The sequence below is a fragment of the Elephas maximus genome, chromosome 2 (assembly GCF_024166365.1).
Source record: "Elephas maximus indicus isolate mEleMax1 chromosome 2, mEleMax1 primary haplotype, whole genome shotgun sequence".
Lineage (NCBI taxonomy): Eukaryota > Metazoa > Chordata > Mammalia > Proboscidea > Elephantidae > Elephas > Elephas maximus.
In genome coordinates this window covers 193630845-193702933 of record NC_064820.1, presented here as the reverse complement: position 1 = coordinate 193702933, position 72089 = coordinate 193630845, and positions in this window count along the sequence as shown.

The following is a 72089-nucleotide window of genomic DNA, read 5'->3' as shown; positions in this document are numbered from 1 at the left end:
TGGTTCATGATCAGTTGACCTTCCCTGAGGCTTGCTGTCTAACCTGATGATTCTGGGATTCTCAGGCCTCCACAGCCCCTTGGGCTGGCAGCCTATCATGTGACCTGATTTGCCAGCTTCCAAAGCCTTGTGAGCCATCAGGCTGTGGTCTGAACTGCTGGTTTGGGTTCGTCAGCTCCTGCAGCCACATGGGTTGGGAGAAGCCTACGCCTGACCTGTGTTTGGAAATTGCCAGCCTCTACAACCGTGTGAGCCATTTCCTTTATAGTTTGTGAGTTCTGTAAGACATTGCAGTGAATTAGGCAACCCAGAGATGGGAGGAAGAGTACTGAGGGGAGAGGGAATAGTTGATGTGAGAGATGATGGAGTGGTACAGCAGCTTGGAAAAGATGGACATTTGTGACATCTTTAACATCCACCTCATAGGAACCAGCTTTGTGCTGATCCTTATAAAAGAAATTATTCATTTACAATTTTTGGTAGTGTTTTAATAAAGCTTTTAGTTTTTATGAGGTCCCATTTACATATTTTGTCTTTTGCTGTTTGTGCTTTTATTATATTAGAAAATACATTGTTAAAAGCTAGGCCTGACAGCATTGCCCCCTCTTTTTCTTCTAAGAATTTTATGGTTTTAGTTTAGATCTTTAATCCATTTTTTAATTCGTTTTTGTGTATGGTGTGAGACCTGGATCCAGTTTCGTTTTTCTGTATGTGGAAATTGAATTTTCCCAGCACATTTATTGAAGAGACTCTTCTTTCCCTGTAGAATGGACTTAGCACTCTTGTCAAAACTCAGTTGGCCATAGCTTTGTGGGTTTATTTCTGGACTCTCAATTCTATTCCATTGGTTTATGTGTCTATTGTTATACCAGGACCAGGCTGTTTTCATTACTGTAGCTGAATAACCAAAAAAAAAAAAACCCCACATTTCTTGCTGTTGAGTCAATCCTGACTCATAGTGACCCTAAAGAACAGAGTAGAACTTCCCTATAGAGTTTCCAAGAAGTGGCTGGCAGGTTAGAACTGCTGACCTTCTTGTTAGCAGCTGAGCTCTTTACCACCACGCCATCAGAGCCCTGTAGCTGAATCGTATGTTTTAAATAAATCAGGAAGTATGTGTCCTCCTACTTTGTTATTCTCTTTCCACATTGCTTTAGCTATTTGGGGCCTCTTGCCATTCCATATAAAGCTAAGGATTTGTTTTTATATTTCTGTAAAGAAGGCTGCTGGAATTTTGATAGGGATTTGTTGGATCTGTAGATTGCTTTGGGTAGTATTAACATCTTAACAATGTCAAGTCTCCCAATCTATGAACATGGAACATATTTCCATTTATTTAAGTCTTCTTTAATCTCTTTCAGTTTTCATTGATTAATCTCATACAGTTTTCATTGTGTAAGCCCTTCATGTCTCTGGTTAGATTTTATTCTGTTAAATGCTATTGTAAATGGAATTGATTCCTTTTCAGATTTCTCACTGCAGATGTATAGAAACCCAACTTATTTTTGTTTGTTGACCTTTTACCCTGAAACTTTGCTAAATTCCTCTATTAGCTCTAAAAGTTTTCTTGTGGATTCTTTGGGATTTTTTATATATAGGATCATATCATCTGCAAATAGAGAGAATTTTACTTCTTTTCCAAACCGAATAAATTTTTTCTTTTTCTTGTCTTATTGCTCTGGCTAAGACTTCTAATACAATATTGAACAGAAATGGTGAGACCAAGCACCCTTGTCTGGTTCCCAGTTTCAAGGGGAAAGCTCTCAGTCTTTCTCCATTAAGTATAATGTTGACTGTTGGCTTTTCATATATGCCCTGAATCATATTGAGGAATTTTCCTTCTATTCCAATCTTCTTTATGTTTTCATCAAGAATGGGCGTTGGATTTTATCAAATGCTTTTTCTGAGTCCGTAGAGATGATCATGTGTTTCTTTTCCTTTTACTGTATTATGTTGATTAATTTTCTAGTGTTGAACCATACCTGAATTCCTGGAATAAATACCACTTGGTCATAGTGTATGACTCTATAATATGTGGTTGGATTTTGTTCCCTAGTATTTTGTTGAGGATTTTTGTATCTATATTCATAAAAGATATTGGCCTGTAGTTTTCTTGTGGTATCTTTGTCTGGTTTGGTTATCAGGGTTGTTTGGGAATTCCCACAATGCATATATTATATCTCTTGTTATTATCTCATAATTCTATTAAACTGCACTCTGCCTTCTTGAGCCTCCAGTTTTGTTGTTCTTCAGTGTCTGTAATTTTAACTATATTATCCTCTAATTTGATGACTCTTTCTTCTGCCTGATTAAATTTGTTAGTAAGTCCTTCTATGATGTTTCTTATTTCAGTTATTGTCTCTTTCAGTTGCAATATCTTTTTTCAGATCCTCATTTTGATCATGTATTGTTTTCCTTATTTCTTTTAGCTCTTTGTCTCTGTTTTCCCTTAGTTCTTTAATTATGTTTAATGTTGTTGTATTGTACTCTTCCATTTTTTTCATTATTTGGTCATCCTTAGATGCCCTTTCACTCCTTTCATCATGTTCACATGAATGGCCATTATTTCTCTGTTTTTTGTGTGTCTTGTGTTTTTTTGTTGTTGTTGTTGGGGCACTGGAATTTTCCAGGGTGTTTGCTTTCTCAGTTTTCCCCAGTATTTGGTGTTTTTGCCCATACTGCTTTCTGAAAAAAACTCTTAGGCAGCCAGAGCCTTCAGCCTTTGCTTACCATTTCTTTTCCCGCTCTGTGATAGCTTCTTCTCCCTCCCCGGCTTAATTATGATTCACAAGTTCCAGGTCTCAGTTTTCAACTTTCAATCACTCCCAAGCCCACCACAGAACATGCTGTAGTGAGTCTGCCCACCAGTGGGCACTGCCACTCAGGCAAGATATCATGCACAGTCCTCTCTATCTGGTTATTACTTCCATTCTCTAAAAACATGCAACCATGTTTTTAGCCAGAAAATCCGCACCTAGAAATCCCCCTTTGGGGTTGGGTGTTGCCCTCCAGTTTTGCCCAAGGCTTCCTTACCTCCTCTGTGGGGGCTTCTTATATCTGATCTGGTATTCAGAGGAAGCACAGGCAGACTTTTGTCCATGTCAGGAGGAGGAGGTGCTGGCACTCCCTAGAAGGACCTCCAAGTGATCTGTGTTGTCGACTCAAGAGCCCCAGTGGGCCTGTGGTGGTTGGGAGAGCACTCTCCAGTTAGGTGACCCACCTCCTGACTCCACTGTAGGAAACCTTCTACAGTTTATATCAGTACAGCAGTCAACCATTACTAGCTGGGGAAGAAGTTGTCATATTCCAAAAGGTCCCCAGGGAGATCTGCCTTGTTGCTATCAGAGCCTTCCCACCCAGGGCCATGTTGGCTGTGGGTATAACCTCCACTAAAGATGCTGCCTCAGTCAGCAGTCCTCAGCACCAACCAAAAGGGGGAGCAGACAGACCTGAACTGACTCCCCGGGGGGTCTGTCCTATTGATTTCAGAGACCTGGGCTATGGGGTGTGCAGGGAGACAATTAGAGTTTTGACTATGAGAGCAGACTCCACTGCACGGGCCTTCTGTAGCGATTCACCATAGGCTTGCTGCTGACAGTGTCCATGCGGGGGAGGTGTTGGCACACTCCAAATGGACCCCTGGGGATGTCTGCCTTGTTGATTTTAGAGCGGAAGCTTGGGGTCCTGTCTCTTTGTACAAGCAGGGGCTGTCATTTGGGAAGGCAGGGTTAGGGAGGGAAACAGAGTCCCCTTCTGGGACCATTTCCCCAATTCACAGTAATTGGTGGCCCACATGGCTGGAGGGAGGGGCAGGGACGGTGGGAGAAGCAAATTTCTTACTGTATATGACTCATTGTTTATTCATTGATTCTTGCTTTTTTGCAGTTCCTGCTCCTTTCCTCTGCTCCATGATTCAGATGCTCTCAAAGCCAAGTACCATTTCCTTGTTGTATTTGTGGGGGAGGGTCAGCCTAATGATCTGTTTATGCCACCATCTTCCCAGAATCCCCTCTGTGGGAGTTTTAAATGTCAGCAACTCATTCTCAGTCAAGAATGAGAGAATTCACAAAGGGGCTTGGACAAGTCAAAGGGGAAAAAGGAGACTTTCCAACAAATGGGCTGGAGTAATGGGATATCTCTATGCAAAATATGAATCTTAGCACTTAACCTCATGCCATACACAAAAGTCAACTAAAAACTGACAATAGAGATAAATACAAAATTTAAAACTATAAAACATTTAGAAGAAAACTGATAGGACACAAAAAGCAAATACCATAAAGAAGCTGATAAAATGAATTTCATTAAAATTAAAAACTTCTACTTTTCAGAAAAAAAAAAAAAACTGGTAAGAAAATAAAAAGACAAGCCACAGACTGAGGGAAAATATTTGCAAAACACATATCTGATAAAGAGCTCCTATCCAGACTATATAAAGAACTCTTACAATGCAATGGTTAGAAGACAAAAGTCATTTTAAAATGGGCAAAAGATTTGAAGACACTTCTTCAAGGTAAAGATACAGGTGACAAAAAAGCACATGGAAAGATGCTTAATATCATTTGTCATTTGCTGTTGTTTTTAGCTGCTGGGAAGTCAGCCCCTGACTCATGGCAACCCATGCACAATGGAACAAAACACCTCCCAGTCCAGTGCCATCTCCATGATCGGTTGCTGATTGAACCACTGTGAGCCATACAGTTTTCACTGCCTGATTTTAGGAAGTAGGTCACTTACTAGGACTTTCTTCCTATATTAGTCATTAAACAAAATATAGGTCAATGCAAATTAAAACGATAATGAGATACCACTACACACCTATTAGAATGGCAAAAACAAACACCACCAATACCAAGTGCTGTAGAGGAACAGGAAAATCTGATATTTTGTTGATGGAAATGCAAAATGATACAGTCCTTTGGAAGAGCAGTTTGGCAATTTCTTGTTCAGTTAAATATAAACGCTCCGTGTGACCCAGAAATCTTACTCATAGATGCTTACTCAAAAAAAAAATACTCAAGAGAAATGAAAATAAGTGTCCCCACAAAGACCTGCTTATAAATGTTTATACAGGGTTTTTTTCAGAATCACCCAAAACTAGACACTACCCAAAAGTCCCTCAACTGATGAATAGATAAATTGTATATACACACAATGGAATACTTGTTAGTTGTTGTCAAGTTGGCTCCAATTCATGATGACCCAATGTACAACAGAAGGAAACAGTTGCCTGGTCTTGAGCCATCATCATGATTTTTTGTATACTTGAGTCCATTGTTGTGGCCACTGTGTATTTTGAATGACTTCCAAACTGGGGGCTCACTTTCAGCACTATTATCGGACTATATACTGTTGTGATCCACAGGTTTTCACTGACTAATTTCTGGAAGTAGATTGCTAGTCCTTTCTCCCTAGTCTGTCTTGATCTGGAATCCCACCAAAACTTGTCTACCATAGGTGACCCTGCTGGTATTTGAAATACTGGTGGCATAGATTCCAGCATCACAGCAACATGCAAGCCACCATAATATGACAAACTGACAGACAGGTGATGGAATACAATGAAGAAATAAAAAGGAATAAACTACTGATACATGCAATAACATGGATAATAATTAAAAGCATTATGCTAACTGAAAGAAGCCAGAAACGAAAGACCATATACTGTATGATTTTATTTATATGATACTCTAAGGGAAAAAACAAAACTATAGAAACAGAAATCAAATCAGTGGTTGACAGGGCTGGGAGCAGGGCAGAAGGGGAAGGGTAGACTACAAAGTGACATGAGAGAACATTGTAGAGTGATAGAAATGCTCTGTATCTGGATTGTGGTGGTTACATGACTTTATACCTTTGTCAAATTCACTGAAATACATGTAGAAATTGTTGAACTGACGTATGTTTTCTTGTGAGTATTTTCACAACGATAAAAAAACCAATTGAATTGTATATCTAAGAAGGATGAATTTCACTCTTCGTAAGTTATATACCTCAGTAAACCTAAATTTCAATAAAAAGAGTGAGCTAATTCAAATCCTGCTCTCCCTCTGCCCAATAATACATATAAAAATGGTCGTGAAAGTTAAAATAACATCAGCATAACCATTCCAATTATAAAAACTGACAGTATGGTACGTGCAACAAATAGCAAGCATCATAGTCCTGTATTCCCCATAGGACAAAGCCTGTGAAATTGGGTAATCTGTCCTTTACCTTCTATCGCCAAAAAAAATTGGACTTTTGTTTTCCATAACATCCTTTTTCTAGAAAAACATAATATTTTATTTCTTTATAAACTGTTTCAATTCACAAAGGAATAGAGGTGGCTTACAAGGGAATTCTCAATAAAGTAGAGGCTATAAATAAAAAATCAGGGCCAGAGAAAATGCACATATTACACTTCAAAGTGACAGAATAGGGAAAAAGTTGGAATGTAGATGGGCAGATTATGAACTTGGACAGCCTTATGAATTTATCCATGAGTTTCCTGATGGCCAAACAAGAGGGGTGGAATGGACAAATTAACCAGTCAAATAATTGATATAGCACATAACCAGAAACCCTGGGGCTCTGGTGTGGGAGAAAATAATAATTACCAATGACATTTCAGCCAGCTTCCCCCATTTCTAACTGGCTTTGGACTGGGAAAGAGTTAATTCAGCTGCGAAAACCAGGAGCAGATCTGGTCTCGGAGGGAAACTTTCCCACCTCCTGTGCCTGTCCTCTGTGGCAGGCATTTTGTGGCCATTTTGCCATTTGGTGGCCTCCTTCCTATCACTGGATTGTTCTTGTAAAAGAAGCAGTGTGGATTCCAGGAAGGGCCCTGGACAAGAAGACTGTGCTCTGGGTTTTAGTCCTGACCTGGACACTGAGTGGTCACATGGCCTTGTGTAGGCTACTTGACTTCGTGTGTCTCGGTTTGCTCATCTTTAAAATGGACATATCTAATTTATGTGTCCCACAGGAATTTTGTGAGAATTAAGTCACGTGACAGATGTGAAAGTACTTTGTAAGCTGTGTGGGAAAGGAGAGAGTGGATCAAGGGTCAGAGCTCTTCCCCCAGGAACTCACAAGCCCAGGCTGCACCTGACTTTCCCAGACTTTGGGGAAAGCAAGAGACTGGGGCTCAAGAGAGGTGGGATATTCTTATCACTCAGGCCCAACCAAGGTCTTCAACCTTGACCATCCTCCTCTTTGTTGAGGGCGAAACATGTCACTTTGATCCAAACTCATTTCCTGAGAGAAGAGGATGGGGGTACAGGGGGGGTGACCAAGGGAGATAGGGAAAGTGACCTCTTACTAGCACTAACAGGGGTCATGAACTTTTTTTTTTTTTGGTTGCTATAAACTATTTATGAACATGCTTTTTAATGGCTGCATTGAATAGACACACCATTTCACTAAATCACTCCCCCCTAGACCCTGCCCCTAGGTCTTGCTTTTATAAATCACATTGCAGTAAACATCTTCATGCATACAGCTTGCCTGAGGGCCTTTCATTAATGGGTGGATGAACAGACACACTAAAAGGACATATGACTGGATAAGGCACTCAGTGTCAGCCCCCGAGCAAGTTTTCAGTGGTCTAAGGGAAATTTTTTTAAAAAAAGAGGGACAATGTAGAAAATTTCTTATTATTCTAAACTTAGTGTTTTATCATTATGTATTATCTTTTTGTCATACAATAAAAACCAAACCCACTGCCATCGAGTCAATTCTGACCCATAGCGACCCTACAGGACAGAGTAGAACTGCCCCATAGAGTTTCCAAGGAGCGTCTGGTGGATTCAAACTGCCAGCTTCTTGGTTAGCAGCTGTAGCACTTAACCACTACAGCACCAGGGTTTCCTTGTCATACAATATGGTGGGTTTATTTTTATGTTATCCCTTGGCAAAATAAACTGGTTTTTTTAGTCCAAGAAATCTGAAGGTTTAGAAAACACTGGAATAAATCTGTGAGGGGTGCTTTGTAACTCTCTGGTTCTGTCATTCCAGATGAGCAGTGGACACTGTAGGATGCAGGAAGGACATCTGTCCACCTCTGGACAGCAAGGACCTTGTGAAGTACTTTGTCCCTACAACTTTTAGCACAGGCCCTTGAACATAGATGTGCTCTGTAAATTCTTACTGATGGATTAATAAATTTGCAAAATGGGACGTGAATTTTGAACCAAGGGGAGGTACGACATTGTGAGAAAGCACCAAGAACCCCGGGAAGGGAAGACACCTGGTGAGAGGCCTGCCTCCCCCTGCCATGCCTGTGATAAACTTGGCTAATCAGTCATGTCCATCTTTCCAAAATCCTTCTTAACAGTCCAAACGGCCACTAGGTACTGTATTTGGCACATTGTTGTTGTTAGCTGCTGTTAAGACAGCCCCGAGTCATGGCAGCCTTACGTACAACAGAATGAAACACTGCCCAGTCCTGAGCCATCCCCATGATCAGTTGCAGATTGGACTACTGTGATCCATAGGGTTTTCACTGACTGATTTTTGGAAGTAGGTTACCAGGCCCTTCTTCCTAGCCCATCTTTGTCTAGAAGTGCCACTGAAACTTGTTCAGCATCACAGCAACATAAAAGTCACCACTAATAGAGGGGTAGTGGCTGATCATGTGATGCCTTGTCTTGGAATCAAACTTGGGTGAGAATTCTACCCCTGTGATGGTTAAGAGAGCCCTGGTGGCATAGCGGTTAAGAGCTCAGCTGATAACCAAAAGGTTGGCAGTTCAAATCCACCAGCCGCTCCTTGGAAATCCTAGGGGGCAGTTCTACTATGTCCTATAGGGTCTCTATGAGTTAAAATCGACTCAACAGCAATGGGTTTGGTGGTTAAGGTTATCTGTCAACTTGGCTGGGCCATAACCCTCAGTGTTTTGGCAGTAATGTAATGATGTAGTTTGGCAGTTATGTAGTGATGTAATTATCCTCCATTTTGTGAAATAATGCAATCACCTCCGTGATGTGATCTGATGTGATCAGCCAATCAGTTGTAAGGGGAGTTTCCTCAGGGATGTGGCCTGCCTCCAACATATATGGATGTTCTGGCAAAGCTTGCTGGATTTTGCTTGCCCTGGATCCTGCATCCAGCTCATCATCTTCTGACCTCTGATTCTTGGGGTTTGAGCTGGCAGCCTGCCATATGGCCTGCTGACCTTGGGATTCATCAGTCTCTACAGCCTGTGAACCAGCAGCCCTCCATCTGACCTGCTGATCTTGGGTTCATCAGCCCCTGCAGCCACGTGAGTGAGGGGAAGCCTCCAGCCTGATGCCTGATGCATAGAGCTGGACTTGGAACTTGCCAGCCATGTGAGCCATTTCCTTGAGATAAATCTCTCTCTCTTTCTCTCTCTCTATATATGTAGGACAGAGTATAACTGCCCCATAGTTTTCCAAGGAGCAGCTGGTGGATTCAAACTACTGACCTTTTGGTTAGCAACCAAGTTCTTAACCACTGCACCACCAGGGCTCCATATATATGTATGTATATATATGTATGTATGTATGCTCCATATATATGTATGTATATATATGTATGTATGTATGTATATATATATATGTATGTATGTATGCTCTCTGAAACACATGGGGTCACCGTGAGTTGGTATCAACTCAAGGGCAACTGGTCTGGTTTTTGGCTCATGCAATACCCTACGGTAACCTCCAGGTCTATAGACATATCATTGCCCAGAGCCCTCTTGTAACTTCCTTCTGTTTTCCATTAAGTCCTCTTGTGTGGGGCAGATAAATTTGGGTTATCTACCCAAGGTTCATTTCCTCCCCTCTCTCCTTCTCAACAAAATCCACTTTCCTCCCTAAGGCCTTAGTTGGAAGACTGTTCCTCTGCAAGCTGCAGAGATTGGGTTCTGATTAGTCTAGACCAATCATGGGATCCATTTACTTCCATTAGTGAATGGTAGTCACAGGTACATGGCAGATTACTGAGACAGATGAGAGTGTCTCTTGTGGAATTTCAGAGGACAGTTTCCGTGCTCTTAAAAAGAAACACAAAGAAGGGATAGCCCCATTTTTGTTTCAGATGTGGTAAATCTAGGTATGCCTGGAAGTACTGCACTCATTTAGTGAGCACATGGGGGGCCACTGTAAGAACAACGTTTACTTACTGAGGATGGAGAGTAAAAGGATAGAAAACTGTAGGTGGTTTGATAAGGTAACTGAGCTCCCTAATTGGCCAACCCAAAACCTCCTCACCTTCTGCTCTCTTATTAAGTAAGATAATATATTTCCTTATCATTTAAGGCAATTTGAGTTAGAGCTAAAAGTATCCTAAGTGGCCTCCTGTCCAAGGACTTAATATTATTTAGCCAAATTCACTTGTTTTTCTGGCAACAAAAAAAAAAAAAAGAAACTTTGTACATAGAAGCTTACATCAGATTTTGTATCAGGGTCCATTTTTATGAAACAAGTTGGGAAAAATTGAATTCACCAGAATTTCTTTTACAGTGATAGTCGTCTTGGTAGGAAAAATAGTTGGTAAGTGTCTGTGGACGTTTGAGCTTGAGCAGAACAGAGGGGAGGATATTATTTGTTGCTTGGGAGGGAGCGGAGTGGTGGAATAAAAGAGAAAAGAAAGGGAGCCAAGAGATGGCAAAAAGCCAGGGAGGATGAGATATCACACCTTCTGCTGGGCACTCACCAGATCTCCCCACATCTCTCCAATCCCAGTAGAGTTTACAAAAACCACAAAGGACTAGTAAAAGTGGGCCACTGGTAGAAACCAGTGACAGAGCTCACTTTGGTCTCCAGGGGATGATGGGTAAAACAAATACCACACACGGAAGCCAGAGAACCATAACAGATAATTCCTCAGTAATTGCCTCCAATTCAAGAAGAAACATTTAATTCTCACAGACTTTAGCATAGGGACCAGAGCAACAGGGAGCCTCCAGATTATACCTGGGTTACGTTACTAGTTGTTTCCACATTCCTAATGCTGTTTCTGTACCACAAGTATACCGGGCTCTCTGGCCCAGCCTCCCCAAAGTGTGGACCCCTCAGCCCATCAGCATATTTTATTTGGAACACTGGTACTTTATGTCAGTCTTCCTCACTCTCTGACCAATACAAGCCCCTTTAGGAAAGGCATAGCCTTCAGTCCTCCATTCCTTCCTATAGAACTGTGCTCTTCCTGCCTTGCTTGCTACTCTCTTTCCTTCATGCATCCATGGTGTTATGGATTGAATTGTGACCCCCCAAAATGTGTGTCAACTGGTTAGGCCATGATTCCCAGTTTCATGTGATTCTCTACCATTTTGCCATCTGCTATGATTTTCCTATGTGTTATAAATGCTACCTCTATGATGTTAATGAGACAGGATTAGAGGCAGTTATGTTAATGTGGCAGGACTGAATCTACAAGACTAGATCATATCTTGAGTCAGTCTCCTTTGAGATATAAAAGAGAGAGGTGAGCAGAGAGATGGGGACCTCATTACCACCAAGCAAGAAGAGCCAGGTGTGCGTGCATCCTTTGGACCTGGGGTCCCTGAGAAATTCCTAGACCGGGGGAGATTGTGAAAAGGACTTTGCTCCAGAGCTGACAAGAGAGAGAAAGCCTTCCCCGAGAGCTGACACACTGAATTCAGACTTTGTCATGGATTGAATTATGTTCCCCCAAAATATCTGTCAACTTGGCTGGGCCATGAGTCCCAGTATTGAGTGGTTGTCCACCATTTTATGTGATTTCCCTATGTGTTGTAAATCCTATCACTATGATAAAATGACATGAATTAGTGGCAGTTATATTGATGAGATATACGAGATTAGATGGTGTCTTAAGGCAATCTCTTTGAGATATAAAAGAGAGAAGTGAGCAGAGAGACAGGGGGACCTCATACCACCAAGAACGCAGTGCTGAAAGCAGAGCGCATCCTTTGGACCTGAGGTTCCTGTGCTGAGATGCTCCCAGACCAAGGGAAGACTAATGATGAGAACCTCCCTCCAGAGCTGACAGAGAGATAAAACCTTCCCTTCCCTAGCCGGCACCCTGAATTTGGACTTCTAGCCTACTAGACTGTGAGAGAATAAATATCTCTTCGTTAAAGCCATGCATTTGTGGTATTTCTGTTATAACAACACAAGATGACTAAGACAGAACTCTAGGCTACTAGACTGTGAGAGAGTAAACTTCTGTTTGTTAAAGCCATCCACTTGTGGTATTTCTGTTATAGCCATCCACTTGTGGTATTTCTGTTACAGCAACACTAGATAACTAAGACACATGACTTCATGGCTCCTAGACTTTTCAGCATTTTTTGGGTTTGAATCTAGCCTTTCCTAAGGAAATGCCTTCCTAGCAGAATTTCCCAACATAGGCACTCAGAACTGCCATTTGCGTAAGTAAGCAGTCATTTGTACAGATAAAATGAGCAGTTACATATGTGCAGATAGGTCCTAATAGGTACCGTATGCTTCAAATTACCCATTTTCCCAGCCCCCTGGACTGATTGGTTATTAATGCAACAGATGGAGCAATTTAGCACCAGCTAACTCCCCAAATGCCACCCTTCTCCTTCCCTTCCAGACCCACAACTCCTCCTGGCATCCTCCACTTCTTTGTCACTGCAGAACGAATACCACCACGCAGTATCCAAGACATGCCCTTAGTTCCGCTGACAGTTAAATTGTGTTTCCTTAACAAGAGTGCCACTGGGGAAATCCAACAGGACTTCATTGTCAAAAAGACACTTGGCTGACAAAGGCTGGGTTTCTAAATTGCATCCTCTGTAAAAACTAGCCTGTTTGGAGTTCTGTCAGCTGGGAGTCTTTGAAGAGTCTGAAGTTCAGGGGTATTGATGTTTGCTAAGATGACCCAGCATTCTGATAAAACCCAAGTGTTCCTGGGGAGCCACCGTGGAAATGCTGTATGATGTCCATACACTCTCATCATACACTCAGAAGCTTGGAAACCTTCAGAGATGGAAACAAACAGGAAATTGCATAGGCCATGTTTCCAATTGTTTTCCTTGGAACCCTTGTGGTCCATGGAGGTGCCTACGGTGGGGAAGGTCTGAGTAGGCAGAGATCCTACCCCTCACAGCCCTGCTCAAACAGGTCTGTTCCCTTTTTACCTTGTGGACTTTATTATTTATTGGGATTGTCCACATGAACAAAAGATTCCACAGCCAAAATGAGTTGAAAAACCAGGCAGGTTGATGGTCTCTGACCTGGCCCTCTAAATCCTTTTAAGTCCTTCAAGTGTTGGGAGGCGGGGGAAGAAGCTGTTTTTAGATATTTCACAAAGCTTAATAGAGCTTCCACACTCACTGCATGCTACCTAAAATGTCAAGTAACAATCTCATCCACACCCCCAGCTCCAATCCACCTCCACCGAGGTGACTCACAGCCTGTGTCTCCAGCCCAGGCCCCTTTGCTGGAATCCAGACCTGAATAGACATCTGTCTAAACCACGTTTCCTTTTAGTACCCTCAAGGCATCTCTAACTCAGCGTGCCCAAACCCAAAGGCATAACTCCTCCCCATCTGCTGCCCCCACAAACAGATCTCCCTTCCAGCATTCCCCATCCTATCAAAAGGTGTCTTTTCTATGTAGCTGATTACTACAGAATCCTACAAATCATTCTTGACAATTCCCTCTCCTTTACCTCCCTTGTCTATGAGTCGGAATCTGCTCGATGGCAACAGGTTTTTTTTGATTGCCTCCCTTGTCTGGACCACAACCAGGTCCCACCATTTCTCCCTGCTTAAGTCAGGGGCTGACTCGACAGCAGCTAAACTACAACAACAACATCTTCGTAAACCACTCATCTCTCTCCATCTCTACTGACAGTAGCCTAGCCCAAGAATCACTGGAATAGGGAACTCTAAAGTCTCTTCCCTGGTCTCCCTGCTTCCATTCTGCCTCCCACCCCAAACCGCTTCCCATATGACAACAAATCTGACCATGTTATTCCTTCCCTTAAATTACCTTCATGTTTTCATGTTGCTCTTCTGGTGAAGACCAAAATTCTTAGCATCACTTACTACCTGGCCCCTTGCTCCCTGTATTCCTTCCCTCCTTGCATGTGTTGGACTCCCTCCCACTATGGGGCCTTTGCCCATGCTGTTCCCTCTGCCTGGAATGCTTTTCCCTACCCTCTTTGTCTAGATAACTCCTACTCCCCCTTCAGAGCTCAGCTCGAGCTCTGCCACCTCTGAGAATCTTTCTCAGGTCTCTGACTTCTAGTCTGTCTTGGTCCTGTGTCTCTCCTGCATAGCACTTGTCACCAGTTTTACAGATTATTTGATGAATATCTAACCCTGCTCTAACCCATGAGCTCCTGGAGAGCAGGGACCACCATGTCTGCATTTGTTTCCCACAGTATTCTCAGCATATAGCACGTTCCCAGCACAGACTATCCTGGAAAGGGAGGGAAGAAGGCCTGGAAACATCCTATGTTCTCTGTGATAGCACATTAATTACCTTATGCTAATGAGAAGCTCCAAAGAGAATCTTTATTTAAAAATGGATAAATGACATAATAATTACTCCTGTTAAGTAGCTTTATTTTGCATCGGAATCTTTCAAAATGAGTAAGTAGCGAAAACTGTACAAGGGATCCTTATTGAAGAGTTTGAAAACCCTTGTGCTACCTAACCCCTTTGCTTGCCATATTGCCTGAGCATCTATTGTTTGCTCTGTCTTTTACATGCATTGACTCATCTAATCTTCTGAGCCATCGCAGAGGCAGGTATATTATCTTTGTTTTATAATGAAGAGAAAACTTAGGCTCAGAGAGAAGTAACATGCTCAAAGGTACAAAGCTAGAAGGTGACAAAGTCAGGGCTGAAACCCATGTCTATCTCACTCAGAAGTCAAGGATTCTGTACACCAATGTTCATCGTAAAGCACTATTCACAATAGCCAAAAGGTGAAAACAACCAAAATGTCCATCAACAGATGAATGGATAAACAAAATCTGGTATATACATACGATGGAATATTTGCTCAGCCAGAAAGAGAAATGAAGCCCTGATGCACGCACAGAGCAACGTGGATATACCTTGAAAACATCATGCTAAGTGATACAAAAGGGCAAATATGGTATGAACCCTGCTTATATGAAATAAGCAAATACATACAAACCAAAGATTATTAGTGGTTGGGGAGGAGGGAAGGGGAAGGGTGGAGTCTTTGCTTAGGGGACGATGAGTTATGTTAATAGTTGTGGAATGATTTAGAAAAGGATAATGAGAATGGTTGCACAACATGAAGAAGATAATGTCACTAAATTATGCATGTAGAAATTGTCGAATTGGTGAATGTTTTGTTGTGTTTATTTTCACAACTAAAAATGTAAACAAGGAAACAAAAAAACCAAGCATTTTCTACACTTCATATTGACAGTTCCTCTACCACCCTACAACTGAGGAAACTGAAATGGACAGACCAAAGGCAGGATAGGACCCTAACTCCCAGACCACTGTTCTTCCCATAATCATGCGTATTTTACTACACCAAAATCTCACAAAAGTATGGAAACCATCAACAATCTACCAGAGACTCAAACCAGCTTGAGGACAGGTAGGTAGAAAAGAAAAGCTCAGTCCACAATAGTAAACTCTCCATGATCCAAAAGGATCGGCCCCCTAGTACAGAGTCTGAAGAAAGCTTATGTGCTAAGTTTTTATCAGGGTGGAGGGGGTGGGGGCTGCAATCTCAAAGAAGCAAAACAAGGGGTAATTGAAAGTGAGGCAGGGAAGGAGGAAAAGCCAATGCAAGTTGGTTAAGTTGATTCATTACCCAGCAGGCCATAGCTTAATGAGAAATAAGCTGGTTTCTTGGTTACTTGGAATATTCTGGAAAGACTGTGTGGGACCACTGTGTCTCAGAAGATTCCATCAAGGATGAAAGGGTGACCCAGTTCAGCTCTGTATCCCCATCCCTCACTGGGCTCTAACTCTGCTTCTAGGTGATACCTGACAGTTAAGCCTATATCTCTATCCCTTTGCTGACCTCCAGATTGGATAATCAACACCCATGGAATCAGCAGTCAGGAAATCAAATGACACATTGCATTGGGCAAATCTGCTGCCAAAAACCTGTTCAAAGTGTTGAAAAGCAAATAAGTCACTTTGAGAACTAAGGTGTGTCTGACCCAGGCCATGGTATTTTCAGTCACCTCATATGCAATTGGACAATGAATAAAGAAGACCGAAGAATTGATGTCTTTGAATTATGGTGTTGGCAAAGAATATTGACTATCCCATGGACTGCCAGAAGAATGAACAAGTCTGTCTTGGAAGAAGTACAGCCAGAGTGCTCCTTGGAAACGAGGATGGTGAGACTTTACCTCACAGACTTTGGACATGTTCTCTGGAGGGACCAGTCCTTGGAGAATGACATCATGCTTGTAATGTACCGGATCAGAGAAAAAGAAGACCCTCAACTAGATGAATTGACATTGGCTGCAACAATGGGTTCAAACATAGCAATGATTGTGACGATGGCACAGCACCAGGCAATATTTTGTTCTATTGTACGTAGGATTGCTACAAATCAGAACTGGCTAGACGGCACCTAACAACAACAACAGCTGCTGTGGCTCTCCTCACAGTGATAGAGGGCAAGATGAAGGGAGGCTGAGACCACAGTAGGGATAGAGGCTGAGTCACTGGCAATTGCAATCTGGGCTTAATGAATGCGAAAACAGTTTAAGATATTATTGGCGCCCTCCAGCTTTGAAGCAGCCCATGGGAAGGTGGGGATGTGGTCCATATGCTACATTATGCTCGTCTTTTTGTGCAGAATTCTCACCTTCCATGCAGGACACCCAAGTTCTACTCCGGGCCAGTGCATCTCATGCATAGCCAGCACCCATCTGTTAGGGGAGGCTTTCACGTTGCTATGATGCTGAACTTTTAGCAGAACTTCCAGACTAAGACAGACTAGGAAGAAAGGCCTCTACGTCCAAAAATCAGTCCATGAAAACCTATGGACCACAACAGTTCAGTCCACAACCTATCATGGAGACGTCACAGGACTGGCAGCATTTTGTTCCATTGTGCATGGGGCCACCATGAATCAGGGGTCAGCTCAGCAGCAGCTAACAACAACACAGATATAATGGAGGGCAGGCAAAAAAGCATGAACTTTGTAGTGACAAAGATCTGATTTCACCTACCAACTAGGTGACCTTGAGTTCACTGCATCATCTTTCTGAGACTCTTCCCTCATCTGTAAACTGGGAATAATGGTGGTATACGCAGCATCAGATTGCCTTAAGACCATTTTCAAGCTCTTCCAGTGCACTTGGAAGAGAAGAAGGCATGCATCATTCTAGGATGCTCAGGGGTGCAGTTTAAAGCAGCCCACCACATACTAGAACTGTCTTTGAAACCCCAGCTATTATATTAAAAATGAGCATAAAATGTGTATGTTAGTCCGTAATATATCTGTTCATTTTAATAATCAAAAGTTTCCCTCAAAAAATTTTAAATAAAAATCCAAACCGCAGAAAGAACTTTTTCCTGCAAATTTGCATAGCCTCTGAAACACCACCGGAGTCTCTGTCGGGGTGCTGGAGTTCCCCGGTTTGAAAAGTACAATTTAGGATTGGAGACAGTGGCAATAAAAACTGCCATTTATTAATTACAGTTTAGGTGCTTAATTTGCATTTCTTATTTTAATCATCTCAAAAGCATTATGAGGTGGGAATTATTTCCCCGAGTTTACAGATGAGAGAATCAAGGCTTAGGGAGATTAATTAAGGGGTCAGCTCAAGTTCACACAGTATATAAGGCTTGAAGTGAGAATTTGAAACTAGTTCGTCAATACAGAGCTCAGGTTTTTATCTCCTAGGCTACGTGGCTCATGCATGTGTGTTAAGTGCCTGGCCTAGTGCCTGGCACATAAGCCAGTTGCCATTGAGTTGGTTCCAACTCAATGGCAACCCTATATGTGTCAGAAGAGTATAACTGTGCTGCGCAGGGTTTTCGATGGCTGATTTCTCAGAAGTAGATCACCAGGCCTTTCTTCCTAGGTGCCTATTGATAGACTCTAACCAACAACATTTTGCACTACCCAGGGACTCCGTCTTGGCACATAACCAAAAAAAACAGATGCCGTGGAGTAGAACTGCCCCATAGGGTTTCTAAGGAGCACATGGTGGATTTGAACTGCCAAACTTTTCAGTTAGCAGCTGTAGCCCTTAACCACGACACCACCAGGGTTTCCTCTTGGCACATAGTAAGGATTAAAAACAGTTCTCCTTTGCATTATACTAAGTGAAATAAGCCAGACACCAAAGGACAAATATTGTATGATCCCACTTATATGAAATACCTGAAACAGGCAAATGCATAGAGACAAAAATAGATTAGTGGCTACCAGGAAGTAGGGGAGAGGGGAATGGGAAGTTACTGCTTAATAGGTATGAGTTTCTGTTTGGGGGGGGATGAAAAACTTTGGAAAGAGATAGTGGTGAAGGTTATACAGCATGGTGAATGTAATTTATGTCACTGAATTGCGTGTTTAACAATGACTAGAATGGCAACTGCTGTTATTTTAAAAAACGTTAAAATGGCAAATGTATTGTCATAAACCAAATCCAGTGCCGTCGAGTCGATTCTGACTCATAGTATTGTCATATATACATTTAAAACACTATTTAAAAAAAAAAAAAAAAAGCAGTTCTCACTGTTCCTGTCTTTCAGCATGTGATGTCCACGTGCAGCAGCAGGGCAGGACTTGGGAAGTAAGTGCCTCCGGATACAGCGTGGGCTGGGCTGTCACTTTTCATCAAAATGGTCAGAATAATCTTGCCTCTTGTTCAGCAAACCAAAAAAAAAAACACCAGTTGTCAGTCAGTCAATTCCGACTCATGGCAAACCCCTCCATTGTCAGAGTAGAGCTGTGCTCCACAGGGTGTTTATGGTTGTGACCTTTCAGGAATAGATATCCAGGCCTTTCTTTCAAGGCCCCATGGGTGGACTTGAACCTCTAACTTTTTGGTTAGTAGCTGAGCGCTTAAACATTTACACCACCCAAGCTCTCCTTGCTCAACCAAACCCAAAAAACCCGTGCTGTCAAGCCAATTCCAACTCATAGTTACCCTATAGGACAGAGAAGAGCTGCCCCATAGGGTTTCCAAGAAGTGCTGCTGGATTCCAGCTACCAGCCTTTTGGTTAGCAGCCAAGCTCTTAACCACTAACAGGTTAGCCTAATTCTCCCTCTCCCTGCCTCCTTCCAAAACAGGTAGTCTGCAAATCTGCCAAGTGTTCCCAAAAGCTATCAAGCTGTTACTATTTAGTAGGTAAGCTGCGGGAGTTAAGGTCAGTGTCTACCCTCCTTTACCAGGATCAACAGCCCTGAAGAAGGAAGCGATCACAGCCAAGAGTCAGGAGCCATTTGCAGGCCCAGACTGCCTTCGTGTCCTTGGGAACTTAAATAGCCTATTTAAAGGAAATGTAATGGAGTTTTTTCTCCGAATGAAAACAATAAAATAAAACATAGAACATTGGGTTTCTGAGTAGAAGTATTCTGAACTAAAATTTTATTGCTATTATTCTGTTAAGTTTTGGTAAATAGGATTAGAGTTCGAGAATAATGGTAACTCTTTTTCTGAACACTCTTTCATGGGCAATTTCTTCTTGATTATAACCATCTTGTACATATGACAGTGATCCCCAGTATATCCATCCATCCATCCATCCATCCATCCATCCATCCATCCATCCATCCATCCATCCATCCATCCATCCATCCATCCATCCATCCATCCATCCATCCATCCATCCATCCATCCATCCACCCACCCACCCACCTACCCACCCACCCACCCATCCACCCATCCACCCATCCACCCATCCACCCATCCACTCAACCCATTGTCAACAGAATGCCCTGCCCTGGGCCAGGAAATGCTCCAGGCTCTGAGGAAGGCCCACTCACTGCCCCTTTCTTGGCCTCTACTAATGGAGACTGAAGGTACCATGTCCCCTGCTTCCAGCCCTGGCCTCACTGAGCTCCACACTGAACTGTACCCATGCTTATGAAACAAAGCCACATCAGCTTATGAAACACAACCCCAGAGTTATCACCTGCCCCTCATTCTTCCTCAGTCTGCTCCTTTCATAGGGTCTGTAGTGGCCTCACCCTCTATAGTGATTAGATTTGGTTTGGATGCCTAGAGCCCAAACCCAAAGCTGTTGCCATCAAGTTGTTTCCAACTCATGGCAACCCCATGTGTTAGTGAGTAGAACTCCTCCATAGGGTTTTCTTGGAAGCAGATCCAAGGCCCCACTGGGTGGGTTCAAATAGCCAACCTTTAGGTTAGTAGCCAAGTGCAAACCATTTGCACCATCCAGGAATCTTTGGATACATACATTCCTGAAAAGTTCTATGCAAACTGTATCTCAGAATAAACAAATAGTTGATATGGGGAAGTTCTTCTTTATATTTTGGCAGAGAAGGAAGGTATAATTGGATGATCACCATTTTGCTATCCCTGATGAATAATGGATTTAGGTATTAATGATCAAAGGCTGCCAACATCAGGAAAAGAGAGACAGGATATTAGATGCTTCCTGGGCATACTATCTTATACCCAGTGGTGCTGCCAAAGTTTCAAACCTGTATTTTTTGAAGCGCCTAGAGCCAACCACCAGTTTATAGGAAATACAAAGGACAGAAGAACTTGTTAAATGCCACCAAGGGATTGCAATTAGGAAGTCCAGATTGTGGGAAACTGGAAGATAAATGACCCAGTTGCTTCAACAATATCAATAACAAATTGCAAGATGATGGAGAGGAAATCTGTAGATTTAAAAAGCTCTGTAGGAGACATATTAGGTGTTCGCACGTGGGGTGGATTTTATTTGGATCCCAATTCAAACAAATAAACTCAGAAAAAAAAATGTTTACGACAACTGGGAAACATAACACAGACTAGGCATTTGATGATGTTAAGAAATTATCGCTGATTGTTTTGGAGTGTGACCATGGTATTGCGACTATGTCTTAAAAGGCAGTCTTTGTTTTTAGAGATACATACTAAATATTCACGGATGAATAATATGGTTTGTAATATTTGCTTCAAAACCATCTGGGATGCGGATGGGCAGGGTTATAGATGACACAAGTTTGTTCACATTTAACAATTGTCGAAGTTGAGTGATGGGTACATAGAAGTTTGATATACTATTCTCTCTACTTTTGTGTACATATGTGAAATTTACCCTAATTAAAAAAAAAATTTTTTTTTTTTTAAGTGGTTTAAACGAGATTCTGTAACAAGGACTTTTTCAGCACCTACTATGTTTGGGGCACTATTTTAGGTGTTGGAACATATTAGCAACAAAGCAAACAAAGATTCCTGCCTTTGTGAAGTTTATCCTCTGGTGGAGGGAGACAGACTATGAATAATAAAGAGAATAAATAAGCAAATTCCGTGGTATGCTGGAAGAGCTACAGGATAAGAGGGATGGGAAGTTGCGGAGGGAGTGGGTTGCAGTTTGAGCTGGGTGATAGGGGCATTTGTACAAAGCCTTGACACTTGAGGGAGTGAGTCACATGAATATCTGGGGGAAGGGCATGTCTGGGGGAAGGAACACCCAATACAGAGGCCATGAGGCAAAAGAATGCCTCCTATGTTTGAGCAATGGCAAGGAGACCAGTGTGGCTAGAGTAGGATGAGTTTGGAGAAAAGCAGTTCATAAGAGGGGTCAGAGAGGTAAGGCAACAGGGGCAGACCATGTAAGAACCTGTAGGCCTGTCTTAATTTCCTAGTGCTGCCATAGCAAAACATGACGAAGTGGATGGTTTTAAAGAACAAAAGTGTATTATCTCACAGTTCGGGAGGCTAGAAGTCCAAATCAGGCCGTCAGCCATGTTGATTTCTGCTGAGGGTTCTGAGACAGAAACTGTTCTATGCCTCTCTTCTAGCTTCTGGTTGTTCCCTTCAATCTTTGGTGCTCCCTGGCTTTGCAGCTGCCTCCATAGTCACGTGGCCATCCTTCCTCCATCTGTTTCTCCATGTGTCTCTTTTATAAGAACACCACTTGGAAGGAATTAGGACCCACCTTACTCCGGTAAGACTTTATGATAAGTGATAACTTCTTCAAAGATCCTATTTCCGACCATGGTTAAATTCACAGATTCCATGGGGATAGAACTTTAACATATCTGTTGTGGGGGGAGGTATAATTATCTATAACAAAGCCCTCTTAAGGCTTTGGCTTTTACCCAGAGTTCTGAACAGAGGAAGGACATGATCTATTTTTTTTTTTTAATAACTTTTATTAAGCTTCAAGTGAACGTTTACAAATCCAATCAGTCTGTCACATATAAGGTTACATACATCTCACTCCCTACTCCCACTTGCTCTCCCCCTCTTGAGTCAGCCCTTTCAGTCTCTCCTTTCTTGACAATTTTGCCGGCTTCCCTCTCTCTCTATCCTCCCATCCCCCCTCCAGACAAGAGTTGCCAACACAATCTTAAGTGTCCACCTGATATAATTAGCTCACTCTTCATCAGCGTCTCTCTCCCACCCGCTGACCAGTCCCTTTCATGTCTGATGAGTTGTCTTCGGGGATTGTTCCTGTCCTGTGCCAACAGAAGGTCTGGGGACCACGGCCGCCGGGATTCCTCTAGTCTCAGTCAGACCATTAAGTTTGGTCTTTTTATGGGAATTTGGGGTCTGTATCCCACTGATCTCCTGCTCCCTCAGGGGTCCTCTGCTGTGCTCCCTGTCAGGGCAGTCATCGATTGTGGCCGGGCACCAACTAGTTCTTCTGGTCTCAGGATGATGTAGGTCTCTGGTTCATGGGGCCCTTTCTGTCTCTTGGGCTCTTAGTTGTCCTGTGGCCTTGGTGTTCTTCATTTTCCTTTGCTCCAGGTGGGTTGAGACCAACTGATGCATCTTAGATGGCCACTTGTTAGAATTTAAGACCCCAGACGCCACATTTCAAAGTGGGATGCAGAATGATTTCATAATAGGATTATTTTGCCAATTGACTTAGAAGTCCCCGCAAACCATGTTCCCCAGACCCCCGCGCTTGCTCCGCTGACCTTTGAAGCATTCATTTTATCCCGGAAACTTCTTTGCTTTTGGTCCAGTCCAATTGAGCTGACCTTCCATGTATTGAGTGTTGTCTTTCCCTTCACCTAAAGCAGTTCTTATCTACTGATTAATCAATAAAAAACCCTCTCCCACCCTCCCTCCCTCCCCCCCTCGTAACCACAAAAGTATGTGTTCTTCTCAGGTTTACTATTTCTCAAGATCTTATAATAGTGGTCTTATACAATATTTGTCCTTTTGCCTCTGACTCATTTCGCTCAGCATAATGCCTTCCAGGTTCCTCCATGTTATGAAATGTTTCAGAGATTCGTCACTGTTCTTTATCGATGCGTAGTATTCCATTGTGTGAATATACCACAATTTATTTACCCATTCATCCGTTGATGGACACCTTGGTTGCTTCCAACTTTTTGCTATTGTAAACAGAGCTGCAATAAACACGGGTGTGCATATATCTGTTTGTATGAAGGCTCTTGTATCTCTAGGGTATATTCCAAGGAGTGGGATTTCTGGGTTGTATGGTAGTTCTATTTCTAACTGTTTAAGATAACGCCAGATAGATTTCCAAAGTGGTTGTACCATTTTACATTCCCACCAGCAGTGTATGAGAGTTCCAATCTCTCCGCAGCCTCTCCAACATTTACTATTTTGTGTTTTTTGGATTAATGCCAGCCTTGCTGGCGTGAGATGGAATCTCATCGTAGTTTTAATTTGCACTTCTCTAATGGCTAATGATCGAGAGCATTTTCTCATGTATCTGTTGGCTGCCTGAATATCTTCTTTAGTGAAATGTGTGTTCATATCCTTTGCCCACTTCTTGATTGGGTTGTTTGTCTTTTTGTGGTTGAGTTTTGACAGAATCATGTAGATTTTAGAGATCAGGCGCTGGTTGGAGATGTCATAGCTGAAAATTCTTTCCCAATCTGTAGGTGGTCTTTTTACTCTTTTGGAGAAGTCTTTTTTAGATGAGATAGGTGTTTGATTTTTAGGAGCTCCCAGTTATCAGGTTTCTCTTCATCATTTTTGGTAATGTTTTGTATTCTGTTTATACCTTGTATTATTTGTCCCAATTTTTTCTTCCATGATCTTTATCGTTTTAGTCTTTATGTTTAGGTCTTTGATCCACTTGGAGTTAGTTTTTGTGCATGGTGTGAGGTATGGGTCCTGTTTCATTCTTTTGCAAATGGATATCCAGTTATGCCAGCACCATTTGTTAAAAAGGCTATCTTTTCCCCAATTAATTGACACTGGTCCTTTGTCAAATATCAGCTGCTCGTACGTGGATGGATCTATGTCTGGGTTCTCAATTCTGTTCCATTGGTCTATGTGCCTGTTGTTGTACCAGTACCAGGCTGTTTTGACTACTGTGGCTGTATAATAGGTTCTGAAGTCAGGTAAAGTGAGGCCTCCCACTTTCTTCTTCTTTTTCAGTAATGCTTTGCTTATCCGGGGCTTCTTTCCCTTCCATATGAAATTGGTGATTTGTTTCTCTATCCCCTTAAAATACGACATTGGAATTTGGATCGGAAGTGCGTTAAATGTATAGATGGCTTTTGGTAGAATAGACATTTTTACTATGTTAAGTCTTCCTATCCATGAGCAAGGTATGTTTTTCCACTTCAGTATGTCCTTTTGAATTTCTTGTAGTAGAGCTTTGTAGTTTTCTTTGTATAGGTCTTTTACATCCTTGGTAAGATTTATTCCTAAGTATCTTATCTTCTTGGGGGCTACTGTGAATGGTATTGATTTGGTTATTTCCTCTTCGGTGTTCTTTTTGTTGATGTAGAGGAATCCAAGTGATTTTTGTATGTTTATTTTATAACCTGAGACTCTGCCAAACTCTTCTATTAGTTTCAGTAGTTTTCTGGAGGATTCCTTAGGGTTTTCTGTGTATATAATCATGTCATCTGCAAATAGTGATAACTTTACTTCCTCCTTGCCAATCCGGATACCTTTTATTTCTTTGTCTAGCCTAATTGCCCTGGCTAGGACTTCCAGCACGATGTTGAATAAGAGCAGTGATAAAGGGCATCCTTGTCTGGTTCCCGTTCTCAAGGGAAATGCTTTCAGGTTCTCTCCATTTAGAGTGATATTGGCTGTTGGCTTTGCATAGATGCCCTTTATTATGATGAGGAATTTTCCTTCAATTCCTATTTTGGTAAGAGTTTTTGTCATAAATGGGTGTTGGACTTTGTCAAATGCCTTTTCTGCATCAATTGATAAGACCATGTGGTTTTTGTCTTTTGTTTTATTTATGTGATGGATTACATTAATGGTTTTTCTGATATTAAGCCAGCCTTGCATACCTGGTATAAATCCCACTTGATCAGGGTGAATTATTTTTTTGATGTGTTGTTGGATTCTATTGGCTAGAATTTTGTTGAGGATTTTTGCATCAATGTTCATGAGGGATATAGCTCTATAATTTTCTTTTTTTGTAATGTCTTTACCTGGTTTTGGTATCAGGGAGATGGTGGCTTCATAGAATGAGTTGGGTAGTATTCCGTCATTTTCTATGCTTTGGAATACCTTCAGAAGTAGTGGTGTTAACTCTTCTCTGAAAGTTTGGTAGAACTCTGCAGTGAAGCCGTCCGGGCCAGGGCTTTTTTTTGTTGGGAGTTTTTTGATTACCGTTTCAATCTCTTTTTTTGTTATGGGTCTATTTAGTTGTTCTACTTCTGAATGTGTTAGTTTAGGTAGGTAGTGTTTTTCTAGGAATTCATCCATTTCTTCTAGGTTTGCAAATTTGTTAGAGTACAATTTTTCATAATAATCTGAAATGATTCTTTTAATTTCATTTGGTTCTGTTGTGATGTGGTCCTTCTCGTTTCTTATTCGGGTTATTTGTTTCCTTTCCTGTATTTCTTTAGTCAGTCTAGCCAATGGTTTATCAATTTTGTTAATTTTTTCAAAGAACCAGCTTTTGGCTTTGTTAATTCTTTCAATTGTTTTTATGTTCTCTAATTCATTTAGTTCAGCTCTAATTTTTATTATTTGTTTTCTTCTGGTGCCTGATGGATTCTTTTGTTGCTCAGTTTCTATTTGTTCAAGTTGTAGGGACAGTTCTCTGATTTTGGCTCTTTCTTCTTTTTGTATGTGTGCATTTATTGATATAAATTGGCCTCTGAGCACTGCTTTTGCTGTGTCCCAGAGGTTTTGATAGGAAGTATTTTCATTCTCGTTGCTTTCTATGAATTTCCTTATTCCCTCCTTGATGTCTTCTATAACCCAGTCTTTTTTCATGAGGGTATTGTTCATTTTCCAAGTATTTGATTTCTTTTCCCTAGTTTTTCTGTTATTGATCTCTAGTTTTATTGCCTTGTGGTCTGAGGATGCTTTGTAATATTTCGATGTTTTGGACTCTGCAAAGGTTTGTTTTATGACCTAATATGTGGTCTATTCTAGAGAATGTTCCATGTGCGCTAGAAAAAAAAGTATACTTTGCAGCAGTTGGGCGGAGAGTTCTGTATAAGTTAATGAGGTCAAGTTGGTTGATTGTTGTAATCAGATCTTCCGTGTCTCTATTGAGCTTCTTACTGGATGTCCTGTCCTTCTCCGAAAGTGGTGTGTTGAAGTCTCCTGCTATAATTGTGGAGGTATCTATCTCACTTTTCAATTCTGTTAAAATTTGATTTATGTATCTTGCAGCCCTGTCATCGGGTACATAAATATTTAATATGGTTATGTCTTCCTGATCAATTGTCCCCTTTATCATTATATAGTGTCCTTCTTTATCCTTTGTGGTGGATTTAAATCTAACGTCTATTTTGTCAGAAATTAATATTGCTACTCTTCTTCTTTTTTGCTTGTTTGCTTGATATACTTTTTTCCATCCTTTGAGTTTTAGTTTGTTTGTGTCTCTAAGTCTAAGGTGTGTCTCTTGTAGGCAGCATATAGACGGATCATGTTTCTTTATCCAGTCTGTGACTCTCTGTCTCTTTATTGGTGCATTTAGTCCATTTACATTCAGGGTAATTATAGATAAATAAGTTTTTAGTGCTGTCATTTTGATGCCTTTTTATGTGTGTTGTTGACAATTTCATTTTTCCGCATACTTTTTTGTGCTGAGGCGTTTTTCTTAGTAAATTGTGAGATCCTCATTTTCATAATGTTTGACCTTATGTTAGTTGAGTCGTTATGTTTTTCTTGGCTTTTATCTTGAGTTATAGAGTTGTTATACCTTTTTGTGGTTACCTTATTATTTACCCCTATTTTTCTGAGTAAAAACCTAACTTGTATTGTTCTATATCGCCTTGTATCACTCTCCATATGGCAGTTCAATGCCTCCTGTATTTAGTCCCTCTTTTTGATTATTGTGATCTTTTACCTATTGACTTCCATGATTCCCTGTTATGTGTATTTTTTTTTTAATTAATCTTAATTTGTTTGTTTTTGTGATTTCCCTATTTGAGTTGATATCAGGACGTTCTGTTTTGTGACCTTGTGTTGTGCTGATATCTGATATTATTGGTTCTCTGACCAAACAATATCCTTTAGTATTTCTTGTAGCTTTGGTTTGGTTTTTGCAAATTCTCTAAACTTGTGTTTGTCTGTAAATATCTTAATTTCACCTTCATATTTCAGAGAGAGTTTTGCTGGATATATGATCCTTGGCTGGCAGTTTTTCTCCTTCAGTGCTCTGTATATGTCATCCCATTCCCTTCTTGCCTGCATGGTTTCTGCTGAGTAGTCTGAACTTATTCTTATTGATTCTCCCTTGAAGGAAACCTTTCTTTTCTCCCTGGCTGCTTTTAAAATTTTCTGTTTATCTTTGGTTTTGGCAAGTTTGATGATAATATGTCTTGGTGTTTTTCTTTTTGGATCAATCTTAAATGGGGTTCGATGAGCATCTTGGATAGATATCCTTTCGTCTTTCATGATGTCAGGGAAGTTTTCTGTCAGGAGTTCTTCAACTATTTTCTCTGTGTTTTCTGTCCCCCCTCCCTGTTCTGGGACTCCAATCATCCGCAGGTTATCCTTCTTGATAGAGTCCCACATAATTCTTAGGGTTTCTTCATTTTTTTTAATTCTTTTATCTGATTTTTTTTCAGCTATGTTGATGTTGATTCTCTGGTCCTCCAGATGTCCCAGTCTGCATTCTAATTGCTCGAGTCTGCTCCTCTGACTTCCTATTGCGTTGTCTAATTCTGCAATTTTATTGTTAATCTTTTGGATTTCTACATGTTGTCTCTCTATGGATTCTTGCAACTTATTAATTTTTGCACTATGTTCTTGAATAATCTTTTTGAGTTCTTCAACAGTTTTATCAGTGTGTTCCTTGGCTTTTTCTGCAGTTATCCTAATTTCATTTGTGATATCTTTAAGCATTCTGTAAATTAGTTTTTTATATTCTGTATCTGATAATTCCAGGATTGTATCTTCATTTGGGAAAGATTTTGATTCTTTTGTTTGGGGGTTTGGAGAAGCTGTCATGGTCTGCTTCTTTAAGTGGTTTGATATGGATTGTTGTCTCCGAGCCATCACTGGGAAACTAGTTTTTCCAGAAAATCCGCTAAAAAAAAATGCAGTCAGACCCCTATCAGAGTTCTCCCTCTGGCTCAGGCTATTCGGATGTTAATGAAGCCGCCTGGGGAGGATAGGGGAGGGAACAGAGAGATAGGAGAGTAGCACCTCAGAATATAGCCAGAGTTGCTTCTCTTGCTTGGAATGACTATTATATCTGAGATTCCCGCGGGCGCGTTGCCTATGTGTGCTGGCTGTGTGGAGATTGCCCCCGGGGGGTCTGGCCCGCTGGAGTCACGGTCAGATCCTCCGCTTCCAGCCCCACGCCCAGCGTCAAGGCTCCCCTACTGGGACGGTGCACTCTCGACTCCAAAATCAGTTGCTGCCTCCCGGGGACTTCTCGTCCCTCCAGCCGCGGGGCCGTGCTGCCCCCGCGAACCAGGTAGGCCCCCTCCCGGGGTTAGTTCAGTTGGGTGGAGCAGCTCCCCGTGCTTGTGCCGTGACCGAGTGTCCCGGCTGGGACACTGTTCTCCCTGCTCCAATACCAGTCGCTGCCTCCCGGGGACTTCTCCTATGGGCTGCATCCCACGCCGCCCGCGTGACCCGGCTGTGCCCCTTCCCGGGGTTAGTTCAGGGGGGTGAAGCAGCTCTCTGTTCTTGTGCCGTACCTGACTGGTACACTGGCTCCAGGCTCTGGAAACAATCGCTGCTTCCCCGTATTAGTTCGTTCTCCGTCTCTAAATCTGTGTTTGTTGTTCAGGGTTTGTAGATTGTTATGTATGTGATGGATTCACTTGTTTTCCCGTGTCTTTGTTGTAAGAGGGATCCGAGGTAGCGTCTGCCTAGTCCGCCATCTTGGCTCCACCCCCCATGATGTATTTTTTAAAAGAATTGCTTCACTGTTATATTAAGGATAGGCTGTAGGGGGCAGCATGGCAGCAGGGACCCCTCTTAGGAGGCTCCGGTGGTAAAGGGATGATGGCTTAGCCTGGGGTGCTGGAACAGAAGTGGTTGGATTCTGGGTATATTTTGAAAGTAGATCCACTGAGATTGAATGTGGATGTGAGAGGAGAGAGGAGCCAGGTATGTCTCCAAGGTGTTTATCCTGATCAGCTAGGATAGAGCTGCCATCAACTGAGACAGAGGTGACATAGGGCTCACATTTTTTTCTCACTTACAGTAAGTCCAGAGGAAGCCATCCAAGGCTAGTATGGGGGCTGCCCTTGGTTTTGGATCCAAACTGTTTCCAGATTTCTCCCCCACCATTCCTGAGGAGTGGCACTCTTCTTCATGGCCCAAGATGGTGCTCTAGCAAGAGTAAGAAAGAGGGAAAACGGAACAAAAGATACGTGTCATCTATAGTTTAAGGATATTTTCCAAAAGCAGCCACACAGCGCTTCTGTTTACATCCCATTGGCTAGAACTTAGCAATAAGCCATACCTACCTCCAAGGGAAGCTAGGAAATGTAGCTTCTATTCTAGATGCCCAACCAGAACCTGGATATTTCATTAGGAAAGAAAAGAGAAAGAATGGGTATTAGGGTAGCCATGTTCCATGCCATCCATCCAGTTGCCCGAAGTGGAACCTTAGTTATTTTCAGCAGCTTACTTCCCTTCACCCACAAGTAGGATCAATTTTACCTCCTCAGTTGAGAGAATAGCATGCTGCACATAAGCCTGGGCCCTGGACTCAAACAAACCCTGTTCTTCCCCTTACTAACCACATGACCTTACAGTTCCACTCTTGTAATGCCTTTCATAAGCTTCTGCCAGGCTTGAAGTGTCCCTATCCTCACTTTTTACCTAGCAAACTTCTAGTCATCCCTCAATACCCAATTCAAATAGTCCCTCTTTGGGAAGGCCTTTCTTGCCCTCTATTTCACTTAGGCATCCTTCCCTAAGCAGTATGTCTAATCCACTTCTGTGTGCCCAGCACGCTATCAACACTCAGAAAATATTTCTTGTTTTAATTTAAATTGTCTCCAAACATTTAAATGTCCGCATATAGTAAGAACTAAATAAATGACGGCTATTGTTACTTCTGTGGTTACTATTATTATTACAATTATTTCACTGTCACGTGTATAAAACTGATGTGGTTGCCTGGTTCTTAATCCATGTGTTAGTAAAGCCAATCAATGCAGTCAAAATTCTCCGAAGGAAACCCAACTAAGGAAGGGTCTTTGGAAAGTGGCAAAGAAGAAGTGGTATTTTTAGGGGGTCTGGCCACTCTGTCACAACTAAACGAGCCTTCATTTTCTCAGCATGTGGAGCCCAGAGCCTAATCCAGGCACATTTGATAAAACTTCTGTCTTCTTTCCAAACCCTTAAATCAAAGAGAAATTTGCTTGCAGCATCAACTCTGAGTCTTAAAAAGGCAGCGCATTAGCATCAACAATGGGATTAATTAGGCTTCCCCGGAAACTGTTCAAACAAAGCCTTGCGAGGTTCTCTAGGAACGTCACCCTGTTTAATCCTGTTCTGCAGCAGTTTGACAGTTTTCACCCCTGTACAGGCCCCGCTGCTCCACCACAGGCAGGAAAATGTCAGTTGACAGCTCTGGGTTCTAATAAGATCAGACGTGACTCCCAGGGAAGGGCTCTAAACACCAGGCTTTCTCATGGGGGTAGTGGCCAGAGGTTCTGAGACCTAGGACCAGGGGCTAAATGGAAAAAATCAGGAGCTTTCTGAAGTCCAGTATAAGCTCTGCCATTCACCTCTCTGAGCCTCATTTTCCACCACTGTAAAACGGGAACAATAGTTTTTATAGAGCAAAGCTGTCATAAAGGTTAGAGGAAGTAATGTGGTTTTCCTAAACTTGAGTAATTTTTACATCACTATCCCAATCTGTGGAGCCCTGGTGGCATAGTAGTAAAGAGCTCCACTGCTAAACAAATGGTTACTTTATCCTATAGAGTCACTATGAGTTGAAAGTGACTCAACGGCAACGGGTTTTTTTTTTTTTTTCTTATAATCCTGATTTTAGAAGAATCCCTGGTGGTATAGTGGTTAAGTCCTCAGCTGCTAACCAAAAGGTCAGCAGTTTGAACCCACCAGTCCCTCCATGCAAGAAAGATGTAGCAGTCTGCTTCTACAAAGATTTAAAGCCTTGGCCCCGGACAAGTAAAGCATTACTGAAAAAGAAGAACTAAGTGGGAGAACTTACACTACCTGATTTTAGTACTTACTATACAAATACCGCCAAAGTAGTCAAAACACCCTGCTACTCATACAAGGACAGATACACACACCACTGGAACAGAATTGAGAATCCAGACATAAATTCATCCACCTATAAGCAGCTGATATGTGACAAAGGCCCAAAGTCCATTAAATGGGGAAAAGACAGTTTCTTTAACAAATAGTGCTGACATAACTGTCAAAAAACAAAAAAAATGAAACAAGACCAATGGTTCACACCATGCACAAAAACTAACTCAAAACAGATCAAAGACCTAAATATAAAATTTAAAACGATAAAGAGCGTGGAAAAAAAAATAGAGACAACACTAGGAGCCCTAATACATGGCATAAACAGTATACTAAACATTATTAACAATGCACAAATACCAGAAGAAAAACTAGATAACTGGGAGCTTCTAAAAATCAAACACTAATGCTCATCCAAAGACTTCACCAAAAGGATAAAAAGACAATCTACAGACCAGGAAAAAAAAAATTGGCTATGACAAATCTGATCAGCATCTAATCTCTAAAATCTACAAGATACTGCAAAACCTCAACAACAAAAAAGACAAATAATTAAAAAATGGGCAAAGGACATGAACAGGCACTTCACCAAAGAGGACATTCAGGTGGCTAACAGATACATGAGGAAATGCTCACAATCATTAGCCATTAGAAAAAGCAAATCAAAACTACAATGAGATATCAACTCACCCCAACAAGGCTGGCATTAATTCAAAAAACACAAAATAATAAATGTTGGAGAGGTTGTGGAGAGACTGGAACACTTATACACTGCTGGTGGGAATGTAAAATGGTACAACTACTTTGGAACTCATTTTGGTGCTTCCTTAAAAAGTTAGAAATAGAACTACCATATGATCCAGCAATCCCACTCCTTGGAATATATCTTAGAGAAATAAGAGCCTTTACATGAATGGGTATATGCACACCCATGTTCTTTGCAGCACTGTATGCGATAGCAAAAAGATGGAAGCAACCAAGGTGCCCATTATCGGATGGGAAGGACAGGACATCTAGAAAGAAGCTCAATAAAGACACGGAAGATCTAAATGCCACAATCAACCAACTTGACCTCATAGACATATATAGAACACTCCACCCAACAACAAACAAGTGTACTTTCTTTTCTAGTGCACATGGAACATTCTCTGGAATAGTCCATATATTAGGCCATAAAGCAAGCCTTAGCAGAATCCAAAACATTGAAATATTACAAAGCATCTTCTCTGACCATAAGGCCATAAAAGTGGAAATCAATAACAGGAAAAGCAGGGAAAATAAATCAAACACTTGGAAACTGAACAATATCCTGCTCAAAAAAGACTGGATTATAGAAGACATTAAGGATGGAATAAAGAAATCCAGAGAATCGAATGAGAATGAAAACACTTCCTATCAGAACCTTTGGGACACAGCAAAAGCAAAAGCGTTGCTCAGAGGCCAATTTATATCAATAAATGCACACATCGAAAAAGAAGAAAGGGCCAAAATCAAAGAATTATCCCTACAACTTGAACAAGTAGAAACAGAGCAAAAAAAAAAAAAAAAAAAAAACCCACAGGCACCAGAAGAAAACAAACAATAAAAATTAGAGCTGAACTAAATGAAATAGAAAACAGAAAAACAATTGAAAGAATTAACAAGGCCAAAAGCTGGTTTTTTGAAAAAATCAACAAAATTGATAAACCATTGGCCAAACTCACAAAAGAAAAACAGGAGAGGAAGCAAATAACCCGAATAAGAATTGAGAGGGACGATATTACAACAGACCCAACTGAAATTAAAAGAATCATATCAGATGACTATGAAAAACTATACTCAAACAAATTTGAAAACCTAGAAGAAATGGATGAATTCCTAGAAACACACTACCTACCTAAACTAACACAAACAGAGGTAGAACAACTAAACAGACCCATAACAAAAGAAGAGATTGAAAAGGTAATCAAAAAACTCCCAACAAAAAAAAGCCCTAGTCCGGACAGCTTCACTGCAGAGTTCTATCAAACTTTCAGAGAAGAGTTAACACCACTACTACTAAAGGTATTTCAGAGCCTAGAAATGGACGGAATACTACCAAATTCATTCTATGAAGCCACCATATCCCTGATACCAAAACCAGGTAAAGACACCACAAGAAAAGAAAATTATAGACCTATGTCCCTCATGAATGTAGATGCAAAAATCCTCAACAAAATTCTAGCCAATAGAATTCAACAACATATCAAAAAAATAATTCACCATGACCGAGTGGGATTCATACCAGGTATGCAGGGATGGTTCAACATTAGAAAAACAATTAATGCGATCCACCACATAAATAAAACAAAACACAAGAATCACATGATTTTATCAATTGATGCAGGAAAGACATTTGACAAAGTTCAACCCTTATTCATGATAAAAACTCTCAGCAAAATAGGAATAGAAGGAAAATTCCTCAACATAATAAAGGGCATTTATACAAAGCCAACAGCCAACATCACCCTAAATGGGGAGAGCCTGAAAATATTCCCTTTGAGATCAGGAACCAGACAAGGATGCCCTTATCACCACTCTTATTCAACATTGTACTGGAAGTCCTAGGGGAGGGTGGAGGGGCTTAGAAGCTGGCAAAATGGACACGAAAAGAGAGAGTAGAGGGAGAGAGCAGACTGCCTCATTAGGGGGGAGAGTAATTGGGAGTGTGTAGCAAGGTGTATATGGGTTTTTGTGTGAGAGAGTGACTTGATTTGTAAACTTTCACTTAAAGCACAATAAAAATTATTTTAAAAAAAGAACTCAAGGAAAGGTTTAAACACAGAAGAAAATATTTTTTGATGGTTATGAGGGTGAGGAGGAAAGAGGGATATTCACTGATTAAACAGTAGACAAGAATTACCTTAGGTGAAGGGAAGGACACCACACAATACAAGCGAAGTCGGCACATCTGGGCTAATCCAAAAACTAAAAAGCTTCCTGAATACAACCAAGCATTCTGAGGAATAGAGTAGCAGGGGCAGGGGCCTGAGGATCACGGTTTCAGGGGGCATCTAGGTCAACTGGCATAACAAAGCGTGTTAAGAAAATGTTCAGCATCCCAATTTGGTGACTGGCATCTGGGGTCTTAAAAGCTACCAAGCGGCCGTCTAAGATACATCAGTTGGTCTCAACCCACCTAGAGCAAAGGAGAATGAAGAGCACCAAAGACCCAAGGAAAATATGAGCCCAAGAGAAAGAAAGGGCCACATAAACCAGAGACTCCATCAGCCTGAGAACAGAAGAACTGGATGGTGCCTGGCTACCACAAATGCCCTGACAGGGAACACAACGGAGAATCCCTGATGAAGCAAGAGAAAAGTGGAACACAGATCTCAAATTCTAGCAAAAAGACCAGACTTAATGGTCTGACTGAGACTGGAGGGACCCCAGAAGACATAGCCCACAGATTCCATGTTAGTCCAAAACTAAAACCATTCCCGAAGCCAACTCTTCAGACAAAGATTAGACATAAAATGATACTGGTGAGGAGTGTGCTTAGCTCAAGTAGACACATGAGCTAGGTGGGCAGCCCCTGTCTGGAGGCGAGATGAGAAGGCAGAGAGGACAGGAGCTGGTTGACTGAACATGAGAAATACAGGGTCGAGAGAAGAAGTGTGCTGTCGCATTGTAGGGAGAGCAACTAGGGTCATATAACAACGTGTGTTTAAGTTTTTGTATGAGAAACTGACTTGAATTGTAAACTTTCACTTAAAGCACAACTCAAAAAAAAAGAAGATTCAAAGCCTTGGAAACCCTGTGGGGCAGTTCTACTCTGTCCTATAGGGCTGCTATGAGTCAGAATCGACTGACTGGCACAATAACCCTAAGAAACTAAGACATATACCCATATTTATTTATGAGAGAGAACTGTACTTCTATCTTTCTAAACCCATTTTTTTAATTTGTTTTTCTGTTCTAAGCAGCTGAACGTAATCCTAAGTGATTCTGTCACATAACATCCATTCACTCATCTTGTAACCACCCACAAATTCCTTCTATGGGGCCATGTCCATCTCCACTTTTGGCCTGCGTGTTTCTGGTGGCCTTGACTCTACCTTGGCTCGGGAGCACCTGACCCAGGGCTGAGCAACCAAAGCTCTGTATCCCCTGGTGACAGTGATCAATTGATTCAGGGTGGGTACCTTTGTCGTCGAGTCGATTCCAACCCATAGCAACCCTATAGGACAGAGTAACTGCCCCATAGAGTTTCCAAGGAGTGCCTGGTGGATTCTATCGACTTTTTGGTTAGCAGCCATAACTCTTAATCGCTGCACCACTAAGTCTTCCAGGGTGGGTACTTGCCCTAAAATTTCCAATCAGTACAGGTCCCAGGATTTTGCTGAGACTGTTGGGTCAGAGAAACTTATGTTTTTCTCCTGGCTTTGAACCTAGATATGTGAGCCCTGGAAAGTCTAGGTGGTCATCTATGACCACTAGGACAGAACCTGCAAAGAAGAAAGCACTCTGAACAAATAGGCTAATACATGGAGAGAGAAGTCCATTCTGATCACATGATTTTAACCCTGGATCAAGCCTTGCCTGAGGTCCCTGGACTATTCAGTTATGTGAGCTGATAAATTCCTATTATTTACTTATATAAGCTCAGGAAACATTTTCCTGCCACTTGTACCCAAAAAAGCTCAACCTGATGATAAAACCAAAACCCACTGCCATCGAGTCGATTCCGCTCATACAGGAGTCTAAAAACAAAATAGTCAGTGTTCTACTAGGCTAAATACAGGGGCTCCAAAGGGGGAAAAAAGACTGCTGTGGTCCAATAGGCAGTGACATCACTAGGGTTGGTGTCACCCACGTCGGTAACTCATGATGTCACACCCTCCCATCGACCTCCTTCCATACCAGACCTTACAGAATTCTTAGTAATGTTTTTTGTTGCTCGTGAATTGTAATTCCCGTAATCACTCCTTTTCCTTTAATTACTGCTTCGTTCTCAAAAAAGTTATTGATGTAGGCTCACAAATACTAATTACCACAATATCGTAGCTAAAATACCGGCAAGCACGGCAAGATCAGTGACTATAAAACACTGGCAGCCACGAAAACAACAGTGAGTGCTTGTATCTGCAGACGAAACCCCGTGATTCAAAGCGTCATTGTAATGGGGTCATAATGACAGCTCTGACTGGATCGCATTAGAATTTAATTCAAAAAGTAAATTAGCATAGACTTTTAGCCCGGAGTATATTGATACTTGTAAGCTGGGCTTAGAAAAAATGTTTTTGTTGTTATAACTAACTACATGGTTATTTTTATAAAAAATAATACATTTCTGCTGAAACATTGCACAAAATTTTACAGAGTGTCATTTGGTGTTACGCCCTCTGGCAGGGTCACCCAGTGCAGTCTCCACCCCCCGTACCCTCCTAGTGATGCCATTGCCAATAGGAATAGCACTGGAAAAAATGGACCTGGCTTCCTTCAGGGCACCTGAGACATCAGGCAGAGCTGTAGTGTGGGTTCTGGGCTTGCCCTGATGCACTGGGACACAGGCATCAGGGGATGTGTCTGTCACCATTTCCCTACATGCAACACCAGCTTACCATGGCAATAAGGAACTTACAAGATGGCGAGGAGACTGCTCTGCCCGGAGATGATGCTGTAGATGTGACTCAGGGTGGGGGAATTGGCAGAGGAGTGGGAGGGGGAGGAGAACTGCCTAACTACACACGGGCTGCCCCATCTGTGTCCCAGAGGAATTTTTCTTACACAGGAATCATCACAGCCTTTCCCAAAGCCTACGTCAGTTGCTGTCAAGTCTACTCCAATTCGTGGTGACCCCATGTGTCAGAGCACAACTGTGCTCCACAGGGTTTTCAACGGCTGATTTTTTTGGAAGTAGATCACCATACCTTTCTTCCCAGATGCCTCTGGGTGGACTCGAACTGCCAACCTTTTGGTTAGCAGCCAAATGCATTAGCAGTTTACACCACTCAGATACTCTTCCCATATTACACAGGTAAGAAAATTAGGTTCCAAGATGTTACATAACTTGTGCCCCATCACAAAGAGAGACAAGGACCAGACGTGGGATGCAAACCCCGATTTCTTGCCGCCGTAGCCCTTCCCCTAGCTCTGCAGCTGCCCCCTCTGAGAAGCAAGACAAATTACAACCCTCCCCGACAGCCGACCTCCAGTGAGGTCGCTGTAAATGTTTGTTGATGACTGTCTGGGCCATGGCAGTTTGAGGTGGTGGAGGCAGAAGAGTAGGTGGTGGTGGCTGTGATTTTAGTACAAACGAATGTACACACTAATAGAGCCTCCCGAGCAATTAAGTCTTAAATCAGAAATTGCATATCAAAATGGATCACCCTGTTTAATATAGTGCTCTGGACTCTCACTCGGCCAACTCGCATTGCAGCCAGCAACTCATACTAGCACAGGAGTTTCACAAGCAATGACTTCTTAGGAAGTAAGCAGCTTCACTTCTTCCATCTTTGTTGTTGTTGTTGTTGTCCTTGAGTCGGCCCTGACTCATGACGTCCCGATGCACAATGGAATAAAATGCTGAGCCATCCGCATGATTGGTTGCAAATTGGACAGTTGTGATCCATAAGGTTTTCACTGGATGATTTTTAAAAGATCTCCAGGCATTTCTTCCTAGTGTGTCTTCGCCTGGAAGCCCTGCTGAAACAAGCTCGGCATCATCCAAAAAACCAAACCCATTGCCATCAAGTCAATTCCGACTCATAGTGACCCTATAGGACAGAGTAGAACTATCCCCTAAGGTTTCCAAAAAGCACCTGGGGGATTCGAACTGCCAACCTTTTGGTTAGCAGCCACAGCTCTTAAAAACTACGCCACCAGGGTTTCCTTCAGCATCATAGCAACACACAAGCCTCCACTGACAGACGGGTGGTGGCTGTGCGTGAGGTGCATTGGCTGGGAATCAAACCCAGGTCTCCCACGTGGAAGGCAAGAATTCTGCCACTGAACCACGATTTCGTCCTTTCCAAGCGCTCTGCTGCTAACCAAAAGGTTGGCAGTTCTGACCCACCAGCAGCTCCACAGGAGAAAAGACCTGGAGATCTGCTCCTGTAAAGATTACAGTTTCAGAAGCCTCGTGGGGAAGTGCTACTCTGTCATACAGGGTAGTGATGAGTTGGAATCGACTTGATGGGGCACGAAAACAACAAATGTGCATTTAAACTGAGCTTGTATTGGTGGCCTGAGTCCTCAAATGTGTGCCCTCCATGTGTTTATTTTCATGGCACAGTGTTGTTAAATATTTTTACTTTGAATGTCTTTAGACAATGCCTGTACCACAAGCAGTTCTCCGTGGTCTTTCCGGGGCCTGTCAGGGCACACCTGTACTTGCCTACCTGGCTCCTGAAGGCCTGTGCTTTAAAGGAGTTTCAATTTTGATATGGCTTTTCAAACACGACTGTGATGACCCTATGTATAACAGAACATGGCCCAGTACCACCTGTCTGATCTTGGTATGTTTGAGCCCATTTTGAAGCTACTGTGTCAATCTATCTCACTGAAGGTTTCCCTCATTTTTGCTGACCCTCTACTTTAGCAAACATAGTGTCCTTTTCTAGCAAATGGTCTTTCCCGATGACGTGTCCAAAATAAGCCAGAAGAAGTCTCAACATCCTGTCTTCTAAGGAGTATTCCAGTTGTATGTCTTATGATCCTGCCTGCTGCTTGTTTTTGTAAATAATGCTTTATTGGTACATAGCCATGTATACACACACACAAGCACAAAATGACTGTGGATTTTATCTAAGTCCTCATTTTTCCACGACACCAAACAGCTGAGTAAGTGTAGAGCTGTATAGACTCCATCCCTTGAAACATATTTTTCCAGACTGTCTACCCTCATGCATTCTGCCTTTTGTCCTTTGTCCTTCCCTATCTTCTCCACTGGGTGAGCACCTACTGTGTTCAAGAACTAAGAAAAACAGTTGCTGTCACGTTGATTCTGACTGATGGCCCCCCTATGTGTGCCAGAGTAGAACTGTGATTCATAAAGTTTTCAGTGGTTGATTTTTTTTTTAGATCACCAGGCCTTTCTTCCAAGGCATCTCTGGGTGGATTTGAACCTCCAACCTTTCAGCTAGCAGCTGCATCCCCCAGAAAGCACCACCCAGGTAGTCTGTGCTCAAGAACTAGGCCTTTAAATTTAGCTCCACCCCCAGTTCCATCTAATCCTGTGTTCTGATCCACCGGACTCATCTCTTGCAAAACCCAGCTGCCTTCTCCATTTCTGGAGACCTTCCCCAAGCTCTGCCTCCTTGACCTTGACCTTGAATCATCTTTCTCCCCTCCAGCTCCTGCTCTAGTGCCTGTAGTCAGATTCCCACACTTGCCTGCTGCCCTTGGCCTGAGGCCTGGACTATGCTGACCCAGGCTCTGGGGCACCATACCCACCCACAGGCCCAGGCTGAGGCCCTGCTTTTCTGGGATGGAGATGGGAGGCTAGGGATGGGAAAAGGAAAAGGCCAACATTGCTTGGGGGATTTTCTCTGGTTGGTGGAGGCTGGAGGCCTGCCTAAGAATTTGATCTGGTACAAGTAAAAGAAAAATCATGCTTTCAAAGTATCTTCCAGTCGTGTATATTTCACAGGATAGAGGCCCAGGGTAGATGACGGTTTTATTTAGGAAGATTAATTCCTGGGCCCTTTGGGGTTTGCAAAAGAAGCTGAAGCCCTGAGCTAGTCTGAGGTGGAGATGGTGTGACATTCCTCCGCATAACTAAGCAACAGGAATGAGTTGCTGTCTCTTGGCAGCCAGGAAGGGGGAAGGGGGAAGGGAAGTCTGCGGATCAGGAAAAGCAGGGAGAAGGGACTGGAGAGGGGGAAGGCCCCAGAGACAAAGGAGCGAGCAGGCTAGGCTTTATGGAGAAAAATAGCCCAGTAAAAAGCCCTAAGGGCAGCGGAGGAGAAGGAAGGCTTAAGAGCAGTGATTGGAAGAGGATACATATTTTATGATCCCACTTACATGAAATAACCAGAATAGGAAATGCATAGTGACCAAAGTTCATTAGTGGTTACCTGTGGTGGGTAGGGGGTCCCTCCATGTCGAAACCTGTTTGTGCTTATTTACTAACCAAAAGGTTGATGGTTCAAACACACCCAGCAGCACTGCCGGAGAAAGGCCTGGTGATCTGCTGTTGTAAACATTAAAAAAGACTCAGCAACTCTACAGGACACAGTAGAACTGCCCCATGGGTTTCCAAGGCTGTAATCTTTATGGATGGAAGCAGACTGCCACATTTTCTCCTGCAGAGTAGCTGGTGGCTTCTAACTGCCAACCTTTTGGTTGACAGCGAGTGCTTTAAAGATTAGAGCACTCCTTTCCCTAAAGATTACAGCCAAGAAAACCCTATGGAGCAGTTCTTCTCTGTAACACATGGGGTCACCATGAATCAGAATGGACTAGGTGGCAAGGGGTTTGTTTTTTGTTTGTTCGGGAGGCCTAATGTCCTTTCTCGAGTATGGTAATGTGTTAATGAAAAGATTAACGAGCTTGACTTGTATTTTTGAGCTGATAGCTTGACTTGTATTTTTGAGCTGATATTACGGTAAAGTTATCTAAAAGAGGGGTGGTCAGATGTTTGGACAGGGGCCCAATTTCAGGGCTTGCCGTAGGCACCATTTTCCATAGATAGGCCGCTGGCCATACAGGGTTAATAGAAACTGCTCAGTGGCACCATGTGCCCAGGGCCACCCAGTGCAATACCTGCCACACCTGACATACCCTAGCTACGCCTTTGCCAGGGGCTCAGGGGCAGCCCAGAGATTAATAACACTGTGTCCAGCATCTGCACTTCCTGCCACTGGTGTCTCAGGAAGGCTTGGCTGCCTCGGCCAGGCAGGGAGAGCTAGAAATGGCTGCCAGGGCATCTCCTGGATCAAGGAGGCTGTTTCTATTCTTGTCTCCAGTGCTGCCAGGTCGTGTAACCGCAGCCACACAGTTCTCAGCTGTTCAGCTCAACCTAAAGAGAAGGAGGGAAGAATCCGCTCTTTCCATGCGGGCGTGGGGGTCTCCAATGCACAGCCCCAGCTGGCTATCTGCCTCTGGGCAGGCAGTTCATCACAGATTAGTGTGGGAAGGGCAAGAGGGTGGTAGTCAGGGGTCTGCGTTTGAGTCCTGCCCTTCCATCTCCAGCTCATGGCGTAGGTTTCCTAAGTCACTTCACCTGTTGGGCGCTATTTCTCATCTGTAGAAGAGGAGTTGTCTTAATTTCTCAGTGCTACTGTAAAACAAAGTACCTTAAGTGGGTGGCTTTAAAGAACAGAATTTTATTGTCCCATGGTTCTGGAGGCTGAAAGTCCCAGTCAGGGTCTCAGCCTTGTCAATCCCTTCTGTGAGCCTCTCTCCTAGTTTCTGGGGTCTGCTGGTGATCCTTGGCATTCCTTGGTTCCTTGGCATCCCTTAGCTTGAAGACATGGTGTCTGTTTTCCCCCATGTGTGTGTCTCTGTGTCTATTCTGGTCTTTTTATAACACAGAAGTGATTAGGTTTAGGATCCACCCTACACTAGTATGACCTCATAACAAAAGAAAAAAGTATTTCCAAACAGGCTCATATTTACCGGTACCCACCCACCCACTGCCATCGACTTGATTCCAATTCACAGTGGCCTCATCTGATCTTCAGAGCTGTAAATCTTTATGGAAAGAGACTGCCACATCTTTCTCCTGAGGGGCCGCTGGTGGTTTCAAACCACCAACCTTTGGGTTAGCAGTCAAATGCTTTAAACACTGTGCACCAAGGCTCCTTATTTACAGGTACAGGGGCTAGGAATTCTAACACGTATTTTGGGAGGACATCATTAAATCCATAACAGGTGTGGTGATACCTGTCTCACACGGTTGTAGAAGGTTTAGTGAGGCGAGGCAGGGGAGGGGCTACCCACGGTAAGTGTTGTTGTCACTGGGGCTCCAGGTGATCTTCCTGCCACTGGACTGGCCTGAACCAACAAAGAAAGGAATCTGCCAACTGACTCCACTTCAAGGCAGCCCTGGCTCAGAGGGGAAATTCAGTGCCATTAGCAAAATAGGCAATCTCTCAGGTTTGGGGGTTACTTTACTGAATAAGGAATTCCTGGGTGGCAAAAATGTTAATTCACTGGACTGCTAACCAAAAGATTGGTAGTTCCAGTCCACCCAGAGGTACCTCAGAAGAAAGGCCTGGCAAACTACATCAGAAAAACCAGCCATTGAAAACCCTATGAAGCACAGTTCTACTTCTACTCTGACACACATGGGGTCACCATGAGTTGAACTCCACTCAACAGCAACTAGTTGGTGAATAAAGTAAAGAGTTCAGAGAACACAGAACCCCACATCAGCCCAGACCCAGGCCTCCAGTTGTCCATTCTGGCAGCTGCAAGGATTCCAGCCATTGACCTGAGGCTGAGTTCTAGAAGACCTGCATGCCTGTCATACTGGGGACAGGGATGCTATATGCAATCTTCAGCTGGGAAGGGGTGGGCAAGTCCGGACTGGCCACTGGGGGTCATCCATTGCTCCCAGGTCTGTTATCACAGTCTTGCTTTCCCCACCAAGAAATTCTACTCCCTCATCATCAGTGAGGCACCAGGCCAGAGCAGAAGAGCATAGGCTTTGGAGCGAGATGGATCTGGTCAGACCTAGGCTCTGCCACCACTCACAAGCTATGAGACCTTAAACAATTACCACCCTTTTCTGAGCCACTATTTGTTCATCTATAAAATGAAGAAAATGCTGCCTGACAAGGTATGAGAATTAAATGAACCTGGTTCTCGGCCTTTCTGGGACTCCTAGTTATCTAGCCAGCTACATGTACCCAAACGAATGATGTAACAGTCTCAGTTACTCCCCAAGGGAAGGCTGAGCCCAGGGATAAGTTCTGTCCTCTGTCTTCTCACCTCCCATAGAGAACTGGGGTACAGGGAGGGGAGCTGGGTCCTCCCGGGGGCCCCAGGATGGGCTCAAGGTCAGAAAGGCTTACCAGTACCAATTGACTCCAACTCATGGTGACCTCATGTGTGTCAGAATAGAACTGTTCTCCACAGGGTTTGTAATGGCTGAATTTTTGGAAGTAGATTACTAGGTCTTTCTTCCAAGGCATCTCTGGGTAGCAGCCAACCTTTTGGTTAGCAGCCAAGCACATTAACTGTTTGCACCATGCAAGGACTCCGAGAGAGCCTTGGTACCCCCGTTAGTCACTGAAGGGGCTCAGGTTTCTTAACCTGGTATGGAAAGATGGGTGTCCTATTTAGGCAGACAATACAAATGTGCTGGGGGTAGGATAAAGAGGTGGGAGCTGGAGTTAGGATGGTGTAAAGCAGCTTGTGTCTCTATAGCAGAGTGGTTAAGAAGATGATGGTTTTAGAGCTGGGCAATGCTGGTCCAGCTCTGCCCCTGATTGTTTACGTGCCTCTGAGCCTCACTGACACTGATATATGTTAGTGTGTAGATATGTGTAAAAATGGCATGACATCAGACCTCCTGGACTAACTTCAGGAGGGGACAGGGGATCAAGATCAATGCCAGCCCAAAGGTGATTCCTATGAGGTAGAGGTTAGACATACCTCCACTCTCTAAACCTTTTGACCAATTCTGACACCAGCTATCCCTCCCATGGCACTATCTACCTCTCCGCTGGGTTCAATAATTTGTTGCAATGGCCACACAGAATTCACAGACCATACTCACAGTTATGGGGTTTATTAGGGACATAACTTGTTATAATTCAGGATCTGGATCACCTTGGAAGTAATAACAACTCAGGCTACAGTTTGTCAATCGGGACAGCATCTTCTTTGCCATGTCCACAGGCAGGCCTCTCCCTCCACCCTTGGCCCTCAGCCCAGCCTCTGCCTTGCTCAGGCAAGAGTTACAAAGCTCTTTAGCTCCACTGATAAGTGCCCAGAGACACCCCACTCTGCCAGGAAGCCTCCTTCCCAAAAGGCACTCAACTCTCTTGCTATATGTGTCAGCATGCCCACTGTAGCTGTCTCACTCCATGATCTGGGAAGCCTACTGCACTGTTTCATGCCCGTTTCCTGGTTCTGCTGCCTCTGAACTCTGCTGTGTTTGCTGCCACTTCTTGTTATCTCACACCATCTCTGGCAATACGGCTGTTTCTGTCTCCTGGGTCTAGGAGGTTCTCAGCATAGGGACCCTGGGTCTAAAGGACATGTGCCACTTCTGGTTCTTCTTCTTGATGGTGGTAAGTTCCCCCTGCCCCAGCCTACAAGGGTTCCATGCACCTTATCTGCATTAGCAAAACTGTCCAATCTCCTTGGTGGGCCACAAGCACCTTATTTGCATAGTCCCACCCAATCATTTTATGGGAGTTACAAGACTATGACTAGAAGGACCATATAATAGTAATTCACTGCACCTCAATATGTAATGCTAATTAAAGAAGGGCATGCATTTCAGACTCCTAGCACAGTGATTGGCACTTGGCAAGCTCTCAGTTGCTAGAAAAGGACATCACGGTAGGTAAAGCAGAAGGTTAGCAAAAATGAGGGAAACCCTCGATGAGATGAATTGACACAATAGCTGCAACAATGGGCTCAAACATACCAGTAATTATGAAAATGGTGCAAGACCAGGCAATGTTTCATTCTGTTATACATAACGTCACCATGAGTCACAGTCAACTTGATGGCAACCAACAAAAAAACTCTCGGTAAGCAGCAGATACTTTTACCAGATGGACTCTATCATAAGTGCTAGAAAGCCCACCCCAAAATGACTTAAAAACAATACAACCAATATATATATATATACATATATATATATATATGTATGCCTTATAAAGGTGTTTATGAGCTCCAGGCACTACTTGATCCAGGAGCTGGAATCATGTACCCAGGTTGTCCATCTCCTGCCTCCACAAGCAACTGTCTCTCCCATTATGTCGGCAAGATGTCCTCAGTAGCTCCCAAGCTCACTCATATCCTCCCATTTCTAAGCACATCAGGAAGTATGTAAATGCTTCCTCCAGGTGCCTCAAGCAATGTGCCCGGATTTGCTCTGGCCTGATTTAATTGTCTTGGCTATAAGCCCATGCCCAATCAGTACATCAGGAAGGGAGTGGGGGATGAAATGTGCATACTGAATGCCAAGTCTGGGGGTGTGGGAGTGGGAACTGGGTCCCAGCAAGCCCATGCCCCAAGAATGAAGGTGGGATGGGTCCCCAAATTAGAACCAGGGAGTGGTATATGAAGTAGGATAAATGAATGCTGGACAGGGGAAAAATGATCCATCATTCCACAATTATTCTTGTTAGTTGCCATTTAGTCAGCTCTGACTCATGGCAACCCTGTGTACAACAGAGGAAAACATTGCCCGGTCCTGCACCATTTTCACGATTATTGGTATTTTCACATACCTTGTTGCAGCCACTGTGTATCTTCAGTACCTTTCAACGTTCGGGGCTCATCTTCTGGCATAATATTGGACAATGTTCTCTTGTGACCCATGGCATTTTCATTGACCGATTTGCAGACGTAGATCACCAGGCCTTTCTTCCAGGTCTGTCTTAATCTGGAAACTCTGCTGAAACCTACCCACCATGACTGACCCTGTTGGTATTTGAAATACTGGTATTATAGCTTCCAGAATCACAGAAACACACAAGCCACCACAGTATGACAAACTGACAGATGGGTGGTGGGCACAATTTTTTGGAGCTCTGATGGCGAAGTGGTTAAGAGCTCAGGCTGCTAACCAAAAGGTGGGTAGTTCGAATCCACCTGCCACTCCTTGGAAACCCTGTGGAGCAGTTCTACTCTGTCCTGTAGGGTCACTATTAGTTGGAATCTAGCAATAACAAATATGTTGTTTGTGGTTCCACTTAGAATGAGGCTTCCAAAGACATTATTACATAGCCTTGACGTCCAAGAAGATGTCCTCTGTCCCTCTAGGTGGAGGCTTTGCCTCACACTACAGGGGTAGGTAGTCTTTGTCCCTTACACCTCAGTCCCTTTCCAGCAGTCCTCAGCCCCAATTACAAACCAGGCAGTCCCATCCTGCTGCAGATTCCCACTTAACCAAAGGAGAGAAAAATCGGCCACTTTTATCATGGAAATGACGCCATTCCTGGGAGAGCCTGAACTGAGTTTGTCTCTGAAACCACAGAAATCCAATTATCTTCTCTCCAGAAAGTGCGCATGTGGAGACCACTTTCTCTAATTAATTGGCTCTATTGCTTGTGCTCGGCCTTTCAGGGGGCCTGAGATGAGAGCTCTGTCTGGGCCGCTGATGGGGCGTGAGAGGCCTCGTGCTGCCCAAGGCTACACATTAGCTGAGCTCAGTGAAGACGCAGCAATCTCAGGTCAGCTTTGCAGGAGACAGCCTCTTGTTCATTGCATGAAAACATGTGTTGGCGGCACTCAGGGAAGGAGAGGGGCCCTGTCTTACTTTTTCCCTCGTTTGATTCTAAGAACTGGAAAACTGCACTCTGGAGTTGACAGGCTTGTGTGTGAAGGCTGAGTTAGTGACTTATTGCCACTCCTGGCTCATGTACACACTTATTTGCCCCTTTAATTCCTGCAGGTCCTCTCTTCTCTGCCCACTCCCAAGCTCGAGACAAGTCTTTTTTGTAGGCCTCCAGCCCAGCCCAAAGGAGATCTCATCTGTGCTCTCCAAGGCCCTCTGACTGGGTGCACAGCTGCCCCTGATTCTGCAGGCACCAAAGCTGACTGGCAACGGCTAGTGCTGTGGACTAGCTGGGCACAAGCGCCAGCCGTGGCCACTCCTCCAACCTGGCTGTGGTCAGCTGAACAATGTCCCCCAAAGATGTCCAGGTCCTAATCCTCAAAACCTGTGAATGTTACCGCATATGGCAGAGGTTTTTTGCAGATATGGTTACGGATCTTTTTTTTTAATTTTTATTGTGGTTTAAATGAAAGTTTACAAATCAAGTCAGTGTCTCACGCAAAAACTTATATACACCTTGCTACATACTCCCAATTGCTCTTCCCCTAATGAGACAGCCTGCTCCCTCCCTCCACTCTCTCTTTTCGTGTCCATTTCACCAGCCTCTAACCCCCTTATCCTCTCATCTCCCTCCAGGCAGGAGATGCCAACATAGTCTCAAGTGTCCACCTGATCCAAGAAGCTCACTCCTCACCAGCATCCCTCTCCACCCCATTGTCCAGTCCAATCCCTGGCTGAAGAGTTGGCTTTGGGAATAGTTCCTGTCCTGGGCCAACAGAACACCTGGGGGCCATGACCACTGGGGTCCTTCTAGTCTCAGTCAGACCATTAAGTCTGGTCTTTTTACAAGAATTTGGGATCTGCAACCCACTGCTCTCCTGCTCCCTCAGGGATTCTCTGCTGTGTTCCCTGTGAGGGCAGTCATCAGTTGTAGCCGGGTACAATCTAGCTCTTCTGGTCTCAGGCTGATGTAGTCCCTGGTTTCTGTGGCCCTTTCTGTCTCTTGGGCTTGTAATTACCTTGTGTCCTTGGTGTTCTTCATTCTCCTGTGATCCAGGTGGGTTGAGACCAACTGATACATCTTAGATGGCCACTTGTTAGCATTTAAGACCCCAGACACCTATCTCCAAGTGGGATGCAGAATGTTGTCTTAATAGATTTTATTATCTCAATTGACTTAGATGTCCCCTGAAACCATGGTCCCCAAACCCCCACCCCTGCTACACTGGCCTTTGAAGCATTCAGTTTATTCAGGAAACTTCTTTGCTTTTGGTTTAGTCCAGTTGTGCTGACCTCGCCTGTATCGTGTGTTGTCTTTCCCATCACTAAAGTAGTTCTTGGAAACCCTGGTGGTGTAGTGGTTAAGTGCTACAGCTGCTAACCAAGAGGTCAGCAGTTTGAATCCACCAGTGCTTCTTGGAAACTTTAGCGGTCAGTTCTACTCTGTCCTATAGGGTCGCTATGAGTCGGAATCAACTCGACGGCACTGGGTTTGGTTTTTTTGGTTTAAAGTAGCTCTTATTTACTATCTAATTAGTGAATACTCCTCTCCCACCCTCCCTCCCTCCCCCCTCTTGTAACCATCAAAGAATATTTTCTTCTCTGTTTAAACTATTTCTCGCGTTTTTATAATAGTGGTCTTATACAATATTTGTCCTTTTGCAACTAATTTCACTCAGCATAATGCCTTCCAGATTCCTCCATGTTATGAAATATTTCACAGATTCATCACTGTTCTTTATCGATGCATAGTATTCCATTGTGTGAATATACCATAATTTATTTATCCATTCATCCGTTGATGGGCACCTTGGTTGCTTCCATCTTTTTGCTATTGTAAACAGTGCTGCAGTGAACTTAGGTGTGCATATATCTGTTCCTGTAAAGGCTCTTATCTCTCTAGGATATGTCCCAAGGAGTGGGATTGCTGGATTGCATGGTAGTTCTATTTCTAAATTTGTAAGGAAGAGCCAAATCAATTTCCAAAGTGGTTGTACAATTTGACATTCCCACCAGCAGTGTAGAAGTGTTCTAAACTCACCGCAGCCTCCCCAACATTTACTGTTTTGCGTTTTTTGGATTAATGCCAACCTGTGTTGGTGTGAGATGAAATTTCATTGTACTTTTGATTTGGATTTCTCTAATAGCTAATGATCATGAGCATTTCCTCATATATCTGTTATCTAACTGAATGTCTTCTTTCGTGAAGTGTCTGTTCGTATCTTTTGCCCATTTTTTAATTGGGTTATTTGTCTTTTTGTAGCTGAGTTTTTGCAGCAGCATGTATATTTCAGAGATCAAGTGCTGATCAGAAATATCATAGCTAAAAAGTTTTCCCAGTCTGTAGGTAGTCTTTTTACTCTTTTGGTGAAGTCTTTGGATAAGCATAGGTGTTTGATTTTTAGGAGCTCCCACTTATCTAGTTTTTCTTCTTCATTGTTAGTAATGTTTTGTATACTGTTTATGCCATGTATTAGGGCTGCTAACATTGTCCCTATTTTTTCTTCCATGATCTTTATCGTTTTAGATTTTGTATTTAGGTCTTTGATCCATTTTGAGCTCATTTTTGTGCATAGGGTGAGGTATGGGTCTTGTTTCATTTTTTTGCAGATGGATATCCAGTTATGCCAGCACCATTTGTTAAAAAGACTGTCTTTTCCCCCATTTAACTGTTTTGGGGCCTTTGTCAAATATCAGCTGCTCATATGTGGATGGATTTATTTCTGGATTCTCAATTCTGTTCCATTGATCTATGTTATCTGTTGTTCTACCAATACCGGGCTGTTTTGACTACTGTGGCGGTATAATTAACATCAGGTAGGGGAAGGGCTTCCACTTTGTTCTTCTTTTTCAGTAATGCTTTACTTATCCAGGGCCTCTTTCCCTTCCATATGAAGTTGGTGATTTGTTTCTCCATCTCATTAAAGAATGTCGTTGGAATTTGGATCGGAAGTGCATTAAATCTACAGATTGCTTTTGGTAGCATAGCCATTTTTATAATATTGAATTTTCCTTTCCATGAGCAAGGTATGTTTTTCCACTTACGTAGTTCTCTTTTGGTTTCTTGCAAAAGTGTATTATAGTTTTCTTTGTGTAAGTCTTTTACATCTCTGGTAAGATTTATTCCTAAGTATTTTATCTTCTTGGGGGCTGCTGTAAATGGTATTTATTTGGTGATTTCCTCTTCAATGTTCTTTTCGTTGGTACAGAGGAATCCAACTGGTTTTTGTATGTTTATCTTGTATCCTGAACTCTTCTATTAGTTTCAGTAGTTTTCTTAAGGATTCCGTAGGGTTTTCAGTGTATAAGATCATGTCATCTGCAAATAGAGATAATTTTACTTCTTCCTTGACAATCTGGATGCCTTTTATTTCTTTACCTAGCTAATTGCTCTGGCTAGGACCTCCAGCACAATGTTGAGTAAGAGCAGTGATTAAGGACATCCTTTTTTTTTTTTTTTATCTGGTTCCTGATCTCAAGGGGAATGCTTTCGGGCTCTCTCCATTTAGGGTAATATTGGCTGTTGGCTTTGTATAAATGCCCTTTATTATGTTGAGGAATGTTCCTTCTATTCTTATTTTGCTGAGAGTTTTTATCAAGAATGGATGTTGAACTTTGTCAAATGCCTTTCTGCGTCAATTGATAAACTCATGTGACTCTTGTCTTTTGTTTAATTTACGTGATGGATTACATTAATTTTTTTTCTAACGTTGAACCATCCCTGCATACCTGGTATAAATCTCGCTTGGTCATGGTGAATAATTTTTTTAATATGTTGTTGAATTGTACTGGCTAGAATTTTGTTGAGGATTTTTGCATCTAAGTTCATGAGGGATATAGGTCTATAATTTTCTTTTTTTGTGGTGTTTTTACCTGGTTTTAGTATCGGGGATACGGTGACTTCATAGAATGAGTTTGGTAGTATTCCGTCCTTTTCTATGCTCTGAAATACCTTTAGTAGTAGTGGTGTTAACTCTTCTCTGAAAGTTTGGTAGAACTCTGCAGTGAAGCCGTCTGGACCAGGGCTTTTTTTTGTTGGGAGTTTTTCAATTACCTTTTCAACCTCTTCTTTTGTTATGGGTCTATTTAGTTGTTTTACCTCTGTTTGTGTTAGTTTAGGTAGGTAGTGTGTTCCTAGGAATTCATCCATTTCTTCTAGGTTTTCAAATTTGTTAGAGTACAATTTTTTATAGTAATCTGATATGATTGTTTTAATTCCAGTTGGGTCTGTTGTAATACCGCCCATCTCATTTCTTGTTCAGGTTATTTCCTTCCTCTCCTGTTTTTCTTTTGTCAGTTTGGCCAATGGTTTATCAATTTTGTTGATTTTTTTCCAAGAACCAGTTTTTGGTCTTGTTAATTCTTTCAGTTGTTTTTCTGTTCTCTATTTCACTTAATTCTGCTCTAATTATTTGCTTTCTTCTTGTGCCTGAGGGTTTCTTTTGTTGCTCTCTTTCTATCTGTTCAAGTTGTAGGGATAATTCTTTGATTTTAGCCCTTTTTCTTTTTGGATGTGTGCATTTATTGATATAAATTGACCTTTGAGCACTGCTTTCACTGTGTCTCAAAGTTTCTGATAGGAAGGGTATTCATTCTCATTGGATTCTATGAATCTCTTTATTCCATCCTTAATGTCTTCTATAATCCAGTCTTTTTTGAGCAGAGTATTGTTCAGTTTCCAAGTGTTTGATTTCCCTGATTTTTCTCCTATTGATTTCAAATTTTATGGCCTTAGAGTCAGAGAAGATGCTTTGTAATATTTCAATGTTTTGGATTCCGCTAAGGCATTCTCGAGAATGTTCCATGTGCACTAGAAAAGAAATTATACTTGGTTGCTGTTGGGTGGAGTGTTCTGTATATGTCTATGAGGTCAAGTTGGTTGATTGTGGCTTTTAGATCTTCCATGTCTTTATTGAGCTTCTTTCTGGATGTCCTATCCTTCACCAAAAGTGGCGTGTTGAAGTCTCCTACTGTTATTGTGGAGCTGTCTATTGATAGAGTTTGTTTTATGTATCTTGCAGCCCTGTCATTGGGTGCATAAATATTTAATATGGTTATATCTTCTTGGTATATTGTCCCTTTAATCATTATATAGCATTCTTCCTTATCCTTTCTGATGGATTTAACTTTAAAGTCTGTTTTGTCAGAAATTAATATTGCCACTCCTGCTCTTTTTTGATTGTTGTTTGCTTGATATATTTTTTGCCATCCTTTAAGTTGCAGTTTGTTTGTGTCTCTGAGTCTAAGGTGTGTCTCTTGTAGGCAGCATATAGACAGATCTTGTTTTTTAATCCATTCTGCCACTCTCTGTCTCTTTATTGGTACATTTAGTCCATTTACATTCAGGGTAATTATGGATAGGTATGAATTTAGTGCTATCATTTTGATGTCTTTTTTGTGTGTGTTGTTGATAGTTTCTTTTTCCCACTTAATTTTATGTGCTGAGTAGATTATCTTTATATATTGTCCTGTCCTCATATTTGTTGTTGTTGATTTTGTTTTTGCCAAGTCTCTATTTTCTTCTTGTATTTTATTTTGATGAGGAGGATAGTTTGTCTCCTTTGTGGTTACCTTATTATTTACCCCTATTTTTCTAAATTGAAAACTAACTTTTATTTCTTTGTATTGCCTTATCTTCCTCTCCATATGGAAGATCTATGATTACATTTCTTAATCCCTCTTTATTGTTTTAATGTTGTCTTCTTTTATACAATAACATCTCTGTTACCCTGTTTTGAGCTTTTTTTTTTTTTTAATCTTGCTTTGTTTTTTTTATTTCCCTGTCTGGGTGGACTTCTGATTGCTCTGCCCAGTGTTCTAGTCTTGGGTTGATACCTGATTTTATTGATTTTTCTAACCTAAGAACTCCCTTTAGTATCTCTTGTAGTTTTGGTTTGGTTTTTACAAATTCTGTTTATCTGGAAATATCCTAATTTCACCTTCATATTTAAGAGGCAGTTTTGCTGGATATACGATTCTTGGCTGGCAAATTTTTTCAATGTCCACAAACCATTTATGCCTGGACAGGAGCTGCTTCTGTCCTGAGCTCCCCCAGTTAGTGGAGTTGGCAAATTATCTTTACCCCAATTGCAAATTTTTTCCTTCTCCAAGGCTGGGAGGATGGCTCTAGGCACTCAACATGGCCTGTCTCAGGCCCAGGGAAATCAACAACTGCTAAAGCAGGCTTGGGGGCCAGGGGAGCAGTAAAATATACACAAGTACTTAGCTTTTGCCAAGAGTGCTGTTGTTCTCTGGTTCCAGAGGTGTGAGTAGGCTGCATGGCTGGCTGCTTCTCCCTGAGGAAACTGTGGCCAAACGCTAGTACCAGCCCACCATCACCGCTCTGGGAATGGTGCTGAGGGCTCCCCACGATTCAGGTCTGGTAACTCCTCTCCGCTTCTAAACCGTCTCTTCCTCCCATTGCCCCTCTGTTGGTTTCCTAAGCTAGCCTTTGATGATCAGGGCTTCTACCTTGTCATAAATATACTCATTTCACTTGTTTTTTTGGGTCTTTGTTGTAAAGAGGGCTCTTCGGAAGCGTCTATCTATTCCACCATCTTGGTTCTGCCACCCCCTAAGTTAAGGGTCTTGAGATGGGGGGGTTATTCTGGTACATCTAGATGGGCCCCCTGTAATTACAGGCATCTTTATAAGAGGGGGAGTCCTTGGGTGGTACAAATGATTAACACATTTGGCTGCTAGCTGAAAGGTTGAAAGTTTCAGCCCATTCAGAGGTGCCTCAGAAGAAAGGGTCTGGCAATCTACTTCCAAAAATTCAGTCTTTGAAAACCCTATGGTGTAGTTTTACTTTGACACACAAAGGATATCCATGAGTTGAAATTGATGAGATGGCAACTCTTTTTTTTTAATGTATAATTCTGACTCCCAGCATCTTCTCTACTCAACCAAACATTCTCCTGCCACTTGGGAAAGAGTCGATAGGATCTTAATAATGATCCCAACATTTACAAGTGCCATTTACTGAGCTACTCAGTGCCTAGTGCTCAGCTAAGTGCTTTATGTGCACAACCTCATTCAATCTTCACAATAACCCTCAGAGGAAAGTGCTATTAACATCCCCATTTTACAGAGAAGGCAATACTAGTTTAAGATCCCCCTGTGTTACGGAAAGAATTATGTTCCCAAGAAAGATATGCTGAAGTCCTAACCCCCAGTAACTGTGGAGGTGACCTTGTTTGGAAACTCGGTCTTTGAAGATGTTATCAGTTAACATGAGGTCATACTGGAGTAGAATGAGTCCTAACCCAATATGTTTTTGTTGTTAGGTGCTGTTAAGTTGATTTTCGACTACTAGCGACCCCATGTGACAGAATAGAACTGACTCATAGGGTTTTCTAGGCTGTAATCTTTATGGGAGCAAAACTCCAGGTCTTTCTCCCCCAGAGCCACTGGGTGGGTTTGAACCATCAACCTTTTGATCAGCAGCTAAGATCTTAACCATTGCTCCACCAGGGTTCCTTTTAATCCAATATGGGTGGTGTCCTTATAAAAGAGCAGAGACACAAAGAGACACCCATAGAGAAGATGAGCACGTGACAAGGGAGGCAGAGATGGAGCTATGCTGCAGCTACAAGCTGAGGAACACGTGGAGCCACCAGAGGCTGAGGGAGACAAGAAAGGATCTCCCCCTAGACCCTTCAGAGAGAGCACCACCCTGCCGACACCCTGAACTCAGACTACTACCCTCCAGAACTGTGAGACAATACATTTCTGTTGTTTCAAGCCACCCACCTTGTGGTACATTGTTACAGCAGCCCTAGGAAGCTGATACAGCTTGCTAAGTGGCAGGACCAGGATGCAGATGGATGCAGTTCTTTCTCATTGCAAAGCTGGTGAGCTTCGTCATGGGCTGTCTTGCCCCATGCTATTGTAGCCCCTTGTTCTGGCCAGTCATCCCATCTTTTGTGGCTGGAAGTCCAGTGGATTCATAGCCATATCCCCACGTGCTCACAGTTGGAGACGGTATTGCATTGTCTGGAGAAGCAGGGGGATGAGAGCACCCGGCACTTCTACTGGCAACAGAATCTGTAAAGTTAAACATGCTAAACAGAGGCTGATAACTGCTAGCTGCTGACCACATTTGGCCCAGAGATGTGGTGAGGTTTGCTTTTGTTTTTTTTCTCTCCATGAAATGCCTATGCTTCCCATACTTTTTAAAGTTTTTTGAATTACCGTATTTCTTTTCTTAATTTCAGCATCCCTGAAATCAAGACACATCTTAAAATCACAGTCAGCGAGGCGTAAGTTGTGACATGCTGTCATCGCTTGCACATCCGCCATCAAGACTTGGAGAATGGGTGTCAGCAGCTTGCAAAAAAATTCCTGGAGGCAAGAGCAGAGTAGGCATGGAGGATGACATTGTGTGGAAAAACACAGATTTCCACGTTCCTGATGGAAATGCCACACAAAGGAGTCAGATTCTAACTGCGAAGGTGTTTCAGGAGCACCTTAACCAGTTAATTTTACATATGAGTTCCTTTCTATATATGCACGAGCTTGATATATGAAAAAAAAACAACTCATATCTAAAGTTTAAAAGAGCCCTTTCTAACCTCAAATTCTCATAAAAAGACCAGACTTAATGGTCTGACTGAGACTAGAAGGACCTCAGAGGTCATGGTTCCCAGACCTTCTGTTGGCCCAAGACAGGAACCCTTCCCAAATCCAACTCTTCAGGCAGGGATTGGACTGGACTGTGGGATAGAAAATGATACTGGTGAAGAGCGAGCTTCTTGGATCAAGTAGATTTATGAGACTATGTGGGCAGCTCCTGTCTGGAGTGGGGATGAGAGGGCAGAGGGGGTCAGAAGCTGGCTGAATGGACACAAAATTAGAGAGTGGAGAGAGAAGCAGTGTGCTGTCTCATTAGGGGGGAGAGCAACTAGGAGTATATAGCAAGGTGTATATAAGTTTTTGTATGAGAGACTGACTTGGTAAACTTTCACTTGAAGCACAATAAAAATTAAAAAAAAAAAAGTGCCTTTCTGCCTTTCTAGATGTATAAAATAAAACTGATTAGTGATAAGAAAACTTTATGTCATAGTTGGCAAAGATTTTCTTCCATAGTGGTACAAAAAATAATAGTGAAGCTTATAATAGATAATATCTTAAATTTAATGAAATATGGTATTTGTGGGGGGAGGGGGACTGGCTTTCAGCCTCCATCCAAAAAAAAATAGAAAAATCTGGTAATAAAGGAGCCTTCATTTCTGCATGGCCACCATTAACCAGAGAGCTAAGAGGCAGTTGCCCTTTTGAATAGGATCTATTACCTTCTAGTTTACCCCAGTCCCCACCGCTCCCTACTGTTTACACTAGAATGTCTTCAATCATTCGGTTAATGTCTGGCCTCTCTGGTGGGGAAACTACGATTCATATATTTTTCCAACAAAAGCAACTGTGCTTCTTTAGCTGCATTGGTGGGAGGGGAGGGGGGTGTGAATCCAGAGCCAAGAATGACTACGGAGCAGTGGCAAGGGAGAAAACTTTCCCAGGGGTGCTCAAGACTGCCCCTTGGGAACATTTCCTTGGTGGTATGCCAGTATCCTATTCTGTTCCATTTGTAGGCCACTGGCTCCCAGATAAATGGCCAGACAACTCTCCAGCAACTGAACATCTGTTCCACCTGTCCCATGAGTGTGACAGAGACACTTAGGCATGGCTGAAGCTGAGCACAGCATTCAGCCCAAGCTCAAACTGAAATCCCTGATTCTTACACACCCATTCACTCATTTGGAAATTTTTGCTGCTTGCGGCTAATGTCAGGCAGAAGTCTAGGCAAAGGAATGTAAAGATGAGACTCTTATCTCAGGAGAGAGGCAGTCCCCGAAAGTGACGTTGCATAGGGTAAGTGTCCTAAGGAGAGAGGCGACATATCATATTATATATCAAGCTTGTGCATATATAAAAAGGAACTCATATGCAAAATTAATTGGTTAAGGTATTTCTCACCTTCCACACAGAAGGCCTGGGTTCGATTCCTGGCCAATGTACCTCATCTTGTCTCTCAGTGGAGGCTTGCACATTGCTACGATGCTGAACAAGTTTCAGCAGAGCTTCCAGACTCAGACAGACTAGAAAGAAGGACCTGGTGATCTACTTCTGAAAATCAGCCAACCAAAGCCTTGTGGACCACGACAGTCCAATCTGCAGCAGATTATGGGGATGGCACAGAACTGGGCAGCATTTCGTCCCATCGTGCGTGGAGTCACCATGACTCAGGGGCTAACTTGACAGCAGCTGACAACAACTACAGCAGGTGCTCCTAAAATATCTTCCCATTTAGAAGGGGAATGGGAATGACACCCTTGATGTTGCTTTTCCACCAGGAAAAAGGTGACAGGAAAGTAAGGGTCAATATTTCTATTTGGAGATGCTGAATAAATGCTACCAGGAAGTGATTTCTAAATAGGTTTTTACAAGATGCCTACTTGTCTGGTGGACAAGTAGGGAAAGGTGTTCCAGACCAAGGAGGCAGGAAGTAATTCAACATGATGGGAGCAGTCTCTTTAGAAACATGCTGGAGTTGTTAGTGGGTCCAGGCTGAATAAAACACCTACAGCAAGCCTAGAGTTCGCGTCTTGTCCAGAGTCACAGAGAGCCTTCAGGGGCTTTAAGTAGCAGTAGAACAGATGTGATGAGAAGCAATTTCAGAGGCAGGGGAGGGAGCTTTCAGGGGAGAGAATGGAGGCCACTTAGGAGGCTGATATAACAGTTTGGTGAGAAGCATTGGGTCCTGAAGTAGAATAGTGGTACGAAGAATTGCAAAAAGGGAGCATATTTAAGAGTGATGATCACTTACAGATTTGGGATCAAATTATATTTGGATGGTGCTTTAGATATGGTAATACTAGCTGTGGTAAGCATTATACCCCAAATCTCAGTGTCTTAAATTTATTTCTCATTTATGTAAAGTCCAGTTGATGACTCTACTCGACATAGCCATTCAGGGACCCAGTCTCTTTCATTTTTGAGACTCTGCCTCCCCAAGGCCTTAAGATAAAATACCAAACCAGTGGCCAAATAGTGGGGGAGGCTGCAGGTGGGGAACAGGTTCGGGGGCAGATCCAGGAGCAGTAAAAAAACAAAAACCATTGCTGTCAAGTCGATTCTGACTCATAGTGACCCTATAGGACAGAGTAGAGCTGCCCCATAGAGTTTCCAAGGAGCACCTGGTGGATTTGAACTGCCAACATTTTGGTTAGCAGCCGTAGCACTGAACCAGTACGCCACCAGAGTTTCCCCAGGACCAATAGTGGGTGAGAAAGAGGACTGATGGAGAGGGGCTGACCAATGCATGGAGCACATCAGAGAGCAGCCAGACATTATGACTGATTAGATGGCAAATAGAGGGAAAGAGGGAGAAAGGAGAACTCAGGAGTATAGCTTGAGGTCTGTATAGTATTCCTTTCCTGCTGTGTGGCTTCAAACTGCCAACCTTTCAGTTAGCAGCCGTCAGCAGGGCCACGTTCTCTCTGAAGCCTCTAGGGCATGATCCCTTCTTTTCTCTCTCAGCTACTGGTAGCCACAGGCATTCCTTGGCTTGCAGCTGCAGCATAATTATTGCCACATGGCGGTCCCTCCTCTGTCTCTCAGTGTCTCTTCTCCTCTTATAACAACCCCACTAAGATTGGACTAAGACCCACCTACACAAGCATGACCTCATGATAACTGAAGACGTCTTCAAAGACCTACTTCCAAACAAGGTCGTATTCACAGGTACAGGAGGTAGGACTTAAACATATCTTTGGTGGGACACAATTCAATCTATCATAGGGTAATTGACTCAACAGCAATGGGTTTTGGATGGTAATGAAGACCCTAAGGTGAGAATCAAAAGCAAGAATCAGGTCGGGGGTAGAGGGAGAAATGATGAGTGGAAGTGTTTAGGACCACGCAACACTTGTGGAAAGGGGACCGTATTTCATCACCTCTAGGACACATCTTCTCCCACATCTTAGCATCTCTGAAATTGGAATGCATCTTATAGTTGATGTGACCAGGAAGCCATGTATCACTGTTTATCTGACATTATTTTCCCTCAGTGGGGCATCAAAAGCATATTTTCACAATCGATGGCCTCTTAGATTTTATGAAATGGAATGACAAATTGGTGGAGATGGGCTGGAAAGGTGTTAAGGCATAGAACACTGCCCTCAGCTATCTGCTGCTTTGTGCCACAAAGTCCTTTGTCTTTCAGGACTCAGTGTTCTTATTCATAAAGTGGGATTAATAGCTGTTGATGGAGCATTCACTCAGAGACAAAGGAGCTGTCCTGGACTCCCTGATTAATTAATTGGAATTAATGCTGCTATAGAATTAAGCCATTTTAAGTGGATAAGACAACTGTATGTATTGTCTTACCCATGAAAAAGCCATCCTGACAACCCAAATGTCCATAAATGGAAGAACAGGTAAACAAAATGTGGCATAGCCATACAATGGACTATTATTTGGCCATAGAAGGAATAAAGTACTGATGCATGCTGCAACATGGATGAACCTTGTAAGCGTTATACTAAGTGAAAGCAGTCAGACACAGAAGAACAAATATTGTATGATTTCATCTATGTGAAATGTCCCGAACAAGCAAACCTACAGAGACAGAAAGTAGATTAGTGGTTGCCTGAGATTGGCAGAAGAGAGAAATTGGTGGGTGACGACTAATGGGCACAGAGTTTCTTTTTGGGGTAAAGAAATATTCTAAGCTTGACCGTGATGATAGATGCACAACTCTGAGAATCTACTGAAAGCTTATTGAATTGTACACTTAAATGGGTGAATTTTATAGTATATGAATTACATCTCAATAAAACTGTTAAAAATAATTTACCCTGCCTCTAATTTAGAGTGCTTTTCTTTCACCTTAACTGACAAGTACACCAGTTGTCATCAAATGAACTCCAGCTCATGGCGACTCTGCATGTGTCAGGGTAGAACTCTGCTCCATAGGATTTTCAATGGCTGATTTTTCTGAATTAGATCGCCAGGGCTTTCTTCCAAGATGTCTCTGGGTGAGTTCAAAACTACTATCTTTCAGTTAGCGGTCCAGCTTGTTAAGTGTTTACACCATCCAGGGACACCCAACTAAGTAGGTCCTATAAAATAAGTATTTATCTGATCCATGGACTTGGGACATAGGAGAGGGAGCCTTGAGTCCACAGGTGGCACTGAAGGCCTCAAGGTGGAGCACTGGCCAGGTGACAGTGGGAAGACTTTCCAGGAAGAGCCTTCCTGCTCACGTTCTCTCATCCCTCCCCAGTCCCCATATCCATCCAGTTAAGGAGCTGGGATGGGCTGCAATGGAGGGCAAATTTCAGAATGTTGCAGAAGAAGGAATGTATTTTAAACATTTTTGCTTCAAAAAGTCACTCTTTGGGCAGGTGCTGGGGCCATACTGAAGAATTAATGAGGTTTGTAGTTGTAGGCTCTGAAGCCAGATGGCCTGAATTGGAATCCTGGATCCCCACCTTCTTCGTGACCTTGCACCAGTTACTCAACCTCTCTGTGCCTCAGCCTTCCCATCTGTAACAGAGGAATAGTAATCCTGGCTTCCTCCAAGGATTTTACACAGAGGACCAGGACTGTAGTGAGAATGAGGCACTTGAGACACAAAATTTAAGGAGGTCCTCTCTCTCAGTGCATGCACACGACCTTGAGAGTGAGTGCCTCCTTAAATTCTGCACCCTAGGCCCCTCAATGGCGTCGCCCTAGTCCTTCCTAGTGTTCAAAAAGATTGATTGAGAGAATGCTCATGAAGGGCTTTTGCACAAAATCTGCAAATAGTGAGCTCTCTCAGTGAAAGTCAACTCATGTAACAACGGTTACAATGAAATCCCTTAAAATTCTGAAAACTGGGCTGATTTTGGAGCCCTGGTGGCGTAGTGGTTAAGAGCCCAGCTGTTAACCAAAAGGTCAGGAATTCAAATCCACCAGCTGCTCCTTGGAAACCCTATGGCTCAGTTCTACTCTATCCTATAGGGTCATCAGAATCGACTCAATGGCAACAGGTTTGGTTTTGGTTTCTTTTCTTTAGGTCCCTGAGTGCCACAAACAATTGGCACTCAACTGCTCTTCAAAAAGTTGGAGTTTCAACCCACCCAGGGGCACTGCAGAAGAAAGGCCTAGTGATATGCTTCCGTTAAGATTATAGCCAGTGTGGGGACCACGGCCTCAGGGAACATCTAGCTCAATTCACATAACAGAGTTTATAAAGAATACATTCTACATTCTGCTTTGGTGAGTAGCTTCCGGGGTCTTAAAAGCCTATGAGTGGCCATCTAGGATACTCCACTGGTCTCACTCCTTCGGGAGCAAGGAATGATGAAGAAAACTAAAGATGCAAGGGAAAGATTAGTCCAAAGGACTAATGGACCATATCTACCACGGCCTCCACCAGACTGAGTCCAGTACAACCAGATGGTGCCCAGCTACCACCACTGACAACTCTGACAGGGATCACAACAGAGGGTCCTGGACAGAGCTGGAGAAAAATGTGGAACAAAATTCTAACTCAAAAAGAAAGACCAGACTTGCTGGCCTGACGGAGACTGGAGAAACCCTGAGAGTATGTCCCCCAGACACCCTTTCAGCTCAGTAAGGAGGCCACTCCTTAGGGTCACCCTTCAGCCAAAGGTTGAACAGGCCTATGGAACAAAACAAGACTAAAAGGGAGCACCAGCCCTGGGGCAGGGACTGGAAAGTAGGAAGTAACAGGAAAGTTGGTAATAGGGAACCCAGGGTCGAGAAGGGAGAGTGTTGATATGTCAGGGGGTTTTTAACCAGTACTGTTTGATGAGAAACTAGTTTGTTCTGTAAATCTTCATCTAAAGTTCAATTTAAAAAATTAAAAAAAAAAAAAAAAAGATTATAGCCAAGAAAACCCTATGGAGCAGTTCTACTCTACAAAACATGGGGTTGCCATGAGTAGGAATCGACTCAATGGCAATGAGTTTGGTTTGGTCTTTTTCTTTGCGTTCTTCTAAGCTATGCCATGATTCCAAGGGGCAGTTGAAAAAGTGGTTTCCGGCCCAGGTTACAATGATACTTGCTTTACCCTGTACTACTTAGAGGCTAGGTGCGTAAGGTGGGGCCAGAGGGAACTCTGACCCACCTCCTTTTTCTTCTCTTCTCCCCACCTCCTCCTTTCCTTTCCTTCCTTTCCATTTGTAGTTCTCTAACACCAACCACACTGCCTGTCCCTGCCCCTCCTTCCATTCCCTCCCTCCTTTCACAATTTAACATTCTCTGAGATATTTACACATTCAAAACCTCTCAAAGAGGAAAAAAATTATCAGACCAGAGCCAAAATGCCTTGGGGAGAGAAGCAAACACTCCAACAATTAACAGCCTGGGAATCACAGCTTTGCTAGCAGTGCACAGAGCCCCGCCCGCGGATCAGGAGGGAGGATTGCCTGAGCTTGCCATCATTGACAGCACAAAGGGGAGTGCTGTGCAGTCTGGTTCTTTCCTTTGCTCTCCTCTTCTCTTCCCCTCATCCTTCTCTGATGCTGTCTTAGCATAATTTTCATGCATTTAATTTATTTGTTCACTAATTTATTTTTCCTTTGTTCAATCTTTTTTTTTTTTCTATTAGCACTTTGCATTCATTATTTCATTTAACTTTCGCAATTGTCTTCCAAGGTTGAGGTTACCCCCATTCTACAGGTGAGGAAACTGACATTTGGAGATGAATAAGGTGCAACTCCTGAGTCCGAGGAATCCAAACATTAGTAAGGGAGGTGGACACACCAATATCACCATATGGAAATGGAGAAGGGGAACATTATCCCATATCACAACATATCCCAACATATCACAGCCAGGCTCTATGTTATGAATTGAAAATTAGGCCCCATATATTTTAAGGGGCTTATCCTTGGTCACAGGAGTCCCTGGTGAGACAGATAGGGTTAACTGTGCTGTGGCTGAACAAAAGAGCTGTTAAAAGGTTATCATCTAGAAGCCGGGTAAACAGGAACCCAACTTGTCAACATAAGATTGACACAACCCATGAATTACTATCTGCTTCTTAGTGTTTTTCTAGTTCCCTCCTCCTTTACAGGCTCCGCACACACAGAAGAGCAAAGTGTGACAGCTGTTTAACCTTCCTTAGCCCTCCAAAGATGGTGATGTAGTGCCAAACATCAAGAGGTCTTGTGCTATATCCCATAATAAGTGATGCCAAGGGCTGTTGAGAGGACTCCATCTTGAATATCAGCAGTCCCGTCTTAGATTCCAGATGTGCGGCAACCTAATTAACATACACAGCCATTCTGAGAAGTACCCGCCCCTTGAAAGAAGCCCACTAGATATCCATTACTCTACTGTCTCCACCAAACCCATGTAAGCCCCAGCCTTGCTTCCCTTTTCAAGTCAGTCTTTTGGAGAGGCTTAGATCCTGGCTGACTCCTTTTGCTTGACTCAAGCAAAATAAAGCTTGCTGAAGATAAAATTTGTCTTTTGCGTGTATCCCTACTCGGGAAAAGATACAGACCGTTTGTGTCAGACTGGCAAGTGGTAACACTGGGTGGCTTAAAGGGTTAACACACACAGCTGCTAATTAAGAAGTTGGAAGTTCGAGTCCAGCCAGAGGCACCTTAGAAGAAAGGCCTAGTGATCCACTCTCAAAAAATTAGTGTTGAAAACCCTACGGAGCACAGTTCTGCTCTGACGTACATGGGGTTGCCATGAGTCAAGGTCAACCAGACAGAAAAGTAGTGGATTATTCATTATTTCATATTCATTCAATGATTATTATTTATTATATTAATTAATATAATGAATATATAATAATGAATCCAGCCTGAATTATATTCTTCTTCATACCAATGCAGTCATAGAGCAGAATTTTTATTTACTCATTTACTTTAATGGAGGAAGGGGCTCAGGAAGTCAAAAGTTCCTAAACCCAAAAAGCCCAAACCCATTGCTGTCGAATCGATTCCGACTCATGGCGACCCTATAGGGCAGAGTAGAACTGCCCTATAGGGTTTCCAAGGAGCGCCTGGAGGATTTGAACTGCCGACCTTTTGGTTAACAGCTGTAGCACTGAACCACTACACCACCAGGGTTTCCCAAAAGCACCTATAGCCCATGAAATCATGAGGTGGGCCTGCCCTTTTCCCTCAGGGAAACCTTCACTGATGCCCCAGACTGCAGAAGACTTCTCTGTCCTACTGTGAGACATGTATTATTTATTTTTATAAAATAACTATTTATCTTATATTTACATTTGTTTTTGTACTTACTAGTCATCTCCCCCACCAGACCACATATCGCGTGAGTACAGTACCAGGAGCATCTTATATGCTGCTGTGGTTGAATGAATGAACAAATTGTATTAACAACTTTTGTTCTCAAAGATGTCTGTCCTTCTTCCACAGCTTTGCCTTCTGTAAGTTTCCAGATCCTCCCAGTAGCGTCTGACCTGGGTGATGGGAGTTTCCCTCTCTTTACCCTGGACAGGAGCTGACGGTAGAATCAGCTGCGTGTGACTACTCTCCATGGAAAGAGACCCTATGTCAGTTTCAATTCTATTTCTCTCATTCTATCTTCATAGTTATGAGACATAAAGATTAGGATGTACCCATAGGCAAATTTATCTACATTTAGAAATAGCATCTGCTCAGGTTTCACCTTAGTTTGCTCATTGAAAATGACACCTTCAAGGTTTATCACCTGGAAATGTATCTACTCCAGAGTTCTTTTTCCTGATGTGTGTTTATAAAAATCGTTGTAAGTTGGGTGAGTTTGCTCAGTCATTTGTTTATTTAATAAATATTTATAAGCACCTAGATGCCCTGGTGGCACAGTGGTTTAGTGCTCAACTGCTAACTGAAAGATTGGCTGTTCAAACCTCCCAGCTGTTCCATGGGAGAAAGATGTGGCAGTCTGGTTCTGTAAAGATTTACAGCCTTGGAAACCTTATGGAACAGTTCTACTCTGTCCTACAGGGTCCCTGTGAGTTGGAATCAACTTGATGGCAACAGGTTTGGTTGGTTTATTCCGTGAATGGGAGCCCTGGTGGTACCGTGGTTAAGCACACAGCTGCTAACTGAAAGGCTGGCGGTTTGAACCACCAGCCACTCTTGGGGAAAAAGGTGTGGCAGTCTGCTTCCTTAAAGGTTACAGTTTTGGAAACCCTACGGGGCAGTTCTCCTGTGTCCTATAGGGTTGCTCTGAGTCGAAATTGACTCATTGGGAGCGTGTTTTTTATTTCATGGATTTGGTAGACTTTACTCAAGTTGAAGAGTGCTGACTGGGACAGAGCAAGGTCCTTACACGTGTCCTTTTCTCTGTCCCCATCTTGTCACCTGTGGAGAATTTCTGTTGACAACCTCCCCGTACGTCATCTGTATCCTCACACCGTTCTCTCCCCGCCCTCCTGGGCTGCTCCCAGAACTCAAAAATCTTCTCCCTCTGTTAAGCAGAATAATTCATGTCTCTCCAGCTCTAGCTTCACCTCACAGGATCTATTTCACTTCTCTCTAGCTCTTGCTTCATTTAAGAGGCTCCATTTTTTTCTTTTTTTGTCCTCCTTTGAAATAAGTTATGACTACGTATAGCAAAAAAGGAAAATACTGTTTTGGTACCTAACTATTTGTTCTCTCAGTACTTCATTTGAATATCCTCTTTATAGGCTTTTGCTCCCCAAGAGAAGTACTATAGGAGGGAGAAATTTTTCAGTGACTTTATCTGCCTACATCCTGGGAGCCTAAAACCAAGACAGAGGTGATTATAAAGAGTTTGTGTTGGCAGCTGCCATAGAGCAGGCCCCTGACTCATGGTGACCCCAGGCACGATGAAACAAAATGCTGCCCCATCCTGCGCCATATCCATGATTGGTTGTGGATCAGATCGTTTTGATCCGTAGGCTTTCATTGGCTAATTTGTGGAAGTAGGTCACCAGGCCTTTCTTCTTAGTCTATTGTAGTCCGGAAGCTCTGCTGAAACCTGTTCGGCATCACAGCAATGCACGATCCTCCGCAGAGAGACAGTCCTCCACTGACAGACGGGTGGTGGCTGTGTATGAGGTCCACTGGCCAGGAATCAAACCCAGGTCTTCTGCATAGAGGGTGAGAATTGTACCACCGAACCACCAATGCCTGAAGGAGAGTGTAGTCCCTCCTTTCTAAAGTTTGGATTATTAGATCTGAGAAGGTGTTATGGGGAAAGGATATAGCCATAAACAGTACAGAAAACTGAGTGGCTTGCATAACTGAACTGTTCAGTGTAGGCTTCAGGAGAGATGTGATCCAGCTGCTCTAAAAATGTGACTAGGCTCTTACATTTCTTCTTCCTCAGAATGACTCATCTCATGGGCTCGTTATTACAAGTTGCCTGCCAGTAACATCCTGGGTCACATGTTTCCTGATTAAAATCTAGTGGCCTTAAAGAAAGTCAGATGGCACAGGACAGGAACCATCCCCGAAGACAACTCATCAGGCATGAAAAGGACTGGTCAGTGGGGGGAAGAGAGATGCTGATGAAGAGTGAGCTAATTAAATTAGGTGGACACTGGAGAGTGTGTAGGCAACTCTTGACTGGAGGGGGGATGGGAAGATAGAGAGAGAGGGAAGACGGCAAAATTGGCACAAAACGAGAGACTGAAAGGGCTGACTCAATAGGGGGAGAGCAAGTGGGAGAAGGGAGTAAGATGTATGTAAACCTACATATGACAGACTGATTGGAATGGTAAATGTTCACTTGAAGCTTAATAAAAATTAATTAAAAAAAAAAAAAAAAGAAAGTCAGTCTTCCTAATTAACAAACCAATGGCCTAAAATTAAGCCTTGTTGGCTTTGAGCAGCTGACTCGGCTCATATGCCCATTCTTGACTCTATCACTATGGCCAGACATAGCCAATAAGAGCTCAACCCTGGAACCATGGGTGGGGTCAATCTCACCCAAACTTCAACAGCTGTGAAATTTAGATACAACTGGGAAGGGGGGTTGAATGCTGGAGAAGCATTTAAAGATACCACTGCAGGTCTCTTTCAGTAGCAAGATCTGAGGTCATTTCATGGAAGGGCTGCATCAAGAACTCGATTTTAAAGCTTATGTAGAATTTCAGAAGGCAACAGATGGAGGGCCGGGAGGATGAGTAATGTGTTCCAAGCAGAGAAAGCAACGTGGCCAAAGACACGGAGATGGGAAAGTAGAGATTCCTGTGGGAGGAGGAAGAAGATCCTATCAAGTCTCACAGAGGCGAAAGATCCTAAAGGAAGAAGAAGAGATTCTACCTTAGAAAACTCAGCAGGAGCCCTGGTCACCTGGCTAAGGAGGTGGGCCTGATCTTGAGGGCAATGGGGAGCTATTGAGGTATTGCGTGCAGGAGGGCAGCACAGTCAGATTGAGAGATCAAGAAGATCATTTAGGCAGGGTCACGTGGAGGAGAGGACAGACCACAGTGAGAGAGAACAGACAGTGAGGAGGTCATCACCCACCTGGGGTGGTGAGGCCTGGCCTTGGGGAGAGGCAAACTCAAAACTGTCTCGTTCCAGCTGTTGGCTGGAGTGTTGGACGAGGAGCATAAAGCTTCCAACAAGCATCAGACCCACCCAAGAAGTCATGAACAGAGCACCTGAAGTAAGACTTGGATTCACTCCCCAGGTCTGTTACTTCTTGGCTGCGAGGTCTGAGCAAGTCCCTTAAGCTCTTTCAGCCTCAGTTTACTCATCTGCAATATAGGGAAGATGTTCTCCATCTTGGAGAGTTATGAGGACTAGAGACGTTGCATGTAAAACCCCTTGACTGCCCTGTTCACCACTCAGGAAATGTCAGGTGTTATCAGTGCTAGAGCTGAGGGTTTCTTAATCTCCTTTCCCCTTTTACACGCAGGTAAGTCAGTCCTCACTGTGTGATCTAAAGAAAATGACTCCTATTGATCCTGGATTTTGCCTTTGTATATATTAATTATCCAATCGACCATTGCAGTATTCCTGAGGGGAAGGGTTTCCTATGTCATCTCCATCTTTCAGGTGAGGAAATTGAGGCTTAGAAAGGGGAAGTACTTGTCCAAGTTCCCCAGCGAGGAAAGTGGCACAGCCAGGATTCCTAGCATAGGCAGCTGACTTCACACCCCACGTTCTTTCTACTCCTAAGTGAGAGTTTCCAGGATTTTAAGTGTGGCCTAAAATCCTATAGGACCTAGCCATATTCCATAAGCCCGGATCTGCAGAGATGGGCAAATCCAAGCCGAACAGATGAGGGGCTGCTTACCAAGACTTGCTGGGGAGAGAGGATCTTAGCTTGGAGTTACACAACGTAACACTCCCTCCTGGATGGTGGGTAATTGCAGCCAACTCCCTAATTGTTACCTGACAGCCTGTTAGTGCTGTCTTGCACACACAGACCCCAGCTTGCTGGTCTCCTGCAGCAGTCTGCCTTACTTGATCAACTTGGAGGAGGGGGTGAATTTTTTTTCTTCCAGTTTGTGTGTGATTTTAATAATATGTATGTGCGTGAGTGTGTGTGCATGTGTTTATGTGTGTGTGCTTGTGTTTCCCAGTGTGATGCTGCCACAGGAGCCAGGCCCTGGCTTCCATTTGCAGCTTTCACCACCTACTAGCTCTGAGGCCTTGGACAAGTCACCTTCCCTCCCTGTCTTGGTCACCTAGTACTACTATAACAGAAATACCACAAGTGAATGGCTTTAACAAAGAGAAATTTATTCTCTTACAGTCAAGTAGGCTAGAAATCAAAATTCAGTGCTACAGCTTCGAGGGAAGGCTTTCTTTTCTATGTCGCCTCTGGAGGAAGGTCCTTGTTAGCAACCTTCCTGTGGTCTAGGGCCTTGTTAGCAACCTTCCCATGGTCTAAGAGCTTCTCTGAGCAGGAACCTTGAGTCCAAAGGACGTGCTCTGCTCCCAGCACTGCTTAGTTGGTGGTATGAAGTCCCCCTGTCTCTCTGCTAGCGTCTCTCTTTTATATCTCAAAAGAGATTGGCTTAAGACACTATCTAATCTTGTAGATCTTATCAACATAACTGCTGCTAATCCATCTCTTTACATCATAGTGGTAGGATTTACAACACACAGAGAAATCACACCAGATGACAAAATGATAGACAATCATACAATATTGGGAAGAATGATCTAGCCAAGTTGACAGATATTTTGGGGGGACACAGTTCAATCCATGACACTCCTCCACCCTGTTTTCTCATCTATAACATGGGAAGTCTGCTCTTTTCTCACAGGGATGGCGAGTGTGACACGAGGTGACATCCGTGAAATGCCCAGCACATCGCTATGCTCCTAGTGGGGGTGAGGGGAGAACACTGAGCAGCTGTGAGAGAGAGGCCAGAACATTCACCGTCTCATAGAACACAAATCTGGATTTTTCTCTCCAGAACAGACCTGCAATGACAGAGCAGCTGTTCTGTATGCAATCATCCAGGGACCAGGTCCCTGGCATCCTAGAGTGGTTAAATGCATGGCTAGAACTGGGACCCCACCTCTTCTGGGTACTAACCAGTTAGAAGGTGAAGGAGAGAATGCAGCAGGCATCCCCAAGGTCTTAGGAACTCAAACCAGAAACATCAAGGCATGCTGGGAATACAGGCTCTCTGGGTGGCCACCTGTCTGGAGTTGAATTGAGCTGGAGAGAGCTGAGCTGAGCTGTTAGGTGTTGTCATGGCTGATGAAGAAAACCAGCCAAAATGAAAATACCAGCAAGCCTTTAATCACTTACTGCTATAATATAAGACCAAAAAATTTATTGCTGTTCCATCAATTCTGACTCATAGAGACACTGTAGGACAGAAGAGAACTGCTCCATAGGGTGTTCAAGGCTATAATCTTGACAGAAGCAGACTGTCACATCTTTTTCCTACAGGATAGCTGGTGGGTTCAAACTGCCAACCTTTCGGTTAGCAGCTGAGTGCTTAACCACTGCACCACCAGGGCTCCTCACAATAATGCAGTGAAAGCTGTGAGAGCCAGAACTCGACTGGACTGCCTTGTTTTTCAGGTCTCGCAAGTTTTCCACCTTTGACAGGGTACAATAGTACCACTTCTCTATCACTCGATTTACTGGAAAATATTTGCATTTTCCTTCTCTGACAGGTTTCTGCCTTACCCAGGTTCCAGCTCTTACAGGTTTTACTGTATAAGCAAGGGACTAATCTTGAGAAAGTTCCAACTCCCCCCTGTTCCATTTTGCCTTGTGGAACAGTGCCAGGAGGTCAGGTGGATCCATACAGACATGGGTTTGTCTTACTCAGAGGGAGCCTAGAATAAAAGGCCCCTGCAGTTTTATGAAGCTGGGCACCAGGGGAAAAGGAAGAGAAAGGGCTAGGAGTGGAAAAGTACTGAGTACTGAATCAGAGTACAGTGTCTTCAAGGTTCTCCCTCTCCACCACTCCAGTAAGGAGGTGTCCGCAGAGGCTCCTGAAGAAGGCCTCTGCAGCAGGCCCCGGTAAAGGGACCTCCCAGTGGAAGTGCCTGGGCTGGGAATGCCGAGAGGTGTAAGAGCATGGCCAGGGGGGTGAGTCCTTGACTGCAACTCCCTTCGGAGACTGCAGTGAACTGGCTGTGTGTGTGGGCGGGGAGGAGGTGGGGGCCAGCTTTCCCCGTGAGCCTGCTAGGTAAAACCTTCTTAGTTGTCTGGAAAATCATACGTAGGTTTTTAGCCAGAAGCTGGACTCCTCAGTACCCAGTTCCAACTCCCTCATTTTGGAAAAAAAAAAAAAATTTTTGGTGGACACTAACGTGGATCCTCCACATAAAAAAACTAACGTGGATCCTCCACATAGCTTTTTAATAAATCTTCGTTACTATTTTCAGCAGAATCTTCTCCCAAGGAAATCAGTAGAGAATTCCGAGGGGCAGCCAAAAGTCCACAAGAATATTCTTTCTTAAGATAAGTGAAAGCTATGGCTTGATGTCATTGGCTAAGTTCAGCTACTAACATCATCTAGGCCCTAATGGATATCCCTGTAGCCTCTTCTTAGCTTTTGTTGGACAGTCATATCCAATCATATTTGTGAAACGGTGTTTGAAAATTATAAATCTCCATACAAGGGTCCTTTTAAAGAAACCACAGGACCCAACTCTTGAGTGAGAGTGCCTGGTAAGATAATATACAACCTAAGGTAACCCACTGGAGTTTATTCACAGAGGAGCTGAGGCAGTGAGGAGGAAGGTGTGGGCTTTGGTGTCAGGCAGAACTCAGAGCTTGGTTCTAAGAGGGAGCCAGCATGCTTTTTGCAAGCACCCTTTTATTATTATTATTATTATTATTGTGCTTTAGATGAGGGTTTACAGAGCAAATTAATTTCTCATTAAATAATTAATACACACATTGTTTTGTGACATTGGTTGCCAACCTCACAATGTGTCAACACTCTCACCTTCTCAAACCTGGATCCCCCATTATCAGCTTTCTTGTCCCCTCCTGCCTTCTAGCCCTTGCCCGTAGGCTGGTGTGCCCCTTTAGTCTCGTTTTATAGTATGGGCCTGTCTAATCTCTGGCTGAAAGTTGAACCTCAGGAGTGACTTCAGTACTGACTTAAAATGGTATCCAGGGGCCACACCCTTGGGGTTTCTCCAGTTTCTGTCAGATCAGCAAGTCTGGTCTTTTTTTGTGAGTTAGAATTTTGTTCTACATTTTTCTCCAGCACTTCCCAAGACCCTTCATTGTGATCCCTGTCAGAGCAGTCGGTGGTGGTAGCCAGACACCACCTAGTTGTGCTGGACTCAGTCTGGTGGATGCTGTTGTAGTTGTGGTCAATTAGTCCTTTGGACTAATATTTCCCTGTGTCTTTGGTTTTCTTCATTCTCCCTTGCTCCAGACAGGGTGGGACCAGTGGAGTATCTTAGATGGCTGCTTATACAAGCCTTCTTTTGTAAGCAGGAGGCCATGATGGTTCAATGGTAGAATTCCCATCTTCCATGCCAGAGACCTGGATTTGACTCCTAGCCA